The sequence below is a fragment of the Aplidium turbinatum genome, chromosome 10 (assembly GCF_918807975.1).
Source record: "Aplidium turbinatum chromosome 10, kaAplTurb1.1, whole genome shotgun sequence".
In the NCBI taxonomy this organism is placed as follows: Eukaryota; Metazoa; Chordata; class Ascidiacea; order Aplousobranchia; family Polyclinidae; genus Aplidium; species Aplidium turbinatum.
The window spans coordinates 6,815,418-6,876,966 of NC_137481.1; the positions used below are offsets into that span (position 1 = coordinate 6,815,418).

Consider the following 61,549-nt stretch of genomic DNA (forward strand, 5'->3'; position numbering starts at 1 on the left):
AGGCCATCTTTCAGTTATCCGGCCCACACTGACAAAGTTTGTTGACTCTTGCTGTATCTGCTTGGCTTGTGGTAACTTTTCTTACAACAGATCTAGGTTTGTGGTGGTGTTTGTCATTTCATATTCAATCTGTGAAAGTACCTTGATGACAAAGACAGTTTGTTGATATGATTCATTTGGCAGGCGGTTATCCAATATTAAGTCAAATGCTTTACCTGCTTATCATGCAATGTAATTGCTTCTAAATTAACTTTGCAATAGCTTTAGTACAATACATATAATCTTAGTAAATGTAAAATGTAGTACATTTATAGTAAATGTACCACAAGAATGTAAACAAACTCATAATAAAATGTAATGCAAATAGAATTTCTAATCTAAATACCATTTTCCACCTTATTGGGAAGCTCAGAAGGTTCTTGTTCAAATACAATATGTAATTATATATCCACCAAAACAGTATGGTATCGGTAGCTTAGATCTCTCAATAACAACATCAAGTGCTGCACATGATAGCTTTAATCAAGCTATAGCAACAGTTAATCAACATAAAAGCATGTTATCCTACCTTTAAAAACAACAGTTTTCAAACGTTAAAATATCATTGTTTTAAAACTTTAGATAAGAGTTTGAACGTGCATTTCATGCTTAAAACTTCAGGTGCAGTGATGCAACCCAGGAATGAAGAAACAATAGCTTGCATTCTAGTTTCACTGCGTTGCACTGACAGTTATTGTTTTTGAATTTTTAGTCATTGTTTTTGAAAGGGTGCATTTTTTTGTATCCCGGCTTTCGCCCAGTGGTTGAAGATTTAGATTAAGTGGACGGGAAGGCAAGGAAGCCAATCTTCGTGCCCGCCTTCAGGCATGCCTTTAAGTGTCCTGCCAGAGACACAGCCGCATGCTCTTGAGCGGTGTCGAACCGGCACCCTTTCGATTACCGTTGCAATGCTCTCACCACTCGCCTACGCAGCCAGTTGCAAATAGAACTGTTTGCTTTTTAATGTGAATTCATTTTGAAATAGAAATTCAAACTGAATAAATTTTATAATTAGCTTAGTGGTAACTGGTACTCAGTGTTCACGATTCCACAACATAACATAATGCATGCGAGTTAAGTTCCTCCCTGTTCATGTCTGTGAACAGACATGCAATGTGATGAAAATTTATCAAAGCCAGGCCTCTAAACTTCTGTATTTTTCCTACGACCAAGCACAGCCTGCCAGAGCTTCTTCCCGGCGGCAATAGTATTGTGCTCGGAAGCCAAAATAAAAAATCCATTAAAGTCATGTTTTTAAAAATCGATTAATTACTGTAATATCGTGTTTTTACGTTCATTCAGATAAGAACAACGCAAACAAGTTCTTGTACGTTGACGTTCAGCTTTTTTGCCAAACTTTGATCAGCAATATTTCTTGTGGGCGTGTGAGCTTGTTTATGAAAAAAAGGTTAGGTGAAAAGATCAAAGTTTGACACAAACGTGAGTGACGAAAAAAGTTTGAAATACCAACGGAGTGGAGGAGTGTTGGCTTGCGGAAGCCAGCGACCAAACATGGCCTGTCGTCGCGGTAGTTTTGGAGGCTATTTGACGACTTTCCAGCGGCGATGACCGCTGGGAGCTTAGAGGCCTGAAAGCTATTGATTCCACATAGCAGGAAACAGCTGCATTAATATCAGATTTTGAAGTACACTGATAGGCTATAGCACACAACTCAGTTGCTATGTGTATAGTATAGGTGTAGCACAAGTGTCATACTGTTTGTCAGGGAGGTGCTACCTTAAATAGGACTGCAAGGGCACTCATTTTTACCGATCTTTCCTGCATTTTGCTCTTGGTATGCAAGCAATAGTTTATGTCAATTGAAGGCTTGACACGCTGGGCCATGAGCAGCACTGCTGCGTGTCAGTGCAGTGCGACGGAGCAAACAGCCAACCACATCTTTGGGTGTCCCATCTATTCCCCTCCCAACGGAATAACAGGCCTCTGCACACTTGAAGATCTGACGAAAAGTTGGCTCCAAGTCTTTCTTTCGGCTGACCACAAACTTTCTGCTTCATACGAACGACGACGACCTTCCACAAAAATCACCAATATAGTCAGCAACAAAATACAGTTTCAATTTTTGTTATGGATTTTTAGTCATCAACAAAATACATCATAAACTTTTTATGGACATTACTACTACAATTTAACTAAATTTGTGTGACAAATCGCCTTCCAGAAAAAATGTGTCAGAGATATAAACTCCGAAGAAGTTTAAAGCCCACTTGCAATATGGCTTTGTCAGAAGCCGAGCTAGGAAGGAAACTCATCTTAATCTTTAGTGACAAGCGGCTGAAGTATCAATCAGTTAGGAAGCATTGCAGCTGAGCAACTGGATCGTATCAAATTTCAAATGTACTTTATTGCAATATCAACGTAAAACTGTTAGATTCAACCACAGCGCGGTAATTTGAGATGCCCGACCCTTGGCCATCTATTTCTCCAGAGAAGCAACTTCTATTCAGGCATATTTGCGCATGTTTAGTATGAAGTTTTGGAACACTTATTGTCAGATTTTTTCAGCAGGTAAATTAATATACGTGACTTGTGTTTGTATGTGTTAAATTGGTCTTTCTGCAGTTAAATTGTTTACCAAGAAATCTACTTCACAGACTGTTTTTTGTATTCTTGCTAGTGTTGGAAAAATGGTAGCCGGATTTGCTTCTGTATTTGGGTTTGTAACAAGATAACTATCCAGACAATAAAATTGCGATTTTGCATTGTTTCAACGTCTAGTCACTTCTAGCTTTAGCTGCATTAGATTTGTAATTTTTCCAACTTGTAAATTTACATGATTAATTATCCTTCCGTGTTTATTTACTTCAAGCAGCCAGTTTTAAGTGAATTACACTTCACGGTTGTGGGCCATTTGTGGACGAATCGTCTGGAACTTGTCTAACCAAGGCATTTGTTTTGCTTCAAAATTACTGTATTTTCATCTACTCAGTAGGCTAACGGCTGCAGTGATCAGAAAGTTACCTCGCTGTATCTTTTGTTCAACTTTTTAACATTATGTGATGTCACAACAACGTGTGGGTATTCTCGGCGCTGAAAGGCGAAATGCAATACTCGTTTTGAAACAAAGCTTTTGTGGTTTATTGGTCGTTTCAACGAATTTATTCGATCTTAAAGTCTTCTAAATCGGCGGTTACGATTTTGTTAAACTAACAAAAGACCATCAAGACTCTCACAATGCACCTACATTCCTATTCAGCTTTGAACACGCAGTGATTTTTTACAAACCTTCAACGTCTACAGACGCCTAACATACGACTGCTTTGCTGGCTGGGAAAAAAATGATTTTTCAGAGAAGTTAATCTGTTTGATAACACGTAAAAATTCAAACTGTTTAGTTTTCTCATGACAGAAAGCGATTCGATTAGAATATTTTGTCATGCGTCTTTGAGCACTTCCACATATAGCAGATGTAAAATTACATGCAGAAATAGACGGCTCTGGCTTATATTGATCATTATTGAGTAATATTGACTGTTGCTGGCATACTTCGAATTTTAGAACAGTTTTAATCCTTTCTACGCTACATCCAAATGTTTTTCTTGAAGTTTAAAGCGTCTTGATATTTTAATTTGCAAAAATGATCTTTAAAAATGTGTATTCAATAAGCAGAAACATAGTTTATAACGGCTGAGATTATTTTGTTGCGATGTCATAAGATTTTGCAGACTGTCATAAAATGTGTACCCCCTAACTAAACACTACAAAAAATTGGCAGCCATGCAGTTGCTTGACTGTTAGCTGCTGCAAAATCGACAGAACAACGGTCACAACATTACGTGTTGATATTGCATCCAGCTGCCAGCTTTGGACTTGTTTGTGCTGTTTTTGTTTAAATTACTTGATTTGGTGCCATACTGATGGCATGCATCACCTCTGCGTGATTTCAGATATCATACTTTGAACGTCTTTTGCTTTAAAGCAGTTTAAGTTTACAGCAATTGTAGGTGTTTTTCTATTGCTTCAAACGAACTGAGTGTAGAGGAATGTTGTAAGAAGCAAGGTCTTTGGCCTAGATGTACCCTGGATTCTAGGTAGCTCAATCAATAAACACCTTGCTCTGTAATCGAACTGATAAGCAGATTAAAATTGATGATGGTTATTTCACAGCATTTGCAATTAAGCAACGTTAACGATAACTCTCAGTTTAGTAGTGCCGAGTGAATAGAATAAACAATTAAACATCATTCTTTTTGTTAATGCTAATCATGAAAGAACTGCTATACAAAAGTCTAAATCAATCATGTTAACAACTAAGAATTAAATATAACTACCGTTGAGGTCATAAAAGCCAAAGTAATGCATGCTTTTCATCTACTCTATTAGAAAATATGGTTTCGGTAGAGGGTTCGCTTTTTGTACCATTAACAAGCAAGGCACAACACGTCTCAGATTAAGTATGATGACTTACTTGGACTCGCTGGCTTTGGTTGGTCATATTTGCCGAATATTTTGGAACAATCCATCATATAAAAACTTTTCACAGGTGGCTTTGCTTTAGGAAGCGTGAATTGTGCTCCACTTACATTGGGCGAGGTGCCGTGTTCGTCTGACCTGCCGCAAGAAAAAGGCCTTTTTGTTGATTCTCTTTTTTCTGAAACACTTTTTCTGAAGGAAGCGTATACGAGTTCGAGATGCGACAGTTTATACTTGTCCTCCTTACTTAGCAGAGTGGTTCAATGTATTTTTGAAACCTTTTTTAGAACATCGCACTGGTAATAGCCTACTCGCTGAATGCATAAATTGCTTCGTGTTGTCCTACCCCTGGCAGGAATGAAAATACCAGCTATACGCTAGTGCGGCTAGTTAGTGTGATATGGTTCAACAGATTCAATGGTTCACTTTAGAGTGTGTGATAGAGGTTCTCCCAACAAAAATATGGGCAATTATAATGTTGAACTATATAGCAGATGTGGGGTTTTATATTAATTTCTTTCAAGGAGCAGTCTTCAGCTGGAATAGTTTTGGCTGCTGCATAGTTTAAAGTTGTGTTTTTCTCCAAACTGCTTTGCAGAATTGCGAGCAACTCCAAACAGCATTTCATCTGAACTAGAGCAACGACAGCCTAGAAACAGTTGTCCTTCTTGTTACCTTGTGAGATAGCTTCTGGTAAACCCAATAGAATAGAAGAGTGTTATGTTATGGGATAAGACTCACCGCATCCACCAAATACTGACTGCGAATGAGAACGATTCAGAAACAATTCGATGTCAGCTGAGCTGTAGCTGCGGTGAATGTAGAGTCAATTTGCTTTGCACATCGCTGAGTCTGTCTTGACTCGACATAACAGATGTTATGAAGTGGGCTCAGCTATGTGAAGAGGCTTGTTTTGGTCAAAAACTATTCAACTCGCCGAAAGAAAGATTTGTAGATTGTCACGACTCACGATGCATTGTCAGGGTTGTATCACTTATCAAGTTTTCTTCGATTTTGGCATATTTATTTTTGACAGCAAAATCTCTAAAATTTACACGAATGGGTTTAATCTGATCGTTTTAATTGCAAATAGATTTAGGTCGTAACGTTTTACAGGATTTTAAAAGTCGATTGTTGTTTGTAATTGCAGACATCGCGGTTACGCCTTTTTAGAATCTAATTTCTTTTTATTCATTTAGAACGAGGGGCGGTGTAAATTAAAGAGTAAATTCATACTTGTTCTGTGGTCTTGTCCCGTGGCTTGGATAGAAACTCTATATCCGACGTAGATGTGCGAGGAATCGTGATGACGGACTCCGGATTTTCATCGGCTGCATCCAACCGTTCATCTTCAGCAGTGATCCGTCCAAGTTTCCTTAATTCCTTAAATTCTCATACATCCAAGTCGACAACTGCCACAGGATTGCCTAATGATAACTTATGCTCCTCTGCTGGGGTAGGCAACTTGCCGAAGCCAGCAACGCTTTTCCAGTCTTCGGGCTGCAAGTCTGTTATGAAAAATCGGTAATTTTGATGTGCAATTTAATTTTGAAGTAATCCTAAGCTAATTTGTTTTTCAAACAGAAGAAATAGTCTGCTAGAACCTAACTACTACCAAAAACCTGAGACCCGCGTCATTTAAGTAAAGGGATGATTTCTTCTATGTCGGTCTTTATTCAAACGTATTCAACGAAAATGTATTTAGTATTATTAGAACGTCGTTGCTTCCGAATGTCAAGTTCGCTTGCTGTTAACAAAACTGACATTGCTTTGATTTTAGATTAAATTGCATTTTTGTTGGTAGATTTGAAATTCGGTCACTGAAGCGAATGAATGGACAGAAAAGTTATTGTAACAAGTTTAACTATCTCGATCAGAGAAAAAGCTTTCCGTTGTTTTTTTCACAAGTTTTGTACAAGGTAAATTTTTATGCAGGTTTGTATATTCTAAGAACCATGGAGGATATTCACCAAGCTTGTATTCTCCTAAAGATAGTTCTCCCATGCATATGTCACCTATGTCCAGTCTTGCATTTGACTTTAGAGACTTGAATACTAGGTGAGTTTCAAAAATTATCTATGCTTAATGTACCATCTGAAATGTGTTTTCAATATTGCGCTATAGCAGCTTTGTTGCTTATAACAATTGCACAGCATGGCTACAAGCACAATTTGTGTTTGAAAGTTTGGCATGTTCATAAATGCAATAGATTGAGTTTCGCCTTCAGTAGCATGATCGTTGTTTACTTCACATACCGTATGTAGATGCAAATAACATCTTTCAGCCTGATGCTGCGGGATCGTCGTGGTAGTAGCGGTTTGCACTAGCTTTCCGAACAGAGTTTCCTAGTCATGTGTAATGACGAATGGTGTCGAAGTCAGTATGTCTTTGTTGTGTTTTTTGTCTTCATAACTATTTCTACTGGTCAGGATCATCGTGATAATGAAATAATAGCAAACCAGCGTAACATGCCTTTTTTCATTGCAGTCGAGAGGCTTCTGATACCCCAACTAAGAGGTTATCTTTGTCCAGTGTTTCCAGCTTAGATTCTCCCCACATTATACACCCATCTCCTGCTGCATTGTCCTTTGCATCTAGCATCAATTCCCCTCAAGTGATACAAGACGATGGTGAGTACTTTGTATGTTTTCCGACTTTTGAAGACGAAGCATTGTAGGTTTGGTTTTACGATTGAAACCAGCTGAGATTTACCTTTACAACAGACCAATTATGTTATATGCAGTAGTTGTATTTATTTTTTCCACAAGCCGAGTTCGTCAGTTGTTGCAGCAGCCGCTAGAATGTTTAAAAGATAAATCATTTAGATCCTTTTTTGCTTTGTCGCACAAAAATATCTATCAATATAAGCCAAAAGCAGTTAGTTTACATTTAAATATAGAGCAATGCGTGGTGTGAAGCTGATGGACAAAAGGAATATCGAGAAACTTGTGAACTTGCTGGATTAGAAGTTGAAGGGTGTGAAGGCGATTGTGGCAATTAGAGGTGAATCCGGCCACCCTCAGTAATGGGGACATCACCGGATTAAAACTGGATTCCTACTACTACTACCTCGTCACTTAACAAAATGAAGTTAGGTTGATGTCCCTAATTAGGCATTTTGCAATATTTGGGTTTTAAGGGTGTTAATTTATCTGGTGACATGCGCCAATTGTTTTAGATATTAAGCCCGCGAAAAGGGAACAATGTTTCCATTTTCAATTTTTCCAATGGATAAATGGATCTTGCATTGAAAGAAGTGATGTGCTTGACCGCCGTATATCACGTCAAGTGCAGCAACTGGTCCTGAGCACGAGTTGTCATGTTTTGAATTTACTCCCCAAAGCTGTGCAATGCATGCATTGTCTTTTGTTTGTTTTTTACTTCTATTTTGGCTCAAGAAGATTTTTTCGGTCACAGGTTCTCAACCGTGTACGTGTTGCTACAGCAGAAAAGATAAATGAGATCATAAATAGTCAAAATTTTGTCTAGAAAAAGCTGTTAGGGTGAAAGAATCAATCTTCAAAATCTTTTCAAGGGAAAACGGGGTAGAAACATGAGCCAGAGCTGATATAGTTTAGTTAGTGCTTTTCTTCCATGATAGACTTGATCAGATCTTGATGATTTGCAATAATGATGTTCGCAAAGACCATCGAATACGTATGATTTTTTAATTTTATCTACTTTACGATTTTTAACTGCGTTCGCCTTATATAAGTGTCATCTTGCTGCCATGCCCGACATATGGCTCCTTCACTCTGTAGATGACATCATATCCTTCATCTGAGGGGAATTTTTTTTAGATAGTTTCCTATGATATTTTTACCGCAGCACATCCATTGACAAAGAGTCACTGTCTTAAATCGATACATCCTTTTCATCTCGTATTTTGAGATGTTGCTTTTTCAGTTCTTCACCATATTACCTCGCCTATTGCTTTTAGAAAACGTACTATATCGAACAAAATTCCAGGCAGCAAATCAGGCATTTTTTACATTGATTCAACGTCTGCAGAAGTTGAATCTGCAAAAATTGACTGATTTGCTGTCTGAGACTGTTTTGACATGGATGATCTAGGCTTGTTCGTTGGTTTCATCTTGTAACTATTAATCAAGAACGATTAGAAGATAAATGTCGTTGTGCTAGTTTGATAACTGCTTTGATTTGCGTATTTAATTCCAGAATTAAAACGAACGAATTGGTCTTGCAATAAAGTTGTTGACTTTGACCACCCCTTAGTTAAATTGATTTAACACCGTGAGTAAAAAATTTACAATCTGCGTAGCAGATTTTCGTCACCCTTCCATCAAAGTTCTAAACAAACGTTTGAACGTGGCTTGAAATTGGCGCGTTTTTTGCTCGCTTGACACCTGTCGTTTTTAGCTTGAACGAATGTGCTTTCTTCGATCAATTTACATTTCAACAACGTTTAATGACGTCAAATAGAAACAGGATGACAATGCGCTTGGTTATCTGTTTCTATCTGTCTTCAATGCGCAGAGCATTTTGTAGAGTTGGTAAAACTTTTCTGCCTGTGTTGAGGCGGCTAACTTGCCCTCTATTGTGTACATGTCAATTGTATGACAGCAGCTTTTTATAAGTTAAGTTGTTTGAGGCTGATAATGTCTTAATCGGCTGTGTTTGCATTTCACCTTTTGGCAAGCAACTTAGCTGCATAGATCTGTGGGTTGGAGTCGTTTCTCTATGCTAAATGTGCATGGTTTTAGTTAGTTTAGTGAAGTTGGTCGTTTTCACCCTCACAGCTTAGTCTGTTTGGTTATTTACTCTTGTCGTAAGTTACATTCATGTCGTGCTGTACAAAAATGTTGCCGATCTAAAAATGTAGATCGCTGCAAGGCATTTTCAAATCATTGTTCATCCTAATTTGCTGAATGCTAATAGCATCCCCTCGAGATTATCTTAACTTGCAGGCCGCTACTGTTTCCCTTTTTAATAACTATTTTGGTTTCAAGTGCATTTTTAAATGATTTTCACTGTTGCAAAACAACACTTTGATGCCTTTCCTTTTTAAGTTTGAGGTAAAAAAATACTGAACTTCTAATTGCATTGAAAATATCATGAGGTAACTTTGAGTTATTTCTATTTCATGTATGCACATTGCACAATATAACCTTTAGCAATGCTTTCCTAATCTTAACTACCCATTACCCAATCGTGAAAAGATGATTGCATTAGGGGTACGCCGAGATTGTTCGGCTTTCTTTCTTGTCTAATTAACGAACCAGGTTGCAAAATAATTTTTGTACTTTTTCACTCGCATTATTGGCTTCTTGTATCCAAAGTTATGACTGTTTTTGAGGTAATGTGAAACACAACTACTGTAACACACACACTGTTGATTTGAAATGAGACTCCATTCCTCACTGGAGTTAGTGTGCTGGATATAGTAGAGGCCATCAGAAGATTTTTTTACTCGGTAGCACACAGCAGATCATGTTACAGTCGAAATGTTTTGGTTTTCTTACCTTTTCTGGAAGCCTTAATGTTTTTTCTGTAAATAGTAAACGTTTTTCTTTGTCGAAAACCATGACAAAAAGCAGGCGAACAGGTGAAGTGTTGCTGCGTAACTACGGACGCTAAGTTGCCCGGGCATGTTTAGTGTTGGACGTGTCCATGCCAAAATCTTAGTCCGGTTTACAGGTTATGTCATGTAACACGGCTTGGTTATGTTTTCATAGTAACTTAACTGGCTTTATTGCTTAATCACAAAGAGGGAAATGTACATAAACCGCGACATTTCTGCAATGATGATGAAGCCAAATACGCGATGTGGCTCTTTTGACCTTTGTGTTCAGCGAATTTTGTCTTTCGCGCCGTAACCGTCAAATGGCGTGATCACTCAAGCGTTACAACGCATCAGCAATTTCCTTCCCGCTTCATTCGAATCCAGCCGCCATCCATTCAAAAAAAGCTTGTGAATACTGAGCACAACATCAACCGCATTTGACATACCAAGAGTTAATTTGTTGGTAGGCAGATAAACGCCGAACCATAATCAACTTTGTTGTCTCATTCCATCTGTGCAGTCGACATCATTTTTTTTGTCTTGATTAGAACGTTTAAAGTAGAAAAACTCGTGTCCAAAAACAATATTAATTCTACCCGTGCTTTTCAGGTATTTATAGAAGCATTTTGCTTGCATTTATTCAAGCTTATCTCCATTGAATGTTTGCGTGGGCAGGTAAATGTTTCCTCGTGTAGAATGGGGATAGTTGCAATTTTACATACGGTACTCAATACTTTTAGCTCAAAATATTGTTTCCTAGAGAAAAACTTTCTTTTCTAATTTACTTGCGATTGTTCAAACAAAATTTCTAACGTTACCGCGTATTTTATTCCATATCAATATTCTTTTCAAGCGTTGTTTGCAACCAACTTTTGGCAACCGTGTGTGTTCTGCAATTTTTAAGAAACTTAAATTTTCCTAATTGCTGCTGATCTGACAGCAGGGAGGCTATGTGTCATTCAGAACAATATTTCGCTTCCGCCTTTATTGGCGGTATCAGATAGTATCGTTTTAGTAACATCATCAATGTAGTCTCAGCACGCGGTGTAGCTATGAAACTTCTTTAGGGTGGTTTACGATGCTGTCATTTTGCGGGGTTTGGAAGGCTGGATTAGTTGTCCAATGGTGTTTATATTATTTTCATTTATTGATATGCTTACCTGAAAAATACCCTGTCGTGGGGGAGCCTCAACTTTTATAATTGAGCTTAATGTTCTAAAGTAGTTTTCGTTTGTCTCATCTTTTTGTCTCATCTCATCGATTTTGAGTGCAGTCCACATCACATGCTAACAAACAAAACATGTTGGCTTCTTGGTATATAAACCTGTTTATACATTTGCCGTTGCTTTACATGAGTTATACCGAGGATGACTTGGGGTACTACAACCTCCAGTCAAATTTTGTTCCCAGTCAGAAAATCAGTCCTTTTTGGTGTTGACTGTTAATTGTTGATCTGTTAATTTTGGTGTTGACTGTTAATTGTTGTTGAAATGTTAAAAAAAACTGATTTTTCTGGCAAGGAGCGAAACTCGGTAGGCAAGAGATCGTAGGCGGTGACACAAAGCGAAATTCTTTACGAGAAATTCTCAAGGTGTGACGTCATAGCGCCCATGCCGAGGCACGTTGGGATTTTCCAACGGTCGGCTCATTCAAAATTTCTGAACGCGTTTACGTCGGCGTCCACCACTTCGCTTTGTATCAACAATTCTGACTACTAACTTGTCAATTTTGCATTTCAAGATTCAATGTCCATGAATACAATTTAGTTTGATATGTTGAATTTGATAATTCTTAGAAGCTTGTAACGTATTTTCCAGGTAGCTTACTTCGTCAAAATCACGCATAGCTTGCTAAATAACAATTATTCTTGATAGGGTTTATGTTGATTCTTGTCGTACGTTAATTTTATCTTGTACATTAATCTTGTCTTTGCCACAACAGAAGAGGATCTGCGCTGCAATGCCGTCCCAACGAAAAAGTTTTCTTCTAACCAGATACTATGCCTACTAACCAAGATAAAAGAGTATAATTAAATGTGTGGTACTATGTGGTAAGCTCCTTACAAGAGATAAGCCAAAAATAATAACCTGCGGCAACCCCAGATGTCCAACCCGGAAGGTCATCTGTATAATTTACCAATTATTGTCAAACAAACAAGTGTTAGGTGGTAACTCGGAAGCGAGAAATTCCAATTTGCCTGAAAAGCGAGTTTAAAGTGGCAGTAAACTATTTGTTAGTCTGTGGGTGTGTCGTGCAAAACTATATCACCTTTTACACGGTGTACTAGCGTAAAAAGAGTTGACACATTAAACCAGCCAGCAGACTAGTTCGTTTTTATAGTGATTTAACATCCGCAGACGTTAAATTAATGCACGAAGATGCTTATTTATTGTCAGAAAACGCTTACAAAATTGCCTGGGCGTAATTTGAGTGCTAAAGCTGTTTTACAAAATCTCTTCGTCCATTCAGAAATGTGTATTTTTCAACCTATTTCTTATTCTTCATCATGGAAACCGGACTATTGTTACGTCATCAAAGACGCCGATAGTCGACGGACGCCACTTCAGCCGAAAGTTCGACAAACCACGCCGGTGTTATTCTAAGCAGCCAATGAACGCTGTCAATTTTTTTTTCATCGTCAAGTGGTTCTAGGTAGTGATTAGACTTTCACGCACGTAGTTTCAACTAATTACAACTTTCAAGCTGGTTGTAACTTGGCAGGTGGTGATTTTTGTTCCATATTATTGTTCTTTTCGAGAATTAATGGTGAATGGTGATATGTTTAATAACATGCTTCTGATGATTGTAGAGAGACAAAAACAGATCAAAGCTGTTTAGTTTGTTGAATTCAAGTCTGCTTGTAACAAAGGTGTGTAACACATGGTCCCTCTTTAATAGTTTATGCGGCTTTTCAGGAGAATTACACTATTAATTGAAATTAATAGTTTTGAGTTGACGTTAAACAGTGAAAACTTTTATGAAAACATTCAAAGTCATGGAAGTGCCGAACAACAAGCTTTCTGACGTCACTCACAACAGAAGAGCATAACCAGAACTTCCGAACTAGTTCCATTTGGGAAAGTTTAACTTCTGTGAAAATCCTTTTGTGAAACGTACAGCATGTCAAATTCATTCAAACCACTTTTAAATGTCACACTGTAATTAACCAGCAAATTAATGAATCGTTCTATTGGCAAAACATTATCGGCTGTTTAAGCTGAACTTTACTTGGTATTCCAATACCCCTAACCATCATTATTATCGTGCAATCAGGCTTTTGAACACCGACACACGAGCACTGCACAAAGTGCACAGTGCACACCCCAAGTGTACATTCATGAGAGGAATAAACTTTTGAAGCATATAAATATTTGTCATCTTCTTACACACAACATTCAGTCTATCCCTGTTTCTCGGCAGTGTAGTGTAGCAAGTATTGACTGCACCGTTATGGTTGGCGAATAGCAATTGCTCTCTATTTTAGTGAGTTCTCAGCCTTGTGCTGACTGTCAGAAAGGCCCTCATTTCTACATAATTCAGATTCCCTGTTTGATACTGTTATACGAATGAATTTACTTTACACCATCTTTTTGTTGTAGCAGTTCTGAAATAGTTGTACCGCAACTAACCGTTAGTTTCAAAAACTTTGAGTAGATCCGAGGAGAGCCTTTCGTGTTCAACGTATCAGAGCCAGCAATGTGATTGCAGACGCAAGGTCAGTAGCTCACAGAGTTTGTGTTTCAAAATAAAATGTTGTGAGGCTAACTTCAGTGTCTGTTGAAGCCTGTGTACCAATTAAGGTGCTATTGCTTGTGGCAGAACATCCAGGAAGCAGATTTTTCGACCTCTAAGACTGTCAGCTAGTGATAGAAAGGCGGACAGTGAGACACTAAATGTTCACGATCTCGAAGTTGAGAGCAATAACACCACGTTAGTCGGGAGTCAGTCGACTGAAGATAGTTTTAACTCTGAATCGTCAATGGAATGCAGTGTGGAGCCCAGCAACCGGTTTCAGACGATCTGTAATCAAGGTGACTTGTTCTGTTAGAACACACTTTATCCCGGATAGCAATTTAGTTCATTTTTACATCGAGTCAACGTCTACAGACGTTGAATCGATTCAAAGAAGAACGATTTTGCAACTGGGATTAAGAGGTTCTTGAACTGTTTTTACTCCACAAATTGTGCTAGCAGTTCGTTGAACAAAATTCCATTAATTTCATCAAGTCACAATTTTATCAAACAACTAATGTTGGTTTATCCTCATTTTTACAGAAGGATGTTTCGTCGACACTCCAAGTCCGTTGGACTTGAGCGAGATGGAAGCAAAGTTTGATCAGAGAGCTTTTCAAGACAAAAACACGAACATCCAGCAACCGAGTGTTGTCGGTGATGGAAAGCTTAACTTCTATCGCCGCTTCAAGTCAATGCCAGCTTCTTCGCAGGTAGCAGGGATTGTTAAGGGTGCTGTATACACTTATTGAAACGTATCATCACCAGGCTTGGCACTTTTCGAGTCGAAAATTAAATGTATGGAAAGCAATTATTAGTTCCATCTTTTAGAAGTCATTAACTGCCTTGACAAGATGCGGCCGTCTGTGATTTTCAAGATACCATTTGACCTGAATATGGAGGTAGGTGTGTGGTACAAGTAGCACCTTTGAACCCTGGGCAGTCGCCATGGATTGTTACACCATGGGTCTCTGGGAACACTGGTCTTGATCACACACCAAACTAACAAGTGGGTCCACGTCCCACCTCATGGGCAACAACCTCGACTGGTTGGCTAAAACTTGTTAGAAATCCTGCTGCCTTGCAGGAAATACATTTTTAAGTAAAGGCTAGGCCCACCGCCAATAACTGTGGTTGGCGTCAGGAAGGGCATCCGGCTGGAAAATCTATGCTCCAAAATATTATTTAAATGCAGCAAAAGCTTATGAGGATGGAAATTCTACTGATACATTAGCTGTGCGTATTCAGTAATCGGGTGCCAAGAAAACTGTGCTTTGGTGACGTAAAGAAACTGCTCATGCGTAAGATTCGACTTCTTATAAAGACTCAACGACTGGAACTATGCTTACTTTCTATAATCTTGCGTGGCCGCCTGGTGAAGATATTGTGCAACGCTCAAATTTTCGGTTCCGTCCATAGCAATAGCAAGCGACCGTGTCTTAGCAGGACAGTGAAAACAAGCTTGAAGACAAAAATGAGTTGCTTTCCTGTCAAGCTTGGAAACAATTAAAATATTAGCACGTAAAATACAGGTGTATGAGAATCTGCTTTGTCGTTAGCTTTTAGATTTTGAATGTGGTTTGTTTTGCAGATGAACAAGCGCCAGCATGCTGGAAAGGAGAATAGCCCGGTCTTCCAACCATCAAAGCTTTCCAAACATCGTACCAGCGTTGAGTCTCCGAGTCCTATGCATTCTATCTCCTCACTGGCAAATCCATCTCCATTCAATTTACTGCACCGTCGTCGTCACTCTGCTTTTCCAATGTCTCCATCGACAGTGTCATCTCCTCTTGCTCCTAATTTTGCGTCCAGCTCTTCATCGGCGTTTAGTTCTGTGTCTCAAGGAGGTGCTATGACCTTGAATTTGCATCGTCCATCAATCAGCAAGAGACAAAGTAAAAAGAATGAAGAACAGATACGAGAAGACGCTGAAAAAAAACTTCGAGATGCCAAGAGTCCCACCAATGGCTCCAGGACACCAGAAAAAAGTGTTGTACCTGGCAGCATCTCGTCTCTTTCTGTTCGCACCTCTCGGTTATCCAGACCAGCTTCTGCAGCTCCCTTTTATGAAGGAAGGCCTTACGCGTCCAGATGTATTTCTCCAATACGTCGCACAAAGCGATCACTGGATTCCTCAAGCACATCTCTCATCTGCTCTCCAAAGAGACACAAACGTAGCTCAACGTTGGTGAACGATTTTAACTCAACCCGCCGAAAAATGGCCTTTTCGAAAGATCGCAAATCAAAATCAACCGAAGCGACTGTCTTGCATTCCTCTCCCATGGAGACCTTGAAATCCAGTTTCCGACCAATTTCTGCTCCTGCGCAAATTGTGAGTAACTTCAGTGCAGCTGGTAACATACCGTACCATTCGCATTTCTATCTTATCTCTGTCCGTAGTAGGGTCACCTGGTATTGTTTGTGTTCAGTATTTACTGTAGAAATTTTAAGAAAAGTTGGAAGCATGAAGGATCTGCAGTTCTACACCTTATAGATTTGTTACTAATTTTAATGATCTTGTCTTTATTTCCAGCTTTCTTTTGATGACGACGAACCTCTCTCCCATTCTCGACTCTGCAGCTCGAACGACGCGGACTCCGACAGTGATGACGCGATGATGACGTCAGACCTGAGTCAGCGTGACGTCGACGAGAAGCTTCTCGAAGAAATGTTGAAGGAGAACAAGCAAGCAAGGCAGGAAGCGGGAAACGACGACGCCCTTGGGAAGGACAGGAGCACTACCGCCACCCCTGATGGAATAGACGGGCTCATTACCGCCCCTTTGTTGCTGTCTGCTTCTGTGAATGAAGACGAGGAAAGCTGCTATGCGGAGCAAGTGGTAAGTTCTTTGCCATCTCCAATTGTCCATCATTTTTTTATCAAATATGAAATTCGGTTTTGTTTTATGTTTAACTACAAAGCTTCTTAGGCGTTCAAGTTTGAGAAAACTTGTAAAATTACAATCTGTGTGTAGTTAGTTACTTAAACTTCTACTTTTGGAAATTGGATACCCTGCGTTGCGATTTTTTCACTCCCGTTAAGTCGTTTACTAGAAAATGATGATTTCATATTTTCAGCCGAAACCTCGCGAGCTGTTTCGTTCTCCATCTGCCCCGCCTGTTGTTCCATCCAGAAGATCACGCCTCATCCTCAAGCGCTCAGGGAAGGAGCGACAAGATGGTACACCTGTGGGATTGCGACGCCGGCAGACGACGGACTTCGTTGACACCCCGACTCTTCCGGAAGCAACCACCTACGAGATGGAAGAGGAACACAACACAAGTTTGAACAGGTTGCTCTTTGCAGATAACTTTCTTTACACTTTATCCAAACAAAATATTTTATTTTTTAATATTAAAATAAAAAGTTACGTAACTCAATGTGTCTTAAAGAAGCCCTCTTTTGGACTTCTGTCATTCTCTTTTAAAACGATCAGTATATAGTATCTGGTGTAGACTTACTGAAAGGTAAAAGTTAAAAATATTTTTCTATCACATACCAACTAGTTTTTTGCTCTGATTTCGTCAATTCATCATCAGTTAAAATCCACACTTACGTGACGTCACAAATCATCATCATGACAGGTCTCGATCCTTCAATGAGCTTGACGTCATGAAGGCAGTGGATCTGGGATGCAGCAACGATAACCTCATCGGGGACTTTAGTCGGGTCTGCTCCTTGAAAACGGTGGTGGGGAAGTGCCAGGATCTCAAGTACATCACTCCTCACACGGTAGGAAGAGGCGCTGATGTAGATTTGGAAAGTTTTTTGTATTGTACTCACGCCCAAGAGAGTTTTTTGGTCACGATATCTTTAAGATTTAAACTAAGCTCATGATTTGGGTTTGAAGCAACAGTTTAGCTTGGAAGATTGATGGAACAGAAGACATTTTGAGGATGACGAAACAAGAGCAGTATTTTGAATTAAATCATCTTTTAATTGGTTACCCACGTGAAACAAGAAATAAATTGTCAAAACTCCATCCGACACTTTTGGTGTGCAAGCTCACAGATCTGAAGTTGTTGGTTTTTATGCTTCCATGTTTGAGTCATAATTCGTTAGCGACAATGTTTCGTTTTCAGCTGATTGAACTGATAAACAATCGCCACGACATCGGATGCTTCGAGATAATCGATTGTCGATACCCGTACGAGCACGATGGTGGTCACGTGACCGGAGCAACGTGCGTTTGGGAGGAAGAAACGCTCTTCGAGCGGTATGCCTCTCGTCATTGTTTGGTGGACTGTCCCAGACAGCAAAATCCGTCATTTTTACATTGATTCAATGTAATAATGACATATTTTGCTGTTTGGGGTCGTAACTCTGAAGTCTAAAGCTTCACGCGATGTTCTGGCATAAGTAATTAAACTATCCCATGATGTTGTAATTGAAATTATCACTAAACATTTTGTGATAGTCCACACTTTGAATTAGATTTCTGGTGAACGAGACCATCTGTTTCTCGTCAGCAAAAGTTGAATCAAAGTAAAAAACGACTGATTTGCTGTCTGGGCAGTTGCTGTTTCAAAACTTCCGACCATGTTGAAGTGTTTTAAAAGTAACAACTTTCAAAGGATAAAACGCAAACCATCGAGTTGAGCTTTTGTTCTCATGCACGGCGAGTGCAATGACGCGGAACGAAGTATCAGTCAAATGCGTTCAAGCGTATATACTTGCGTCACAAAAAGCATTCTGGTTTTCGACGAAAACTTGAAAGAGACAAACTATTAAAATTCAACTAAAAACCAAATCGCATCCTTAGGATCACAAAGTCGAAAACTGATGTCATGCCTTTTTCAGAAAAATCTTATTTCCTTCCTCTCATTGGCATGGCGGTATTAAAGGATATACACTCTACAGTTTGCATGTGATCAACCCCTATAATAACCTGAGTTATTAAATAAATTTTCTTAATTCAATTCTTTTCTGACATTATTTGGTTTTCTTTGGTAGATATTTGCACAACCCAAAGCCCATGTGGGCGCAAAGCAACGGAACATACAAACCTCCGGTGCTTGTCTTCTACTGCGAATTCAGCTCGGAGCGAGGACCCAGGATGGCTCGTGCTCTTAGGAGCAAGGATCGTTGTCTGAATCGTTATCCTCATCTCCACTATCCGGAAATCTACATTTTACGAAACGGATTCAAGAACTTCTATTACACCGAAGGCACCATGGTAGGTACTTTAAGGTCATGTTTGTTAAAACACTTCCTCAGTTGAGAGGTTGGTCTAAAAGCTCCCCATTTCTTATAGAGAAAGATCTGTTTTTTTCTTTTGGAAATATGCTTCTCAGATGTACATTTGTACAAAGGCGGTTGTTGACTATCCGTGGGGCTGTAAGCAAGGTTAGCATGGCAACCACAGGTAAAAGTAATTACAGCGCGATAAATTTGTGGCTGCTAAGCAACTCAATTAGTAACAATAATTGTGTCATAGTTATTTGTTGGTTAATAAAAAAAAATTCATGCTGTTGCTCATTTTAATAACTAAGTTATTTATCTTTCACAACTTAACCAATCTTGCAAAAACACTGGAATCAATATAAATAGGCCAATTTTACTAAGTGCCAACTTTTTATTTCAGGACTACTGCGTCCCGGCCAGTTACCGTCCAATGGCTCACCCTGATTTCACTCGTGAGTTCCGCTTGTGTCGGATGAAGAGCAAAAGCTGGGCGGAAGAAAAAAGCAAGAGCGAAATGTTTAGTCGACGCAAGCGACGTTGATCCCGCCAAAGCGTTCTTTGTTGTTCGCGACCCCGCTCGGTAATTCAAGCGCTGCTCCGATGACCGCTAGAGTGCGCGTAAGGGGTTCGATCTTGAGATATGAACAAGGGAAGTGTGGACTGCGCCGTCTCGTGGTGGACAAAATCGCGACGAACAACCAGCTCTCAAATTGTTCCATTTCTCTTCTCGTTCAACGTACAACTGCTTTGAATGAAGTCAAAATGTGACAATCTTTCTCCGTGCCAAAGCCGTGTATTTTATTTTTTTATTTTCCGAATCTTTTTATTTATTCTTCTATCCTTACGCACCCTAGCTAGCCGTGAGTTTTCCGTCCAAGGCTTTTATCAAAAATATGTTTTACCATGGCCTGCTGGTTACCTCCAGAATGACTTTACTGGCTTGTCAAAGCCTGTCGAGTGTCAAGGCAACTGCTTACAAAAAAACAGATATTTGAGAACTATAATGAACGTGACACTAAGTGATCGTGGGTTAAAATTGGTCTCTGCCCAAGATATTAGTGATGTACTTACTTTAAAAAAAAATATTCCAGAAGATAAATTTGTTTTCCAATCTAAAGAAGTTTGACTTGTTTTGTTCTCTAGTGGATTTTTTTTTATAAAAATTCTACTATGTAAAACAGACCACTTGGTATCTCGGACACCATTGAATGAAACATTATCACTGAAACATAGGGATTTCTTTTTGTGGTTCAGTTTAAGAGCAGTTGCCTTGTCTGTCATAAACCACCGAAAGTTCAAGTGGCGTCTCCTGTAGAATTGGTAACTGCTTGTGCCCAGACAGCGATGCTGCAGTCAACATCCCAGACAGCAAAATCCGTCATGTTTACATTGATTCAACATCTGTAGACCAATGTAGAAACAATGTAAAATTGGCAGATTTTGCTCTGGGATCTTATCCAACATCTCAGTCCCTTTTTACATTGTTTCAACGTCTGCAGATGATAGATTTTGAATCAATAGAAAAGACTAATGTTCTGGCTAAAATGTGATGAAAGCATGGATTTTATAAGTAACCAGCTTCTTGTATAATGTATATACCTTATGTTTATCAGTGTGTACCCAACTAACAAAACATCTGTTCTTTTGCATTGATTCAACGTTGACAAACGTCGAATTTCTGTAAAAGTTGATTTCTGTCGGCTGGACACCGTCTTTTCAATGTCGTTTGTGTTAGATTGTTGCTTGGTTTTACAAGCCGCGCTGTGAAAAGTTCCTTAAGGAAGTGACGTAGCGTTTGTCGTCACGAGCTTGGGTAACCAAAAACTTCAACGGAAGGTAACTACCCAGACAGCAAAATCCGTCATTACATTGATTCAACGTCTGCAGACGTTGAAAATTAAATCCCATTTTGTAAACTGATTTATCGCGATCATAATTTTAGTGAAGCATCTTAACCGTGGAACTACCCCGGGCCCCCATCGTTACAGATGACCGGTTTTCAGAGCGTTTTTTTTATTACCAAGGAGATGTAAGAAAAACGACGCCATGTCATAGCCCCACACAGCAAAATCTGTCATTTTTACATTGACTCAACGTCTGGAGGCGTTGAATCAATGTAAAAATGACAGATTTTATTTTCTGGAGAATTGGTTGTTGAAACGGATTCTACTCCGTGTGAGCGCACCTTCTCAGCTGGTAAAAGTAGCTCTTGTTGCATCTTTTGAACGTCTGGCGATGTTGAAACGACGTAACAAAGGAAGCCTTTCTCACGTATGTGTCGTCTGCGTCCCACCCCATGAAGTTCCCTTTGAATCAAAAATGTCAATATTCTGTGGCTTTTTATTCATCTAATAATTTCTTGTCTGTTCAAACAGACGTTTTTTAACAAAGCTTTATATTTACCGAAAAACTCACGCATCGCAGAATATTATATGTAGAAAAAGTTGTGGACTAACTCATATTGTATGTATCCGTGTACCAGTATGTTTGTTAAAAACCTCATTCAAAAATTAAAATTTAGATGAATAGAGAATAATATAATTCAAAGTGACTCAAAGCAATAGAAGTGTATTTATTTAAAAACAGTATCGTATCTTTTTTTTGCATGTTGCAAAAGTTAAAACATTTATGGAAACACTGCTTTTTTATTTGCTTTCGGAAACTCACTAAGAGCTTCCTACAAAATTTGCTTAAGCACTCGCAGTGACCAACTGATATGGAACTTCTGTATGTACTTCCTATATTGTGGGGTGATTATGGCCCCCGTTTGTTTTTATGTTCATGTCATATCGCTTGTGTTTCACCACATTATAACGTCAAACCTTGTGATATCACGCGAGATGTAGTTAACTGCAACTAATTGGTGGTGTTTGTTATAATAAATTTTTACCGTTTTAGTGCACAGAGTCTTTGTGGAAGAAGGTATTAATTAAAGGGGCCATGCTTTTTTCAAAATGAAGCCCTACCCAGCTAAGAAAATCGAACGCTTTTACGCTGAGCACTAATGTCTAAACCCAGATAGCAAGAGTTTTTTTACGTCCAACGACGTAAAATGGAAACTTTTACTGCCTGAAAGTTGAAGTGTAACAGCAGACAGTTTCCTGATAACCACCCCGTTTTCAGCACATGACTCACGGAGAAAACGAGTCCATTTCGGAAATTAAAATGACTTTAAATTGACAGCGCGCTTTTTCGCGCATTAACCAGAACACGACGTCAAACTTTACTCAATCACAAAAGCGAAGACAACTTGATTTATAAATTTCGGTCCAATGCTTTCTGAAGTCCGTTTAAGGTTTTATTTACAAATAGACGTTACAATAACGAACGACAATGTTTAAAACGCGACTTCTTCGCTGGAGTTGACAAAAAAGTTCTGTCATGCTATTAGGCCTACTGTTCATGAGACATCATTGGAGAATTTTAGACTTTGCCGTTTGCAATTTTATCATCAGCACAATTGACTTCAAGGAACTAAAACAAACGATCTTGACTCGTCCGGTGAAATGGCCCAGACAGTAAAAAGGACAGATTTTGCAGCCTGAGGGGTGACCAAGAATAACATCTCCACTAAAATATACCCAAAGGTACTACGATGTTAAATTTATAAATTGTTTTTACACTACAAATTTCCCTGGCATATTTCAGATAAAAAGCTAAGCCGGCACCAAGTGAAGGTGGAAGCAATTAGCGATTACAATGGGTAAAATTTGCAACATCAGCGCTTTTTATGGCAACACCGGTGAGGACAATGAGTAATTCATCGCTCCATGTGAGCAACTAGCTTTGTATTTCTTTGCTGCGCATCACAGTTTACAATGAGGTTTAAAGTTTCAAACCAAAGTCTTTAAAAGCTTCGATTGTTGGGAGCCGTAGGCTACTAGGTTTTCAATGGGCTGAATTTTTCAAAGATTGAAATTGACAAAAGAAAAGCTTTCAACATAATTTTCGAGCCACAAAAGGTGCTGAAAGCACTGAGATATGGAGGATTGAAGGTATCAACAGTGGATCGTTTACTGATTAGAAAGCTCATTGTGTTAATTTTTTGTACTCCCACCATAATCTGTTGATCAGAATCACCAATTACTGATTCACAGATAAGCTTTAAAGGTCTGCTATTGGTGCATTCTACCTTAAGGATTGGATGCACCAATAGCAGATTAATCACTGATTAAAGCTATTTGATTGTTTTGAATGCACCAACTGCAGTAACTTCTGGAAAGAAGAAGCTTCAAGATCAAGCGCCGCTGGTTCGACTCTCGGGGTGTGCACTTGAGCAAAGTACGTTAATGACTTTTAATTCAGCGGCATCTAATGGATGGAATAGTTCTACGGCAACAACACTTCAACAATCGGAATCTCCACTCTGTCAATCTCGGTGACCCGGCCTGCGTCAGATTCAAAGCCTCTACAAGTATGCGAAACTGCCAGGATTAAGCTCTGCAAGAAGCTTTTCCAATCCGAGGATAAAGATTCAATCAATCAATTACTGATCCACCAATAAACTTTGCAAGAACTGATTCTCGATTAACCAACCAGAACATCAGCTTAATCGACCGCTGACAAATTCCCCTGTTGGTGCATTTAATCCCAAATTTTTATAATTTGTGGGTCTTTTAGGGTAATCCCCAGCAAGCAAACGTCACAAGTTTGACAAGAATCAAATAAAAAATGTCTACTCTTGGTTGTTGATCAGTAGAGCTTCATCGTGAACTTCAATGACTCTGTCCTCATTATATTCTTGTTCGGCTGCCTCTTTAGCCGCTTTTTGAGCTCTTTGGTGAGCCCACAAGTTCTGTAAGGGTCCTTGAAATCTTTCTGGGACATTATGCTCTGGATTCGATGCTAAATCTTCTTCGTAATAATCTGGCTCTTCCTCTCTGCCTTCTATGACGTTTCCTTTTGGATCAAACTTGCACGGAAGAAACTCTCGTTCATCATCGTAAAGCTTGTTTACGTCATAAAACAAAGCTTCTCCACCGTATCCAAGTTGGAAGCATACTTTTCGTGCTGCCATTGTCACTTTGTCAAGGTCAGTGTCATGTAAAGCATTGGAGTCAAACGAATCCTATCATTACGTAAAAGTAATATGTTAGTCGATTTTAAAACATCCTTGAAGTTGCAAGAGTTTTTTTTTTATCAAAATCTTACAGAGCCTAAATTTTTCAGCATTTAAAGAGTTACGATTGATTATGTATTTAGTAAGATGTTGCAATCAAAACTTCAACAATGACTAGCTCAAGTTTGTATTCAAATTTAAAACCCCGATAATAATAAAGACAGGCTAACGATAGTCTATTCAATTTTGATTGAGCAAACCTGAACGGTGAATGGCGGCTCGGTGTGTTTGGGCATTATCATAATATTGCCATCTGGAGTGATGTACTTCCTTGGAATTTCAAGATCAGGAGGAAAGTATGGTGTCCTCCATGCTTTACCTACTCTTGGGTCATTTGGTGGAAGCTTTCGTCTATATTTGATCACCTGAAATGAGAAATAATCTTATATCCATCAGACTATCAGAATTTCAGAGTCATATTTCACAAAGCAATCTTTTCATCACTCACTTTTTTAGTTTTTCTCCTCCCTTCTTTACCTTCTTCTTCCTCTTCTGAAGTAGATGTTCCTTCCTCCTCGACATCAGACTCATTCTCCATCTTATCCGGATTAGGATTGGGAACAAACCGAACCACCTTTATTGTGTCCGCCTAAATACAATCACACTGCACTCAATAAACAAACCAATAAAGAATTGTTATATTTGAGTTTGCAGACATTAAGTCAATCAAAAATATTTATTTGCTAGCTAGATATAACTATAACAGTCAACAGATCACAGCAGGCATTTTGTATGTTAAAAAATGCTGCTATGCAATAATAATTCACCCTTAAAGCATCTGGATCCTGGAGTCGTTTCCACTCATAGCGAGCATACAATCCAATTCCAAGAATCAGGTTTCCCAGCAAAGCGTAGAGTTTGGCCTAAACACAATCGATGCCGCATTACTTTTCGTGTCAGCATCAATAAGAATATGTGGGGATTCTGGAACTTGGCCAACTTTTATGAACTATCGACAGAGAATATTCTTTAAATCTACAAAGTTTTAGATTTTTCATAAAGCGGAAAAAAATTCCATGTATTTTGAAATATCAGAAAATATGTTGTACACAAGTCAATGGCAAAACTGGCGAATTACAGTACAACACACAAGCACATAAATATTAAAATGTGACACTAAAATATTTGTAAGCTTGTTTTGTTTATTTTTTCGTATCACAACAAAGAAGAAAAAAACTTTATAACTTTTCAAGGCAATTTAACAGGCGGCCAAAAGACCTTTGCCGCGTATAGACTAGACATGTAAAGATGTACCAAATCTCTTCAACATAGAACACAAAATCACGGCCAGGAAACTTCTTAGAAATTAAAATAATATTTGTCAAAAAGGAGATAAATTCACATCTGTGCATGTTGATGTGCTTCTGGTAGTGTACCCTATCACAACTCCAATGGCCTGCCAATGTCTGTACACCGCGAACATTGATATCATGTCATCTGGATCAGGGTATTCAAACTCGATTTTAACTGTAAATAGTAGATATAATTATTTGTAAATTGAAAAGCTTTTGATGGGCAAAATTGTTTAGGCTACCCCTTGCCGATTTTCGAGATAAATTTACCCCCAATAGTTATTTTTGAATCAAAATTTTGGTATTTTCCATTCACTTTATCTTTGTTACTTTAGTAATTGTTGCTGGCAAATTTACTGCTTTGATAAATGAAATTTACCCTCAGACGATAAATTTACCCCGACTGAGAACATCTGGGGTAAAAAGATATTTAAATAAAACCAAGCAACAACACAGCAAATTCGGATGTCGAAATGTTGTTGTCTGTAAGTTATTCCATTCACTAGGTGCCACTGAATGGAGAGCAGTCGCTAAAAAGCGTTGATCACGCGCAGACTCCGAGGTTCGAACCAGCGTTTTTTGATCTTGAGGGTTTTTCCTTGAGGGTTTTTCCTTAGTCCTGAACCAACTAAGCTGTTGGGGCTTTTGAGATTTTGTCCAAGAAAAACAAATAAGTAAACTTTTCTTACCGTTAATGGCAGCATAAAAAGCTCCTGTTCCCACCCCCCATAAAGCCGGAATGAAGTAAAATAAAATCATCTCCCAAAGTTCTGGTTGCTTGCGGCTGTGTATGTTGTCAAGTCCACTAATGCTCGCCACCGGTTGCCAAAATATAAGACAGATGATAGAGGCAAAGAAACAAACAGCTGAAAAAACATAAATAACTAATAATCTAAGCTATTTCAAAAAACGACATGAAGTGATCTAATTTGTAATTTGAAAAGAGAACTTTATGTACAGCATTTACAAGTAGTAAGCTTAAAGTATTATTTTTTCGATGAGTAACTTTAGTTTTGTTTGCCAATGACTCAAGGTGGTTACCTACCAGCCCACAAGCATCTAGCTAAATCTGCGGTGTGCACTGTGCATAATATGCACATTATAAAAGCGTCATTCTCAATTGGCAATTGTATTCGCTACTTTGTATATGCATAGTTGACTCACAGCCGGTTATCAAGATTGCATTCCATCCGGTTTTCCGTCGAGCCAGGAACGGGCTAATTCCTGCCACAATAGAAGCGCATAGACCAAAAACAGTTAGGCAAACAAACAAAGACCAGCTATTCAATGAACAGATTGGGTATGCCTGCAACAACAATCACAAGTTGCGTGATTGAAACTCGCTGAGCGCCTTGCTAAGCCACAGCAGGTAATTTTGGTATAACTGTTCAGTAATTAATGTAAAAATCTCTTGTGTTTCACCACAGCAGAGAAGTAGCAAATAAATCGCTCCTAGAAAATGCTTTACACCTTTTAAAAGACTTATTACTTTTAAATGACTTAATACATAAAAGAAACGGTGCAAATTATACACCCATTGGCCATTAGGCTACTGGGTCTCCACTTTTCTTACAGTTAGAGTCACAACTGCAAAGTCTTATCGAAATTAACCCAGCACCGCTATTTCAGTGAAACTATGTTTGCTGCCTTTAATACCAATTTCTAGATGCATCAATACAAAAATTTCCATAACTGTAATAAGTTAGAGAAAAATGATGTTTTATAAAAGATCATTGTTTCTAACTTTGTACCAAACCGAAGCCAAAACTCACCCTTGTGTACGAATATGCTATGAAATCTGTAGACCAACCGGTGAAGATGAAAATTGGAACCAGCATCGCTCTTTTCCAACTGAAAATCGCTTTCCAACCAAGCTTAAAATTTAACTCGAAGCCTTTTTCATCCTTTAAATGAGACCAACTTTTGGCCGTTTGTCCTTCCATGCAACCAAATAAGAACAAACCCATGACAATTATTGTAAACGATGCATTGACTCTAAAAAGTAAAAACAATTTAATTAATAAAAATGGTTGAAGTATTAGCCTACACAAAACATTTAAAATCACAGTTAGCCTTAACTTCGTGTCAAGAAAAAGAGCATTATCATGGAGTGCAAAATAAAAAGTGCCCAATATACGAGCAACGAAAGCAGAATTGCGTACAGTGACGTAGCCTAGTTAGACAAGTATTTTTTTAGGAAAAGTATTGAAATACCAATAAATCGTATTAAAAGTGTAGTCCAATTAGTATTGAAATATTATTGAAAATATTATGTATTGAAATATCATTTATTGCGGCTGGCTGGAAAAATAGAACTTTTTAAGAGGCAAAATGCTCCCTAGGCTAGGTCTTTAGGCCCAGCTTGATAACGTCGAAACAATCTGCAAAAATACTATACAAATAATAATGTAATCTTAAACCATTTTACATGTTTGCGTAAGCGTATTTGTCTATTGCTGGAATGCCATCTTCTTTCATTATCACATCCCACCAGTTTGGCCACGCTGAGTCACAATATGATCTGCCACACTTCCAGTGTTCTGTTGATATGACTAAAAAGTAAAACAATGCAGACGACTAAATTCTTTACTTCTTTCTTAACTTACTGTGCCTTGCTTTCTTAAAGGAAAGTCCACAAAAATGTCAAGTCGTTGTGAGGAAAACAAACTTTTGAAACTGAATAAAAATCTCAAAATTTAACTGATTTCAAACTCTGATATGTTTTTTCTGCTGAATGAAACGACAAGCTCAACTCTTAAAAATTTAAATTTAAAAAATGTCTTAGGTTACGGTACATTTAAACAGGTTCTAAAAGATAAAATTGCTCTGAATAAGCTATTTGTCGAAGTTTAAGCGGCTTCCGAATGAAGTAATTGAGCGCTAAGAGCAGTCTGCAAATATTTTGGCAGTTGGCAAGGTTACATTCAAACTAGTGGCGAATCAAAAAAAGGCGATCGCCCCACCTAAAACATAGAAGAGTAACTTATTGTATTCACGGTGTTTTTCTAAAGTTAAGATTAATGCAGACCTACATGTTATTGTGTTTTTTTGAACTCGCCCTCTCACCCTCTAAAACTACAAGCTAGATCTGCCCCTGGTTCAGATTCAAGATTAATAAGCATACTCACAGGTGTCATTTCTTTGTAGACCTCCCACAAAAAGAACGGCACAAGTTGCACTAGAAAGAGCATAGCCAAGATACCAGGCAATAAACGTGAGGCAATTAAACTTGTATAGCAACCAATTTCCCTGAATTCCTGCAACAAAATATCAAAGGTGGAGAGAAACAGTGACAGCTGACAACGAGACAATTGCAAACACAACGACAATTACAAATGTTTTGTTAAGTAGCTTAATCCAGAGCTTCTCAAACTGTAGCCTAGGTCGAGACCCGACAAGGTGGTCTAACAATTTGATAGTGGGCCTACAGTGGGTAGTTCACATTGTAAACTGCCCACCAAGGATCGCACAGAAAATCGTTTTCTGAAATGGAGCCCTAGCCTAATATACCCTTTTAGATGGGCACCAATATAATTAATCGTATGTTTTGTATTGATGATGGTGAAGACAGGCCAGCGAAACACTATAGTAACAAAATCTAAAAAATAGCTAAGAAAATTGCCTTCTAAAAGAATAAGTTTGAAAATACAAAATTTCGGATAAAAATTGTCAAATTGTCGCAATTGTTCTTAAGTTGTCTCAAACATATTGGTTTCTATAAAATCGACCATACAGTGGCAAGCATAGAAGCATACCAACCGTTGTAAGGTCTTTTCTCATTCAGATCACCAAGTCTCTGAGATACGTGGACCATGTACATGCTGAAAGTGACGAAGAAGGGCACATATGCAAGTCCAGCAATAAAACCACCTATGCCAGAAACATTCATTAAAGGAAATACAATCGCTTTTATTCAAATACACCTTGAAACAACTCAGCACTACTTTTCAGTTAAGCTATATGTGATGTTAAAATTTCTGCGAAATGTGTATCCTCAGACTTAGAAAGCCACTGAAAGATTATTCTTTGCAGTTTTGTATACTTGCAAAGGGCTTTGAACCGCTGACGCAGGCCCGGTTACCGAGATTGACTGACAGAATGACGCTTCCAAATGCCTAAGTGTTGTTGTTTGTGAATTACCTCATCCCCCAGGTGCTGCTGAATAGAAAACAATCCTTGATACTGCTGAATAGAAAATAATCCTTATTCCTTCTGAATAGAAAATAGTCCTTAAAATGCGTTAAACAAGTGCACAATCCGAGAGAGAAGCCCGCGTCGCTTGACCTTGTATTTTTTCGTGCGTAGATTCCAGCGCTCAACCACTTAAGGTGTCAGGCCGGACGTTAAAAAACGTTGTTAGTGATTATGGTTTGTTATTGTATACTACAACATATAACCTGCCCGTAGCTAGCCTACTTGGAATAATTGTGTAGGTAGCATCCAGAAAGCCTAGAGAAATAAAAATCCCATGCGCTCCAGCAGTAACGAAGAGAATCCATTTGTCCTGGAAGATGCGGATGAGATAGGGAACAAACATGGCTGTGACCGCTGCAAGGCTGCAAAGTTTCACAAGTTTTTACCATCCATTTTTTAGTATTTTATTATTCAAAAATAGTAGCTGACCTTTGAAAAACATAAGTAGGCTAGTCTATGTAGCTTACTGCACGTGGGAACTTTGTAGCCTAATGGTTTCAACAAAAATAAGTCTTCTGCAAACACAAAAATTATTAGAAACTTTGTAAATCATATATACACACTCTAACAGATTTACATCAATATAATTTTGTATTAACTTTTCTAGACCTACCCATACTTGGCCAGCAATTGAACATGCCCGTACGTGTTGTGATAGTCAGGCATGTATTTAATTTGCATGAAGAACTGACTTTCATGTAAATAGTTTTGCATCAGCGAAATTTGATTGTATCCATAAGAGAACATGAAGAAAGCTATGGACGCTATTGTAATTGTCCGAAATAGTTGGCTTCTGCAATACAAATAGAAACAGGGAAATAGAAGTAGAAACAGGAAAATATAATTATTCAAGAATTCACTTCAATCTGAATATTCAATCATTATTTGCGTAGCCTAAAATAAAAATATGCAAAATGTACACAAAAATAACTAGAGACCAAAAATTACCTGCTTTTGTATAAATCGATATAGATTAATGCAAAAACGCTGGATATGATTTTTATAGCCAGCTAGTGATTTGAAGTAATTTTGTAAAAATAAATTTACAAAAACACCGCAAAAGACACATGATTTCATTTTTACTATCAGTTAGACAAGGAAAATGTTTTATTTAACAGTAGATGGTCTCAAACCAAGTTTCAGCTCATAAAATTAGTTTATTTAGTTTGAAAATAATATTTTTCAGTTTTTTTAACTTAGGATTTTGAAGATTTGGTAAACCGTTTGTGCCTACGTTTAACTTCTCATTTCTATGATATTTAGGGAACAATATCAACCTTGTTCTCTTGTTTACTCTTCTCTCCTCTTTATTTTCATCCCAACCAGGTGGTCTGGCCTCCAGAAGATCTGGCGTTTCACCCATTTCTTGGACATATTCTTCGAACGAAACAATCTTACCAGTAGGAAGAGGGAAATATCCAACCCGCGGTTTCTTCCTCTTTAAAATTGCTGTCATTAAAACAGTGCGTCTCATCAAACTGCTAGGCTACTGTCAAGAAAGTCTATCAACATGGGATGAAATGGTAGGAGAGCTTTAATAGAAAGCGATATAATTTTGTGGGATAGGGCCTCTTGGGGGCAGTGGAAAGTTTCAAAAGATGTCATTGTGGATGCATTGATTTTAGGCAAAAGCACGAAAACATATAGGCTGTTTATAAAAGCTTGAGAAGTTGTGGAACATTTTGGAAAGTTTCCACAAAGAGTCACTTTTGAAAGTTTAAGTCCACATCATCATCATTATGTTCCTTCCTCGTATTGAGGGTTGGATACAATGCGCCATTGTTCTCGGTCATGAGCTGTTCGTACTGCACTTTCATAACTTAATTTTGTCAATTAAGTAAAAGTCCAAGGCTTCATAATAATCTTGAAAAGGGGACTGTGATTACAAAATTTTTAAGAGCCACTTATGCAGAACATCGATCTGTTAGCAAGTAATGTTGAACTTTACGAATGGAACTAAAATATCTTTTATAACTAGAGACTAGCTAACTTATCTAATGGTCTACTATTTCACGTGCATTTACATTTCCACAATAGGCTTATAGGCTAATCTTGAAAAATGTTGAGCCCAGCACACTAATGCTTGCAATTAAAAATTTACCGACCACATTGAAGGACCTAAGAAACTTACGTTTTCTGCAGGTAAGCCGCCGAATTATATTCTTGGTTGACCATTTTTCTCCGTATAGCTGCTGAAGAATATTCATTGTGATTTCACTTGCTTTCTAAAAGGAAACTCAAAAGCAATGAGGTGTTGAATTGTTATGCAGTGGTAACAAAATGATTTGTTTGTGATAAATAGGCTAACTAGCGAATAGGCTTACACCTCTCGCTCTCACAACACTGAAAAGTTTACATAATTCAATGAGAATAGTTTAAGCAATAGCTGTAGTGTTCATTTAATGACTCAGTCTCAGAAAGCAACGTTTCATAACGTCAACGAAGCAATAACCATAGCCAGCCTAATTGCTCTTCCTTCCTAATTCATCGAATGAACTGTTGGAAAACCTATTACAATGCAAAAAAAAAACAATAATAACTTAAACACAGCACTTGACACAAGAATTTTAGTAAGGGTTTACGACCAAAGATCAAACGGCGCAATAGTTCCACTTTTGGGGTGTCCGCTTGAGCAACACATTTTAATGACAGCTCTACATTCAGCTGCATCCAGTAGATGGAACAATTCAAAGACAACACTACTTTAATGATCAGAAACATCACTCTGTCAGACTCGGTGATCGAGCCTGCGTCATTGGTTCAAGAAGATTTTTTTAGTCCTAAAGTAGCTTTTTAGTTCGAACATTCCATCAATCAATCAACTTCTGAGCCATTGTAGTGTTAGTAATGATAAGATTACAGTATATGAACCAATAGTTCTAATAAGTGAAAAGCTATCATGCCTTTGTTTACATTTGCTTCTGTCCATTGCGTATTCTCATTTTTCCTAACGTCATACAGTATCAGAAACAGTTTTTTCGCTGAAAATAGTGGACTGGGAATAATTTTGTTGTTTTACTTCTGTAGCTTACTTTCACTGCGCTTCATTTTTTGTCTTCCTAACTTGTGTCATTTGAATGTAGCCTACCCCTGCGCAGTGGCGTAGCTAGAGAATGTGCCGCCCGGGGCGGATTCAGATTTTTCCGCCCCTTCAAGAAAAAGCATGTGAAAATGAAATTTTTTTAATTGACTTAAAGTGGAATTATTGTATGTTTTGAACCAGTAGCGTAGCCAGTAATTTTGAAAGGGGGGGTTTAAGGGCCGGCGGGCGAAGCCCGACGACGTCCTCGGCAAAGACGACACCCAGCGGCGGGGGGTCTGGGGGGCCTCCCCCAGAAAATTTTGAAAAATTACTTTGGATTTGGTGCATTCTGAGAGCATTTTCAACAAAAATGTAGGTATAAATCCCCTAGTATAAATATTCCTGTAAAATGGTGCTGTCCGGTGGCATAGCAAAAGGATAAGATCATGTTTTCTTGGGAATTTTTCGGTAACTTAATAAAGCTAAGTCTCTATGTTTTCTTGTTGCTAATTCCTGGCTGAGATATTTGAATGTTTGGTATTGGCAAAACTCTCTCTTTCAATGGAGTTTCGTTTAAAATTAGGCAAACTTTGTTTTAGAGACATAGAAACTGAAAGCATCATTCTCAATATCGTGACGTCACATGCGTGCCAAAGGGGGGGTTGTAACCCCCAAACTCCTCCTCCCCCTTGACTACGCCACTGGTTTGAACGTTGCCATTCTGTTTGCTTTTATTTTCCGTGTACTTTTGCATTATCAACAAAAAAAAAACGTCCTGTCTGAAAGTGCCGCCCCCCAGACGTTTCGCCCCCCAGACGTGCCGCCCGGGGCGGTCCGCCCCCCCCCCCCCCCCGCGCAGCTACGCCACTGCCCCTGCGTTGTTTCAATTTCTCATAATTAGGAATGCTGACATAAATACTGCAATCTGTTGATTTGAAAGAATTTGTCTACCGAGTTATTTCTTTACTTCGCGTAAAGCAACGTCTGGATCTTTCGTTTGAAAAACTAGTTCCTCAAAGACTAACTTGTGTTTACTTTTGTGCACAGCACAGTAGGCCTAATGTGTGGTAGAAAAGAAAGAACAAAATTTATGGCCCACGCGAGTCAGACCGCTGCTTATTTCCAAGATGACTTGAATACAAATTCCTTTGAAAAGTCAGTTATTTGGCGTCGACTGCATAGTGCACACAGCCCAGCGTTGCTGCCTGTTACAAACCCGAGTTCAAATACATCAGTTGTAGTGAAGTAGTTTCAAGAAAAATTTTGTCCTTTAACTTATTGCAGGGTTGAGCTCGCTGAATCTAACTCAGGCTGTTTTTTTTTTCATGTGCACAGCACTTTTTATATTTAAATCTGTTTCCGCAAGTGACGTTCTTGCAGTGGATTTCCTTTGTTTTAAAAACAGCTTTGAATGCATTTTGGAATTTTCAATAAACAACTTCTAAGCCTATGCTAGAAGTGCTGTAGCAAATTATATTGATCAAATGCTGCGCTTGTATAAAAAGCTGTCTTTGCAGGCTACATACTTTGAAATATCATACAATAGCAAAAACAACTTTAAATCAAGATTTGTTTTTAAATTCTCATCTACTTTCAAGTAAGAAAAAATTATTAGCTTGTCTTGTTGCGGAACAGATGCAAGCCATTCTGAAGGCAAGATCAAATCGTGATTAACGTTGTATTGCGTGTTGTACTATCAATCTTTGTCACAACATTTCAGCAAAAACTGGGCAGACATATCACGAATTTGATGACACAGCCTCAGTTTTGCTTAAACTGTAGGCTAATTATTGAAAACAACTTGAAATCAGTAAAAGCTATTCTGTTCGAGTTGTGATTGGAAATACATTACCTGCATATGAAATTGAAACCATTACAACATTTAAAAGGGCATGAAAGCGATTCATTGGCCAGAGAGCCCAGTTTGGAATGCTTGAGCTTGAAAAATAATTGAAGCATTTCCTAACTAGTGATGCAAAGGGAGTAACATTCAAAGGGGAGAAGGCTGCCTTCTTCAAAAGCAGTAAAATGTTAAAACTGCGACGCCCACAGGCCCACTAAAAATTATAAGCAAAAGTGTAGTATAGGAATGTTTTCATTTTGCTAACCCTTCTGATACAAACCTAGTTATGAAAGTCAGAAATAAAAAACTCACTGATGGACGGCTGAACAACCGCACCTCGTCATAGATATGACGTCAAATCGCTATTTCTGCAAAGCGAAAACTAATTTAATATTTCTTGCGTTAGTTGTTCTTACAGATAATTTAACTGGACCAAAACTAAAAAAAATTTGATTTTTAACAAACTATAACTTAGACAAGTAGAACCTAGGCAAACTGATCCAAGAGACAGATGAGATATACTGTAGTACCACTCAAAGTCTGATATGTAAATAAAGCATCAGACCTGATGTCATCCGATTGTTTTTATCGTTCTGAAAATTTTCAATTCTTCCAAAGCTCATTGTATTTGAGTTTGGAACAGTACATGTTCAGTGAGCTTTTAAACTGACATCAAAAGTGGTTCTTTGTGATTTTTATGCATTTTTAGTTTGTATTATTTCGTTGTTTTGGATATGAACAGCTTTGTCTGATGCAAATAAATAATAAAATCAATGTAATTTGACTGCTCAGTCATAATTCTCTCACATTGATTTGGGAAATATTGTTTCAAATAAGAAAAAAAAAGGAATTGCTAGTTCTTGTCCCAATCTACATTGGCATGGTTCTTGAGCAACACAATAGAGCTTTCTGTGCACATCACACAACATAGATCAAATATAGTTATTACTATCTAAACTCTTGACAGCCTGTTTGACCTAAAGAAGGATCATCAGGATTCAAATAGACATAGATATGTTTTTGAGGTTTATTGATTAAATATCCTCAGCGAAAGAGCATTGAAAGCGACTAAAAACAAAGTATAGTAGTGCATACGATATACAGACAAGCAATGGTTACAAAATGCTCCTCCGTTAGCAAAGGATCTCTGCCTAAATACTTCACTGCGATTACGAAAGATTTTAGCTGTCAATGTTGAAATGCGATGACGTCAACTCATAGAACTGTTGAATGGTGCCCAACTGCCCAAGGACCTGGATGAAGCGAAAAATCACAAAGTCTAAACCGAGCTAAAACTTTCCATTTTTGCATCCTTTTAACATCGAAATAATGTAAATAATTTTTTTCAGATAAAAAACGTTGGAAGACTACAGTTGATTGAACGATTTCATATTTCTTCTCAGCAGATGCTGGGTGTTTAAGGTTGGCAGAAGGAGCGCACACAGCATGATCAACACTTTAGCACCCGCATGCGGTAAACTTAGCGAGAAATCGATGACCAAAAGATGGATGCAGTGAGTAACAAGCAAACAATTTTTCGTAGAATTTGTAATCCAGGCTTACACCAAAATAAGGCTGGTGGTCATGAAAGTTGGAAAAAAGAGCAATTCCAAATCTAAATTGAGTTTAAAATGCGTTTGGATATGACAAAATATATGAAGTGGTTAATGTTCTGCAAATTTATTCAAAAAAACTCATTAATTTGTTTGTCATGGGATCAAGACAATAAATAAATTATCCGACTTGCTTTGATAACTTGACTTTGAAGGAGGTCATGCATGACCGCTATCGCGCTTAAACTTACTAGAAGTGAAGCCATTTAACTGGAACGAAATATAAATTGATATGACGACACAATTCTGTGTTTTTCGGGATTTCTTCGGGAAAAAATTGAAACAGAAAAAAGGGGGCAAAAAGCGTTGTGATATTATCATCGTTTGCAAGATGGAGAAAATAAAACGCAATCGTGATTGAGATGCAAAAACGCACGCATTACAACAAGTCGATGGGGTGCACAGCAAAGTAACAGGCAACAACCCAGACAGCAAAATCCGTCATTTTGACGGATTCTGCCGTCTGGGAATGCGATGAGACATGATTTTCAGAACATTCATCATAACAATGTTTAAAACAAGATTTTTGTCAATCTCAGTTATGCCTAATTGTTAGGCCTAGTAGAGATAAACCCAAATGATTTATGGTTTAACTGTTTAAATTTGAACTAAGTCGTGGTACATATCGGAAAAGCAAACCTTTTCGGTTGAAGACAATAACGCAAAAAGTGTCTTAATCAATAATTAATAAAAGGTTTAATAGAAAACTCTCTGACCATGTGCGCAAGGAAAAGGTCATCGATGCATATACTGCAGAGGGTTTCCAATATTGATTTTATTCAATCAATATCAGCATGTTCTGACTAAACGAGATAATGGAAAACAAAGTTGGTGGATACCTTATCTACACGGGCTGGCTTATTGAGCCTCCACAGTGGTAGAAAACAACAGAACCATAAAGCAAGCAAGTTGCTGTTTTTTCGGTTTTTATACATTGATAAACAAAGAATTGACGAAAATGCTACTTCCATTATAGGAATCGCTTTAATAAGAATTAAGATGGCGAATCGATTGATAAGCATACAGCAGGGTTGCCATGTTCAATCCAGATACAAAAGTTTAGTATAAAGTTTTTAACTTTATTTATTCAGGGTTTATGAAAGAATGACATATGCGAAACTTTCTAGCGCAAGTAAGGTTGAAATATGATATTCTGCTTTTGGATTGTTTATACGCTGCAAGTTAACAACTTGAACATACAACCGCTGCGTGTAGTTTGGTTACGACGGGAAACGCCACCCAGATATGGAAATCCAACAAAGGCTTTTCCAAATAGTGGCATCAGTATTGTTTTGTGACTTTCCTTCACTTCAAAAACTGATACGATCGCAAAAAGACGTTTATGAAATCCCATAACACGGCTACAGTTAAAACAACATACTTGCACATAAAAGTGTATGGCAGCGCTGCTGCGCATGCATGAAAAAAACCGCAGGCTTAACAGAAAGGATGGATAAACAAGCTAATGGAACTTGACCTTAGCCAAGCAAAGGCACCAGGCAGGAGTAATGCAACTTGACGGATGGAACATTGTTTGAAACAAAAAGGCATGAAGATGATGATGGTGACTTTAAATTAACTTAGTTTTACATGCTGCGTAGCAATCTTCAGCATTAATGTCATCATCTTGCAAACAGTAACATAGTGGAACCCAGCCGCGACGCTTGAACAAAGCATGCACGCAATGTTTTATCTACGCAGCAGGAATCAAGCTATTGGACACAAAATACGGGATTACAAGTCGAATTAAAGAAAGGTTATCAAGTCTCCAAGTTGTACGTTCAACGAACACACGCTTTAACAAGCTCCAAAATTGTAAAACTTAAAAGGTATCTGAAATGCATTGCGGCTTACAACAGAATGAAACGGGGTGCAAATACTTAAGCAACGCAGACAACACGAACACAGAAAATAACAAACACTGCTACAGCAAATTGCTCATCAATAAGTAGTAGGCGGAGTAAGGAACTTTCACACCAAGTCACAAGGTTTGAATTGGTGTAAAACTGTGTCTGGCATAACAATTGCTGATGAATTCATTATTATGGTTCTGTCAATTACAGCAACAGAGCGAAAATGAAAGTCATGCCTCATACACTCTACCAAAAGCGTACAAAGCAAATTGTCGCACGCAGTTTGACGAATTTGAAAAGAACTTTTATGAAATAAAACCGGTTATTATAAATACTCGCATGCAACGATAAGAAAAATGCCATTTAAATCAGGCAATAGATCAATGAGAAAAAAATTCATGACGTCGCAATGAAATATCATTGTAATGATCAAAGTGAAAATGTTGGTTTATTTTATGCTTTGTATCTTCACGAGTCACTGCAGACAACTGGTCGACCCTGATGAAGACCAAGCTTCTTTAAAGCAAAATGAAGAGAGTCGAGCTACATTTAAATTACTACCCTGCATTTAAATTCCTTTGGGTGGTTGTGGTTACTAAACAAACCAACACAAGCAAGAACGGTGGGCGGTGGCTATTTTTGACCAGGCGTAAAGAGGGGAGGGGTCTGGAGAGGTCGGGGTCAAATAAAAACCCAGTCAGCAAATCAATCCTTTTTCACATTGATTCAACGTCTGCAGATGTTAAATCGATGTAAAAAAAGAATTGATTTGCTGACTGTGAAGCTGATGAAGACTTCAGAGAAACGGTATTAAACATCCCAGACAGCAAAATCTGTCATTTTTACGTTGATTCAATGTCTAATCAATGTAAAAATTAAGAATTTGCTGTCTGGGATGAGACAACATTTGAGAGATGATTCAGCAATTGCTGCATCTGTCTTGCATTCTCCGCGTCCAGAAAACAACGTTACTCTAGCATCGCTAACCATAAAACGAACAAAACACATTTGCACTTTAACTGTGCAACGTTGAAAGTATGTCACCAAACGTAATGTTAACTAATTGAATGGGTTCCTAGGGGAAGATAAACAGAAGTTTTTAAAAATATTTTTCGCTCTGGCGACTTTACTCGTGAAAGTCCCAAATTTCATGGTCACTTTTTTCTTTCTATGTGATTGGTGGGAAGATTAAATGAACAAAAGTGGCCTCTGCTAGGCATTAATTAACAAGATCGCCATGACTGAAATGCAAGTTGCATCAGTATAATAAGCGGTTTGGATTTGGAAAACAGTGAAAGCTGGAAAGAAATAAAGCATAGCGCAATGTCCAGCAATTATGCAAACTATTTCAGTTGTCAAGCAACTACGACTCGAGCAAAACAGTCCTGTCTAAAAACTTGGTCGAAACGAACATGCTCAACTACGTCATCGGTCGGTATTGTGACGTAGTTGACGAAAGCATTGTTCAAGTCGTGTAAGTCTGAGACGCAAAAGTCTTGTTTAGGTTTTTCTTTCTGGAACAACAGCGGTTCTGTTTGCAAAAAGCTTTTGAAGGCTTCACAAATCAACGGGAAATTCCACAAACAAAAAAAGAAACCAACTATAAAAATAACACTATATGCTTACAGAACTCGTATAAAAGGTAAAAGCCTTGGCAGACCCCCTGGTCGCAATTACATTGTTTCAGAGAGAAAACAATGTAATTTCCACGGAAATCAAAACTTGGAACAACCTTAACAAAAGACAGTTGTCCTATTTTCGTCACTTCAACATCGCCGGACGTTACAGTGATGTAAATAGGAATACTTGTGTAAGCTGAAAAAACCCTGTATCACACCATTGTCCTGTAGGGACCCTGTACCCTAAGATATTGCATTATAGTGCTAGGACCCCCTTCCACGGCTAATTGAGGGATCTGGGACAGAGGACAGTCCTCTACCGACATTAGAGCCAGTTTCGTGCACAAAGCCAACTCAAAAGGAAGGACTTGAAGAGGGTTATCGTTCAAATATAATTCCTCCAAACTTTGAAGATTTCCTGCAAATAAATCAACAGTTTTTGATTAAACTAGCAACCGTAAATATTTCGTCAAATACACAAAAGTAATGAAACCAATAACAATGACAGAAAATTCATTTTAAATTCAAACAATTGTGATGTCCTGGGAGATATTTCTACGAAGGAACTTGACAAAAAAGTTGCAGTTACAACTTCAGCTGTTTCAAGAAAAATGTTGATTGGATTAAAGAAAATCGGAATACGATCAAAACGAGTCAATTCTATAAATAATTTATCCCCAATCACTGAGAAGTTAGACTTATACGTTGTTTCAACATTTCACGACGTCAAATGCAAGTAAAACGTGATTATTTTTTACGTCCAAAATTGATCAAAAACGAAAAATAAAAATCGATTGTTTAAAAACAATGACAATTTAAACTTATTATAGACAAAAAGTTCCATGTAATTGGACAGACGACGCAAAATTTACAACATTGGCATGTTGGGCATCTCTGAAGAAACTGCAACAGTTGCAAAATCACTGGAAGCACAAGCAGAAGTTTTTATTTTCGCGCGCATGTGCGTCGGGCTTTTCTTCACCCAGAGAGCAAAATGACGGATTTGCTGTTTGAGCATGCACTAATGGGGTGTGGCATGTTTCTCTTGTTGCAATTGCGGTGCTGAGGAACAGACAGCAGACCACACTATTTCCGATTGTGCCATTTTTCGTACATCAAATGTAGCAGAAAGTCTTGCGTGCCTAGGACGAGAAGGCCACAACAGCTTCTCTTTGGCCGACCCTCGACGTAGTGCGGGAAATCCCCATCAATAATGGGTGATACAAAAAGAAACTTACGGTCCGGAAAGGCTCGACAGACATTGATGATTAGAAGACTATAGCAGTAAGACATTTCAAACAATTGAACCGAATATCAAACCCACACACCTATTTCATTGGGTAAATCTCTCATCTGATTTTCACCGACGGCCAGAACTGTTAAGTTGGCGAGGTGGCCGAGTCCTCGTGGGAGCACAGTGAGTCTGTTTCCTTGAAGCTTTAACTTTCGAAGCTAAAAAAACATTTAGATCAACAGAGACCTTCCCGTTTTTTTTTTCATACTTCCAATTGCTTTTGATGCAGACATTGAACCAATGTAAAAAAGGCTGATGTGCTGGCTTGGAAAGGCGACTGAATGAAACACGATGCATGAAAATGAATTACATAGAAAATAAGATACATAACCAACACACTCTGGATACTGGATAGTGCAGTCCAAAGGTCGTTGTTACCACCTACCTACAGGAACGAATCGATCAGGTTTATGACAAAAAGCAGCTCATAACCAGCGTCAAAGCTCCCAGTTTATGCCAGAGGAAAGCATTTCTAAAAACGGCTACATTAGCTGCTCGTTTGACGTGAATATCGTACTTTCGCCCCAAAATACAAAAAAAAGTGATGCCCAGGCTCCACCTTCTTCTACTTGCCAGGTAGGGGAAAGGATCGCCCCTCTGCCCCTATAGATACACCCCTGATTAAGATAAGGTTTGCATGGGGACGTCATACTTTGACTACGGAATTTCAAAACATTGCAATTGTGGAGAGGTTCCAGTTAGGTGAGCAGTACCCTTAGTCGCCTTTGTGATTGTGTTACCAGCTAACAAAACCCACTCTTTGTATATAGATTTAACGTCTACAAATGTTAAATCAATGACAAAAGACGGATTTCGTTAGTTTTGTAATCAGTTCAGTGAAGCGCATTGTGAAATGGATACTCTGCAACAAAGATGAACCTCTTGCGCTCGTACAACGCCTCAAATGGTTCAGCGATTAAAAAAAAATGACTTAAAAAAATCAGACTCGTATTTCAAAAGCTCTCCTCTTTACACTGATTGTCTGCAGACGTCGCAGCACTGTAATGTGATGACGTCATAACAATATGATTCAATTGCGTTACGCGAAAACGTGGATTTCGTTTGCTGAGTTTAAAACGAACACAAAAATATGAGCTGTAAACGAAACTTCTTGTGACATTGAAACAACTTTAGTCAATGGAATATGGTGAAATTATTTGCAAACGTTTTTTTTCCAGCAAAAATAATAATGTGTGTTTTTAAATAGCGTTGTAGCCTATATATCGCAGATATGCGTTGCTCTTCGATGCTTTTACTAAGCAGACAGTGTCAGTATAACAGTCATAGAGGCGCAGCCGAGCACATTATAATCTAGCATCTATTCCTTTTGCTGAGTGCCAAGCACAAACAAGATTCACTTTTAAAAAGTCTTTAGTATGACCCGACAGGGCATCGAACCTATGCCGATCGATTCAGAGAATCATGGTGTGCTGCTACCTTCAGCGATCCATGACCGTGCGTGTAAATGGCAGATCACCGACCAGTTTAATGAACGCCGCAACTGCAAACGATTTACAAAAGGATTAGAATTGAGCAGCATTTGATATCAGACTGGCTTAGCTTCAAGGCAAACTTCCTGCACGGTACGAAAAACATAATGCTAAATATCAACGCGTATGGATTGCAAAACAAAATTAAGTTCACAAACTTGAGTTAGATGCTCTATCTCTGGAGGGAGGCTTTCCAGGTTGTTTTCTTCCAAGTCCAAGCACTGTAGATTGACCAGTTTTCCAATTGTCGGTGGAACTTTCCGTAACAGATTGTTGCTGACCATCAGCACCTGAAGATCGGTTTAAAAGTTTGAAAAAAGTTTCTTTTTTGGAAAAAAAGAGGCAATTTCAAACAGCGGCGACATGCGTATTTCTTATATACATTTTCTTTTGGGAATTACATGGAAAAAGAGAATATACTTCATAGGGATGTAGAGAACCACAACTTCCCAGCTAACAAGTCGTCTCATTTTTACAATGATTGTCAGATTTAAAACAACACACACAAGGGATGATTAGTTGACATAAATCTCGAGAAAGACAGCAGGTAAAGCAGGAAAATTTGCAAATTTACGAAAAAGCTGCAACACATCAGATAAGAGAAAACATTTGCTTTCTTATCAGTGCTTATAACTTACATTTTGCTAAGCATGGCTAATACACCGACCGCTAATTACTTCACAATATAAAAGAAAAATGCTGCAGCGGGAATCGAATCCACAATGTTCGATTGTAAAAAATTCTTACAAGAATGCTTGGTTTCTTGTAAGTCATTGCCACAAAGAACATAAGCAAGGCCATGATGGATAATCTCAGCCGTACAAATTCTCTCTCCCCAGACAGCAAAATCCGTCATCTTACATTGATCTTCTGTGTTCGTCTGGAGACGTTGTAAAATGAAGAATTTTGCTGTCTGATTAACATAGCGCATTGTCTTCATGCGTACATTTTGTTAGATACTCGTACAATTCGAAAATGCAGACTTTAGAAGAAACGGGTCTAAAAGTTAAGACATTTCAATTGACGACAATATGCATAGAATATATCATTGTGCAACAAACGAGGCTTTTGTTTCTAACCATTCTACAGTAGCAAATTTGGTAGCAAAGCATTTGCGAACGAGGAAGTGGTAGAGAATTTGCTGCATCGATTGCAGATTGCACAGCGCGTTGATCACTCAACAATGCCAACAAAACTCAGCCTGCAAAAGTTGCCAGTCTGAGTGAAAAGCTGTTTTTATTCCAGCGACACAGATTTTCAGTGGTTAAAATGAAAAACGTTTAAAATCTATTCAAAAGATACGTGTTCCGAAAAAGCTCTATAAGACTAACCCGCCGCGTGCATTGCAGCAATTCAGCCGACCCAAATACTGTTCGGGTATGATATAAATAATGTATTACGTCGTGCCGAGCTGGCAACTAACACGAAGTGAACTGCCGAGCTATGAGCACGCGCCAGAAACGTATTGTTTTCAAATTACTGGCTCATAAGATTTCAACATGGCAGATATTGCCTTGTAGCGCTGTTGTCTGCACACAATGTCTTATACGGGAAAATCACGCCAGTGCTAACAGCGCTAATTACAACCTCACAATTCCAGCCTGATTAAGGAAATCACAATGCTCAGTTTAACATTCTGCAACGTTGGCTTCAAGCGTCAAAATGATACTTTTACTACAGAATAGAATCTAGTTAGTTTGGTACGGTTGTATATTACAACACTTTCTCAGGCTTTGTATTTAGCTTTTCGAATAATTCAGCAGTTGCAAACATCAACTGTCTCATTTAGCGGATACACCGTAAAAGTGCCAATCAATCCATATCCAGTTGGGAAAGCAACCTTTTCTTTACAAGTACTGTATGTCTGTTACTTTTTTATTTTGTATTTTTTAAGTTGATGCCGAAATTGCGTCCTTGCAAGGAGAAATTGATTTACTGGCTGAGTCGTGTCGCCCGAACTAAAATTGAAATTATGCATTTATGTGAGTTAATCAATTACTATTATTTACCGCAACAAAAGCGCATGCAATTGACAATGATCATTCATGTGGCCAAGGTAGGCGGCTGGCGTACCGTTGAACACTTTGAGCAGCTGCATATAGCCAAAAAGCATGAAATGTAAAACCATGTATCTAAAGTTTCCAAACAATTAAAGAAATGAAGCCCAGACAGTTTTGAGAAGTCATCCAGTTTGCTAGCCGCCATTTTTAACCATACTCCTGGTCTGTTGTCGATACACAGTGAAAATGAGGAAAAAAATTAATGGTAAGCAATCACTACTCAGCACTTTTAGTAAACCCAGACCGACTTTTGTTCGATGCTGCTTTTTATTCAAACTGGCTGGGCGTCAATGAAAGAACAAAGCAGAACAAACAAGACTCCTTGCGCTAGTGATATGATTCATATCATTATTCCAGACTACAAAATTCATTATTTTTACATTGATTCAACGTCTACAAACGCTGAATCAATGCAAACATGACGGATTTTTGCTGTCTAGAATATTCACAGCAGAGTGATTTATACTGCACACCACGCAATGATTGATGTAGGGTTGCTGGCTTTCAATTAACCCAGTAGCTTAAAATAACAAACGGATGAGAGCTGATTGTCTTGCGCTGAATGGCAATATGCATACGCAGAACGCCATGTAACCTTTACAAGCAAGGGTCATTACACAAATAAGCAACAGTAGCAAGCCGGGCAATGCAGAGTTGCTGCACAAACATACCAACACAATAAAAGCTTCTGGGTTTACTGTGTTAATAACTTTATGGGCCATTGAAAAGCGAGGTAAACATTTCACGACGAATAGCTTTATTATTATTATGGCTGAAAGCCGACATTGCTCTGTACAAGCCAGCGTGTCTATTTTTAAGATGATCGTTTTTTTGCTAATTTAAACAATAAAACAATGTGATCTCTTGATTAGCTTAATATTTTTACAACCTTTTTAAGAGACAAATAATGATGCAAAAATACATTTTGTAACGTAGCCGTAGAGCAGAGGCGTGCAACATACGGCCCGCGGGCCAGAGCACGGCCCGCGGTACCCATTTACGTGGCCCGCACATTCTTCATCAAGTAGCCCATTATTTTTAAATACTTTTCACTGTTAGATCGGAGGATGTTGTTATTTGTAACGTCATCATTAGCATTAATGACTTTTAGCATTATTACATCATTAGCATTATTGTTGCGTCATTAGTAAGCGTCGTAGAAAACCGCCTTGTTCTTCTGGCAATGATGCAGTAACATAAATCTTACTTTATGGGTGCAGTGTGGTGAATATATTAATATTTATTCTACAAAAAGCTTAGCATAGTAAAAATGTCTACAAGTAAGAAAAGGAAGGTTGATTATGAAAGGCGGAAGTTCAACAATGAGTGGTGTATAAATTACTTCGTTGTTTAACACAATCAAGATGTTGTTTGCCTGATTTGTCAAAAACACTATAGCAGTAATGAAAGAGCACAATATCAAGCGACACTACTGTGCAAAACACTCTGCTAATTATGATAGCATTGTGGGTCAATTACGGTTGACAAAATGCAGCAGTTGAAAAAAATCTTTGAGCAAACAGCAAGAGGTATTTCACGGTAACAAGAAAGACATTGAGCTTGTTACAAAACTGAGCTTCAAGATATCTGAAACTTAATGTGTAACTTGATTGTGTGTACTTTTCCATTAAATAAATTGTTCATATATATTCATGTGTTATTCGATAGACTGGCCCTCAGCATCATTATAATTGTACGTTGTGGCCCATTGCGATAAACAGTTGCACGCCCCTGCCGTAGAGAATACCCTTCTTTCACCACAATGCAAAGATGTGAAGACTGAAACCCAGTGCAGTGACACAAAGACAAACAAGAAAGCAATTACAGGCAAAATTTAAAATTTTCTGTCGGCCTGTCACCGCAAATGTTGGCACAACAAGCACTTGGCACTCCCTCTTGGAGCTAAAAGTATTAAATTGTACTTCTGTAAAGTCAAACCAATAGAAAGGTTATCGGCCTTTGTATATCATTCAACGTTGAGCGTGTTGCACGCCGGCAAGCCGAACATACAGACGGTAGTCACAGAAGACAAACTTTCAGATCACAATCAGACATCCTGAGTGAGACAAACAAGCTAAAATAAAATGATAGAGGTTCTTCGTTATGTTTAACTTAAGTGCATCAATGTCGCGTTTGAGACTCGCCAAAGGGGACTATACAAATGAAAAGTAACAATGATTTTTCGATTGATTTTACGACCCACATCACAAAAGTTGCCATTTTTTAACATCGTTTCAACATCTTGCGACGCCTGAATGCTTGCCCCAAGTATTCATAGTCAAGCTCATACAACAAACAAGTTTTGTTATTGCGGCATAAACAACCGTGGCCATCTTTACAAAATAGGCTTTCCAAAATAGCTCGGACATACATCGGTCGGCCATTGGAAGTGGAAATTTAACTACACTGCAAACACGTAAGATAGACTTTAAGTTTAAATGAACCAAACAGTACAATATCATTCTTTTTGAGAGATTATGAATTTCTAAAAATATCCATAAAGGTAAAAATTCAATTGACTGGCAAAAGCAGTGATCTAGAGCTGCTTTCCGACATGAATTATTGGTGCGATACCGATGAGCCTAGTCTCTGGGCGAACTACGTGTATGTCCCTGTTAATTCTTGCTACACTCGACTGCCGAGAAACACAGCAGTAATGTTCCACCATTCATTACACGAAGACAATGATGCAGAAGGCGGTCTATAAAACCAACAAATCAAGATATTTTGAAAGTTTTCGGGCCACGCCCCTTTTGACATCATTTATGAAAACGATACGCAGAATTACTGGTAATGTTAAGTTTCGCATACAGCTAAACATAGTCTGTAGCAAAGTAGCTGAAAACCTTGGCCAGTTTTAACAAAATATAAGAACAGAACGGGGCACAAAACTCAAGAGTTAAACTCATGGTTGTCATCTTAATTTTTGAAACTGAATAGCCAAAAAGTTCAGGCAAACTAACGTCGTTTTAAAACCTTTACTTTTTAATGCGGGAAATGATGTTTTTATATCTAGGAAGTTTACAGAAGTTATGATGAGGAGAAAATGGAGGGTAATCTGGTTTCAAAGTCAAGTTTCTCCCAAGGTTTATCTCTACACTCACACCACAAAGAGAGAAATGGAACAGAGCAAATCAAATCACTTTTTATATTGATTCAACGTCTACAGACATTGATTTGCTGGGTGGGCAGATATTTATAGAAATATTACTTTTGATGGGCAAACTAATGTTTCAACTTTTTCAAGTTCGTCCACCCTGCGTCATTGTCGGCAGACAAGGTTAATTGTGACGCTGCAAGCACGTATTTGAAGAAGGAATTTATTGGGCCAATCACCCCAAACCATGTCTCAAACGTAAGATTTGACCTTGGGTATAAAATCTTTTAAATATCACCTTGTGGAATACGTGGAAGTAATAACACGGTGTTACTACTTGCACAAGCGCATTTTTTCATTGTTTACTAATAAAAAAAAAACTTGAAACTTTCACGGTTTCAAGCGCAGCAAATCTTCTTCTACTGCAAAAACACCATTGCTTGTTGAAAAGCTTGAGATCATGGTAATGCATATTGATCTATTATGAAAGGCCAAGCACTTTTCAAAACACTTAAAAATGGTAGTTTTTAGCAGTCTAAACAACGTAAAAACTAATCACTATCTTTCATGTGTTTACATCAAGCAGTGTAAGCAACAAGCAACAAAAATAGAAACTCTTGTGATGCAACGGTTCTGTCCAAAATTCGTGCAAAAGCAAGATTAGTCAGTGCTAAAAATAGAAAAAAATGATCCGCTATGCGGTATCGCGGTAAATTATATAAAACATGTTGTAGTATTTTATTTTTATGTACAACCACAATCTTCTATAAAATAGGAAAATATATTAATAGCTTAGAAAACGCACCTGCAGAGATTTCAAATCTCCGATATCATCAGGCAGTCTGGTTAATTGATTGGAGTTGAGGCATAGCTCCACCATGCTGCTCCAAGAGCCAACATCCAGGGGTAAAGCCGTCAGTTGATTGCTTCTCATGTTCAGTTTTGAGAGGTTCTTTGCACGAGAGAAAATTTCAAACGGGATCTTGCTAACCTAAATGAAATTGTTATTGAAAGTAAGATATTGTAAACTTGGCAACAAAGATAAGACAAATTTTGGGGACTTACGAAGGTAGGAAGTCCGAAAATGAAGTTCGTTTTCGCCTATTACTATTCCTACACTTTAAAGTGTGATGGCTGCAGTGAAAAAAACAGATTTGTTACGTGAAAACGGACTTCATTTTCGAACTCAGCGACCCAAATTTACCCTAAAAACAAACTTTTTGCTCATGCACCAGAACGCTGGTTTCAAATTGTTGACCAGTGTTATGGAAACAGTCTGTTGCTGAAAGAAATTGAATTACTAAAATTAGTTTGATTTAACCCAGAGTAGTTTGCCGTGCACCAGTGAACTTAATACTTGTGGTGCTGATGAATACGAAACGTTTGACAAAAGAAAAGTTTAGTGCAGTCGCGGGCAGAACCACCCCAAACAGCAAAATCTGTTAGTTTTACATTGATTCATCTACAGACGTTGAATCTACAGACTACAGACGTTGAATCAATGTAAAAATGACGGATTTTGCTGCCTGGGACCCGAGCCTTTAAAACGTCATTTTGACATCATGTCAACGTTAAACGAAGTGAAACAACTAGCTTTGTAGGCTGGGATACTTAAGGAAGATAGAAAAAGATTTACAAGTCGACACCATTCCAGGCATCAATCCCGTAGTAGGGTGGAGTGAAAAAATTTTTTTTTTTCAAATCAAAAAATCAGATTAACCAAAAGTGGCGTATGGACCTAAAACCAACTTCTGAGAAGGTTTTGGGTTTGTGCCACCTACACCCAGGTGGCCCATAATTTTTAAAGGTCATCTGAGGGTCAAATTTTATGAAAATCCCATAACTTGGAAACTGGTTAAGCTAGAATGTTGGTTTTTGGCTTAAAATTTCCAGAAGGTCCATGTTTATATATGTTCTAATGCAACTTTTGTCTCTATTTTAACCACATAAGCTGATAATAATAAAAAATGACGTTTTAGTTTGAAAGCTATATAACGTTAAGAAGTGAAAATGCTATATTTGAACTATTTGCACCCATAGTTATGTGTTAAGACATAATAGGTACAAACTGACTAAGTAGCCTACTGCTTAAAATACTTTCTAACTAGTTAGTACAAAGGATGTGCAAGCAACAATCATGGATATGTGACAAAAAAACTCAATCCCAAAAATAAGTAGCAAAGACTCATATGCAATAATGTTACAATGTTATATGACATTAAGTTTCAAAATTTACATCTTTGGTTTCCATGCAATTGATAAGAAACTACTTACAATCAGGGTCGCATTATAAAAACTATCATGTGGTGAAAAAATATTGAAAACCTTCAACGTAAAAACATCAGGACTATCAAAATCAGAAAAATATATTTCAACTCTGATCTATTGCAAATTTGGGCAAGGCTGACTGGGCTTTGGTAAAGACCCTTGCCAACCTTAATCCACCACTGTTTGCAATGAGTGTTACAGAAACCATGACATCAACTCATTTATAATTACACATATCCAATAGCAACACACACCCAGGGGCTCCGAAAGGGGGGAAGTCGGGCAACTTTTCCCCCTAGCATAACATTGTAAAGGAAAAATGAGTAGTTTTTTGTTTTTTCCACGTTTGAAGGGGGCCCATTTTTGCCACTAAAATGATAGTGTACCAACTTAAAAAAAATAAATTTTTGAATGAAATAGGCAGTTCCAAGCATTTTTCGATCATAGTATATGTAACTTCAAATGTATCTCATCAAGAACGAATCATTCTCGTATTAAGGTAAGCGATGTTAAACTGCTTCAAGACGTAAAATTTGATGCTGTTAAGCCTACTGATTTCTGCATCATCAATTTTCTATTGTTTTAACTTGAAAACTGGTGCTGCTGCGTTTGGCTAAGCGTGTGGCCTACTATTTTTGCTTGACCAACATAACCTTGACTTCAAAAACTGCGTTGGCCAGGCGTAAGTCCGCCCTGTTAGCTCAGTGGTTAAGCGCCCGGCTCAAGATCACGCAGCACTGCTTTGACTCTCGGGGTCATATCATTTTTGGAGTAATTGATCTACTGTAGCTTGTGTCATTTTCAAGTGTAACCAGGCCACATAGGAAATTCAAAATAAAGCTGCCTCATTCAAAAAGCCTACTTGAGCAGTTTCAAATCCATGCTTTTCTGCATTTTGTGGATTACAATTCTACATTACAAGCTTCAGTAGATCAATTACTCCAAAAATGATATGACCCCGAGAGTCAAACCAGCGCTGCGTGATCTTGAGCCGGGCGCGTAACCACTGAGCTAACAGGGCAGACTTACGCCTGGCCAACGCAGTTTTTGAAGTCAAGGTTATGTTGGTCAAGCAAAAATAGTAGGCCACACGCTTAGCCAAACGCAGCAGCACCAGTTTTAAAGTTAAAACAATAGAAAATTGATGATGCAGAAATCAGTAGGCTTAACAGCATCAAATTTTACGTCTTGAAGCAGTTTAACATTGCCTACCTTAATACGAGAATGATTCGTTCTTGATGAGATACATTTGAAGTTACATATACTATGATCGAAAAATGCTTGGAACTGCCTATTTCATTCAAAAATTTGTTTTTTTAAGTTCGTACACTATCATTTTAGTGGCAAAAATGGGTCCCCTTCAAACGTGGAAAAAAACGAAAAACTACTCATTTTTCCTTTACAATGTTATGCTAGGAGGGAAAGTTACCCGACTTCCCCCCCTCTCGTAGCCCCTGGGTATGTATTGGCATTGCTATTGGATACGTGTAATTATAAATGAGTTGATGTCATGGTTTCTGTAACACTCATTGCAAACAGTGGTGGATTAAGGTTGGCAAGGGTCTTTACCAAAGCCCAGTCAGCCTTGCCCAAATTTGCAATGGATCAGTGTCGAAATATATATTTTCTGACTTTGATAGTCCTGATGTTTTCAGGTTGAAGGTTTTCAATAATTTTTCACCACATGATAATTTTTATAATGCGACCCTGATTGTAAGTAGTTTCTTATCAATTTCATGGAAAGTAAAGATGTAAATTTTGAAACTTAATGTCAAATAGCATAGCAACATTATTGCATAATAAGGCTTTGCTACTTATTTTTGGGATTGAGTTTTTTTGTCACATATCCATGATTGTTGCTTGCATAATATCCTTTGTACTAGCTGCTTAGAAAGTATTTTAAGCAGTAGGCTACTTAGTCAGTTTATACCTATTATGCCTTAACACATAACTATTGGTGCAAATAGTTCAAATATAGCATTTTCACTTCTTAACGTTATATAGCTTTCAAACTAAAACGTCATTTTTTATTATTATCAGCTTATGTGGTTAAAATAGAGACAAAAGTTGCATTAGAGCATATATAAACATGGACCTTCTGGAAATTTTAAGCCAAAAACCAACATTCTAGCTTGACCGGTTTCCAAGTTATGGGATTTTCATGAAATTTGACCCTCGGATGACCTTTAAAAATTATGGGCCACCTGGGTGTAGGTGGCACAAACCCAAAACCTTCTCAGAAGTTGGTTTTAGGTCCATACGCCACTTTTGGTTAATCTGATTTTTTGATTTGAAAAAAAAAATTTTTTTTCACTCCACCCTATCCCGTAGTCTATGACAATCCACTATCGCATAGTGAGCACAGAATGACAATACCGAGCAATTGGTTAATTGTCTGAATGCAATGAACGTTTCCGCGATTTCAGAAGAGCAAAAATCGCACTTTCTCCTTACGGAATCCAATCAGAGAAATTTGACAACGTGCGAGAAACTTTTTTGATGTAATTGGCAATCGTAATTAATTGATTTGGTAGTTAAAGTTGGTAAGCAACTAAACATTCAGGCCTAGTAATGAAACCACGTACTAATTATCTCTACTATGTTTGTGACTAAGAATTATAACAGTTGTTCAAAATTCATTTTGAAATGCAAGTAAACGTGCAAAAGATGATCAAAACACACTGCATTGATTATAATAAATGCACAAATTTCTTATACACTGCAGGAAGATACAGTTTAAAATCCTAGGATTCAAGCATTCTCATTTCACACCACAAGCTCACAAACTGTTATAATGCACACGGTTTGAAAAGAGCTATTGTTACATAACAGTCTTTTTAAAGTGCTTTCTACAAATGGAGACAAACGATTTGGAAAAAAACAATTGTCATGATGACAATAGCCTTGCTGGGGCCCTGTTTCGAAGTGAACTTTGCCTTATTAATGAACAGCAAATACGAATTGGCACGTTGTGAAAAGGGAAAGCCCTGTTCGAAAACAACAACTTCTGCAGACTGGGAAATATGAAGAATGAACGCGGTACAACTCCATATAAAGGCCAGTCAGGCCACTTCAAATGGCTTCATATTTTATTCTATCAAAAGGGAAAAAACTTATTGAAAGCTAAACGTTGAATAACAGCAATCAGTACTTGAGCTGATAGCACTTGCATTCTTACCATAATAACATTATTGTGTGATTAATGATTTTATTAGCAAAAAGTGTGAAACTCTTGTAGAAACTAATCGCAATCCTGACCCAGTCTCCAGTCACGGAGAAAACTTTCGAAATCATAATATTAAAGTTGATTTGGCACAGAATTGGATGTTTGAACCCAGAGAGCAAAATCTGTCATTTTTTACATTGATTCAACGTCTGCATTCAATTTCTAGGCTAGGGACAGTCTAAAGACGTTGAACCAATGTGAAAAGATAATTTTTTCTAGCTTGCAAGAACGGAAGTCTTAATCAAAGAAGAGTTTGAACGAAATGACCCTGGACACTACAGCTCAACAATCAAAAATCAACCTTTTTCCATTGATTCGACGCCTCAGACGTCTGAGATTTATGTCCCAGACGGCGGATACGTATTTGCTGGCTGGAACTTCTACCATCATACAATTCAACACAGGACAAACGTTTAAAAAAAAAGATTTTGTCAAAAAAGACGTTGAATCAATGTACCAAAGCTTTTCTTTTTCAGGGCAGGAAGGTGGCATTGTCAAGTAATATTCTTATCGTTTACTTTGCAGTCAGTTTATGATTGACAGCAATAATACCAGGGGAAAACCAAGCAGGCCACTGCAGGCGAACACAATGTGACCGAAAGAAGCTTAGAAAAACTTAATTAACGAGAAAATCCAGCAAAAACTTTATGACGTCGCAGGTTATGGCTAAGCGATCTTGAACAGTCAATGTACAATCTACAGAAAAATACAATTGCTAAACGGAGAATCTCTTTGAAATCCACGAGTTTTGTGTTCTCGTATTTTGTATTGTGACCATAAGAAAGATCAAATCTCAGCTAACAAAACACTTTCGAAACCGGGCGGGACTGTTGTTTTGATCCTTTCGAAACCTGTGACAAGTAGAATGAAGTCTAACAAATGATTTGCTGATTTTGCAAATTCGCTTCTCAAATACGGATTTCCTCGTACCAGCCAGCCAGTAAATATCCTTTTTTGACAATAATTTAACGTCTGTAGATGTTAAATCAATATCTGTCGACTAAATTTTCAGCAACTTTTCAAAAGTTGTGATTTACCAACAAATGTCAAACTGCTAGACGAGAAGTGCTGTCGCACGGATATCAATGTTATCAAAAATCAAATGAAACTTTTCAATTCGTATGACCAGAAAAAAAACTTTTAAAAAGTAACAACAAACATTTGACAAGAAATCAGGCCACAAACAATCCAATTACAGTCAAATAGGAGGTGCAACTGAAAGGCGTAAAGCTAAATTTACTGTATTTTTAAGTCTTTTAAGTTTCTAAACAGGGACAATGTCTACAGTGGGGCACTCGAAAACTCTTCTAATGCAAAGATTTGCTAAAACTGTTAAGTGTTACGACTCAGTAAATAAACTGGAAGAGCGGTCAGTAGCAATGCAGCTTCTAACGAGAATCACTTCAAAACCATTCCTTGTATCTGTCCTGTAGTGGTAAAAGACCTTCATGTAAAATTGTATAAAGGTGATACACATATACACCGTGTTAGTCCACACATGGCCACCTAAAGATACGGCCTGATTTGTCACATTTTGCAGAAATTTCCAGAGTTTGCTAGCTTTGGGCGAATGGTTAAATCAATTTTTCTAAAAATTATATTTTTACGGTTTCTTTACTGTTTTCACCAGATGACACAATAGGTTTTAACATCCTCACATGTTGAAAAACAAAGAAAATTTGATTTCAAAGATTTCAGTCAGACTGTTAATTTTTCAATAACAGTCTGATTCAGCGTTTTTCAGCTTACTTTTTTTCATTTGCTATTGCTTCTCCAAGGCCACAAAAAGCTTTTATATCATTAGGAGACAGAAAAAAGCAAAAAATCTTAGAAAATGTTAGTCAAACACTAGCAGTAGCTGTAATCAAAATCTGCAAAATGTGACAAATCAGGCCACATCTCCAGGTGGCCATGGTCCACACAAAGAAAATCATGCAATGGATAGACGTAGCGAGGTCATTTGAAGCAAAACTGCTATCTGAATAACTATGCTCTTAAAAATTGATGTTAATATCAAAAGAAACAGCCCAAATAGAAACAAACCACAAATGAATAACATAGTTACCAATAAGTGAACAGATTACCTGGTTATGCTCCATATTAAGAGTCACTAACGATGTGAACTGGGACGGTCCTCCAACAGGATAGGACAAAAACTTATTTCTGGCCAACGTCAAACTGGTGAGGTTGGTTAAACTGCTGAGGAATCCCTGCAAGCATAAAAATATTTAGCCTGTTGTTTTGAAGGTGAAACTCGTGAGTTTAAAATTCACCAGGTTTCAAACTCACATCTGGCAAAGTTTCAATGTTGTTGTTTTCCAGATTCAGTTCATCGAGCAACACGCAATTTTGTAAGGACTTCGGTAAGCCAAGAAGATGATTATATTTCACTCCAAGGCGATTAAGCTTGACCAGATTTCCTAAACATAAGACATCCTTAACCCAAGCCAACGATCCACGGATACAGCAATGCCATGCAAAACCTATGACTGAAATCAAAACTGGCTGGAATAAACTATTTTTAATATAACTCTGCATGAAAAATTTTGGGCATGATAAAAACATTTAAAACTTCTGTACATATCAACCGAATTGAAATCTGCATAACAAGGTTACAAGCAGTCAACAAAATCCACAGTCAAGGAGTTTATCAGTACCGGTATCATACAAGATAATAAGATACCTAAAGATTCTGGTAGAGATGTAAGCTTGTTATATTGAAGATCGAGCAGAGTGACCAGCTTGCATTCTCCAATTTCTTCCGGAATATCCTCCAACTCATTATAAGATACATCTATCTTGACTAATTGCGTCAATTTTCCTGTACAAATATAAATACATTATGAAAAAGATCAAAAAGTTGTGCTTTACAACTGCTTCACTTTGAACTACTTCGACAAAACATTTTTTTTAAGCACAATGAATGGATTGTGGATTGTAAAATTGTGTAAACGGGAGGAGGAGTTTTTGTGGCAGACTGGCAAGGACACAAAGCTAAAAGCTATAAAAAATAGTTTAACAAAGTAGGTTAAATAGAAAATCAGTCACTCGCTTGTGGTCACTTCTAACATTGCGAATGATCTGCAAGGATTTAGTAGGTAATCCGTCAGAACCTGGCAGCAAAGATTTATACAAACTTGATAAAAAGGTGTAAAAAATGCATACGCAATGTTACTTATATGCTGTTAGGTTAACTGAAACATAAAAATCTGAATATCAGATAACAAACAATGTGCTGGTTGAATGGTTAACTGCCACCCAGAGAGTTCAACCTTAAAAATTACTCAGTAAACCGAAACACAAATTTCAAACCTATTTCAGATGGGATTTTCTTAACTTTGTTTTCACGAATAATAAGCTGTGTCAGATTTCTTAAATTCTCAATTGCAGGATCGATAGTTGTGATTTTGTTGTATCTCAGATAGAGCATTTGTAATGCTTTCATTTGATACACAACACTCGGAATCTCTCGTAACTTGTTGTGTCTGTAAACATAACTATTAATAAACAGTTTTTATGCATCAAGTGCTTTTATCACACACTTGCTACCTGGGAACACCAGTTACTTACTTCCTGTGTTGTGATATATATACATTAAAAGCAAAGGTATAAAAAAATTCACTTAACGTACTACATGAAAGTACAAAATGCTTCTTGACTTTGATAGCCAACCCTTTAACTACAAAGTGGTTTTTTCAATTTTAGAATAAAATTATATGAAACATATACATGTTTAAATGTTGTACCATACTACTGTACTCTATAAAATATAAATCCAGCTGCATATTGCAATCTTTCGATCAAGTTTATTCAAATTAAATGAATGCCTTTAACGTCATTAGCCTGAAATCACCTAAATGCATGTGCACTTTTTGAGATTACATGCACTATCACAGAATATTAAATGAAGCCCATTTTCAAAATAATCATGTTTTAGAATTCAAACGATCTATGAAATAACCATCCTCAACCATTTTAAAATAATACAACTGTAAAATATCAATTCACCACTTTGCAAAAAAAAAGCTGTAATATACAATATATACTACATTGATGAAAGTGCTAATCCAAACTTTTCATTATTCCATAGATGGCATTAAACTTAAACAGTGAATTATTATCAAACCAGCATTAATACATCACCTTAAATCAAGCATCTTTAATTGCGTGAGGTTTTGAAGCGAACAAGGAAGACTCATCAGATGGTTCTCATTCAAAGCTAATGTCAAAAGGTTCACCAACAAGCCCAGCTCATCAGGTACTTTTGTAAGTTTATTTTTGTACAAAAAAAGTTCCGTCAAGCCTGTCATATCTTTTATATTGGCTGACAGTGACACTAAATCCAACTTGCTTAAATCCAAACGCTTTTCTTGCATTTCTTTACACTTGTGTATTTTTTTTTGAACTTCATGAGCAATGGCTTTGTCATGTTTTTTATTTTTTCCTGACTTTTTGGAAATTTTCATGTCTTCATACTTTACGGACTTTTTTCTACCAGCTTCTTTTCCATGGTCATTGGATGAAAGGATTTTAGACAATGAAAGCTTCCCAGAATTGGCTGATGCTGTTGGTATCTAATAAAACAAATACAATCAAGAAAAATGATTCCACTAAGAGCCCTTAAGGGTAACTCGATGAATGATGAATTGATGATAAATACTGCTAAATTTTGTTGTTATACATTTTATCATCCGTCATGGTAGATTGTTATCCCGCATTAATTGTCTGTGTTCACCTTTATTTTAGGTTGTTATTTCTACCAAAGACACAGTTGCATGCTTTCAATAAGTATCTAAACAACATGAAATCTATCATTGTGCATTACATAACAGTACATAACATTACATAAAAATTACATAACAATGATTTCATTTTAGCTTATAAAGTAGAATGGTTAAAAAAGAGACAAACAACCCACAAAAAGAAATATTTACCTGTTCACCACCCCCTTCATTCATATTGGTTTGTGCTTATACTCTTGCTTGAGTGTACAGCAGTCCTACAGTATGATAAATATGGAAAATCACTGTAAAACTGTCAATACATGATTTAGGTCACTCGCAACGGTAATTTAAAATGGTTAAAATGAATAACCTTAACCATGGTAACTGGCATGAATAAACAAGGAAATGTTTCCATGACATAATTAAATATTCAGTATCATACCGTATATTTACACCATGCCAGACATGCTAGGTTATTTTTTATGGTCATTGACCGAATTTTTAGCAAAATTTTCTAAAAGATTAAAGTGAACTTGGTTCAAGTCGATAAAAACATAACTCACATAAATCAATTTTACTCATTGCAAAGAAAACATTTTATTGTCAGTAGAAGATACAATATATAGATTTAGTGGTCAAAAGTTGATTAATGTCTTACCGTATATATTATATATATATACATGTGATAAATGGAAATACAAAAGTACCTAGCACGTAAAAGAAATATTTTCATCACAAAAAATGACCAAATTTTCCAAAGTCATGTTAGACAAATGATCGAAAAGTTTCAGCGAAAAAAAGCACACCAGGGTTCGATCTTAGCACTGGTCCTCTGGCCAATGTCTAGTGCAAGTTCCCCGCGGACCAGTACGAATCGTTTCGCACTGGTCCGACTGTCCAGTGCGAAAATATCATCGTATTATGTCGTTTGATCGTTTAGAGTGAGTGGTTCTCGTTTGCGCTTCTCTTCAAACAACAAAACACATGATCCGTGCGTGTTAAACCGTAAGAAAAAGGCAATCGCAACATCACGTGTTAAATCGTAGAAAAAGCAATCGAAACATCACGTGACGGTGTTAAAGGGCGGGGAAACCCAAATTAACTTTTTTCGAGTTTTTTGTTTCAGCGTGATGTTATTGTGTACAACGTCATGCGTTCCAGCAAAAAAAAATCCAAATTTTGTTGCCCTCGTCTCGCTAAGGCCGCTTTTGTTTGATACCCGTTTGCGAGGTCTCGCGCGCATCAAGCTGTGATGCTGTTCGCTGTGACGTCACAAGGTACATATAGTTGTGGCCAAAAGTTTAAGACCAGACTTGATTTATGACCATTTTTGCATTACTTCAAAATAGTGCATCATATATTGTTTCAGTTGCATCATCTTTATGCATCATCTTATATCTGATGCAGTATTTTGAAGTAATGCAAAAATTGTCATAAATCAAGTCTGGTCTTAAACTTTTGGCCACAACTATATGTACCTTGTGACGTCACAGCGAACAGCATCACAGCTTGATGCGCAACGAGACCTCGCAAACGGGTATCAAACAAAAGCGGCCTTAGCAAGACGAGGGCAACAAAATTTGGATTTTTTTATTGCTAAAACGCATGTTGTACACAATGACATCACGCTGAAACAAAAAACTCGCAAATTTAATTTGGGTTTCCCCGCCCTTTAAATCGTAAGAAAACGAAGCTGAGGTCAAGGCTCCGGGCTGACCACGTAACAGATCTTCTGACCATCCAGCTAGGCTACAGCCAGCAGAAATAAAAGATTTCGACCCCAAACCTGCCATGGCAAACGATTCATCTGTGAGGTCGACACTGGCTATGTGTTTACAAGGCCAGACAAACACACATCGGATTCCGATTATGACCCCATGATTGTCCCGTCATCAGATTCCGATTATGACCCATCAATCATCATCGGATTCAAAAATTGAAGAAGAGCCCCAAGTAGATTGAAGACTGAACGTAGATTGAATGTCTTATTGTCTTGCCTAGATAAACTGTTGTTACTGTTATTGCCATTGTATATTTCCATGTTATTGCCACCATTCATTATTGTCGTTTTAAGGTGGTTTTTCCTGGGTTGGCCTCGTGCTTCCCACGATGAAAAGATAAAGTTCTCATTATACTAAGCCTTCAGCACATTTTTTAAAGACATTGCCTACCTTATGATATATTCAATTCAATTTTATTTTTTGCTGCTGGCGCAAACATGTACAGAACGGCAAAGTAAACATACGAATTTGACACCAATAAAAGGGAAAGATGGCAAAACCCAAAGGTTTAAAATATACATCGATAAAACAGTGTTACATTTTTTTTTTGTGAAATAGTCCTACAATTACAATTAGGCAGTGGCTATTTGACCGGCGCCGGTCTTTGAATCTAAAACACTATTTGACCGGTCATGACGTCATTATACAGTCATTTTTTTCTTTTTCTCTTTCAAAGCAAAAGACGAGAAGCGCGTATATAAGTTCTAAAATCGACAATTTTATTCCACTCGATCCGTGGTGCGAGCGATACTTCGCCGGCTCCTATTCTAGAGGGAATGAGTTCGCTACTACCCGGAAGCGTTCTTTTCTTTCTTTTTTTAACGGCAGTGGCTATTTGACCGGCTCCGGTCTTAGAATCTGAAACACTATTTGACCGGTCATGACGTCACTACATAAGCACTTTTTTCTTTTTCTCTTTCAAAGCAACAGACGAGAAGCGCCGATATAAGTTCTAACTTCAACACGTATTCTTCAACTTAGTCCGTGGCGCGTGCGGTACGTCTCCGGCTGCCAATCTAGAGGGGATGAGTTCGATACTATCCGGAAGCATTCTTTTTTTTCATTTCTTTTTTATCTGTATTTTGACCCGAAGCGCATTTTTGTGGTCAATTTTTAATTTGAGTAGCCTACAGCCCATTTTTTATGTCTTTTCAAATGTGAGTAATAATGTTAGAGTTTTTTTTATTTGCTGGAATTTGAGAATTTCTCTTGGTAATTTTCCGATCGTCATAAGTGAACGTGTGTTGCCGAACGACCCTACATTTTTCTCTCAAGTTAGTTATATACAATACTTCTTTAAAAAATGGTTTTACCATTATCATTTCTTTTAAAAGAAGTATTGTATATAACTAACTTGAGAACTATACTTGAGAACTATTAACTAACTTGGACTGTAGGCTACTCAAATTAAAAATTGACCACATAAATGCGCTTCGGGTCAAAATTTAGATAAAAAAAAAATAAAAAAAAAGAATGCTTTCAGATAGTATCGAACTCATCCCATCTAGATTCGCAGCCGGAGACAAACCCTGCGCGCCACGGACTGAGTTGAAGAATACGTGTTGAATTTAGAACTTATTTCGGTGCTTCTCGTCTTTTGCTTTGAAAGAGAAAAAGAAAAAAGTGCTTATGCAGTGACGTCATGACCGGTCAAATAGTGTTTCAGATTCAAAGACCGGAGCCGGTCAAATAGCCACTGCCTTTTTTAACTAAATTTTGACACGAAGTGCATTTTTGTAGTCAATTTTTAATTTGAGTTGCCTACAGCCCAATTTTTTATGTCTTTTCAGATGTGAGTAATAAAGTTAGAGTTTTTTTAATTTGCTGGAATTTGAGAATTTCTCTGGGTAATTTTCCGTTTGTGGCCGTGCTAACTACTGTTATATAGCCTACCGTACTACATAATTTTTCATTCAGGCCGGTTTTAAACCTTTCAAGGTTTTGCCACCTTTTACCGTTCATTAACGTGCTGATAAGTCTATAGCCTATCGATTTTTGTAGTTAGTATCTTTTTCGTCCCGGACGCATTAATGACGAAAAATAAAATGATTGATTGATGTGACCGTGTTTGCCCAACGAAGCAATGGAAGCATTACATTTTTGCTCTAGTTATATACAATACTTCTTTTAAAAAAATGGTA

The 61,549-nt window shown here is 37.8% G+C and overlaps 3 protein-coding genes across 3 annotated transcripts; 1 reads left to right on the top strand and 2 right to left on the bottom strand.

Annotated features, from left to right (window-relative positions):
- The first annotated feature begins 5,696 nt into the window (after positions 1-5,696).
- Positions 5,697-21,810, top strand: LOC145778145 (uncharacterized). The gene is made up of 11 exons (XM_082589570.1): positions 5,697-5,997; positions 6,409-6,531; positions 6,961-7,103; positions 14,273-14,442; positions 15,321-16,061; positions 16,263-16,568; positions 16,807-17,021; positions 17,314-17,461; positions 17,812-17,945; positions 18,683-18,905; positions 19,314-21,810. The coding sequence occupies exons 1-11, from the start codon at positions 5,780-5,782 to the stop codon at positions 19,452-19,454; spliced, it is 2,562 nt and encodes an 853-aa protein (XP_082445696.1). The 5' UTR covers positions 5,697-5,779; the 3' UTR covers positions 19,455-21,810.
- Positions 21,811-22,177: 367 nt separating this feature from the next.
- On the bottom strand, positions 22,178-31,851 carry LOC145778172 (protein unc-93 homolog B1-like). Its single transcript, XM_082589604.1, has 15 exons — positions 31,650-31,851; positions 30,796-30,967; positions 30,132-30,311; positions 29,741-29,880; positions 29,084-29,194; positions 28,453-28,581; positions 27,753-27,876; positions 27,097-27,319; positions 26,489-26,630; positions 26,014-26,190; positions 25,375-25,499; positions 24,800-24,895; positions 24,481-24,621; positions 24,233-24,397; positions 22,178-23,981 (listed from the first exon to the last, which is right to left on the bottom strand). Exons 1-15 carry the CDS (start codon positions 31,723-31,725, stop codon positions 23,589-23,591), a joined length of 2,394 nt encoding a protein of 797 aa, XP_082445730.1. The 5' UTR covers positions 31,726-31,851; the 3' UTR covers positions 22,178-23,588.
- Positions 31,852-35,418: 3,567 nt separating this feature from the next.
- On the bottom strand, positions 35,419-57,936 carry LOC145778156 (uncharacterized). Its single transcript, XM_082589583.1, has 10 exons — positions 57,838-57,936; positions 57,047-57,477; positions 56,216-56,388; positions 55,587-55,724; positions 55,193-55,323; positions 54,988-55,113; positions 48,215-48,400; positions 42,411-42,542; positions 40,797-40,920; positions 35,419-39,886 (listed from the first exon to the last, which is right to left on the bottom strand). The coding sequence occupies exons 1-10, from the start codon at positions 57,859-57,861 to the stop codon at positions 39,681-39,683; spliced, it is 1,671 nt and encodes a 556-aa protein (XP_082445709.1). The 5' UTR covers positions 57,862-57,936; the 3' UTR covers positions 35,419-39,680.
- Between the last annotated feature and the right edge of the window lie 3,613 nt (positions 57,937-61,549).

Coding starts and splice junctions, on each gene's coding strand:
- LOC145778145 (XM_082589570.1), top strand. CDS start 5,780: ATGACGGACTCCGGATTTTCATCGGCTGCATCCAACCGTTCATCTTCA. Junction 6,532..6,960: donor TTTAGAGACTTGAATACTAG/GTGAGTTTCAAA, acceptor TTTTCATTGCAG/TCGAGAGGCTTCTGATACCC. Junction 18,906..19,313: donor ATTACACCGAAGGCACCATG/GTAGGTACTTTA, acceptor TTTTTATTTCAG/GACTACTGCGTCCCGGCCAG.
- LOC145778172 (XM_082589604.1), bottom strand. CDS start 31,725: ATGAATATTCTTCAGCAGCTATACGGAGAAAAATGGTCAACCAAGAAT. Junction 30,312..30,795: donor AGAGTAAACAAGAGAACAAG/GTTGATATTGTT, acceptor TTTGTATTGCAG/AAGCCAACTATTTCGGACAA. Junction 27,320..27,752: donor AAATACGCTTACGCAAACAT/GTAAAATGGTTT, acceptor TTTACTTTTTAG/AGTCAATGCATCGTTTACAA.
- LOC145778156 (XM_082589583.1), bottom strand. CDS start 57,861: ATGAATGAAGGGGGTGGTGAACAG. Junction 42,543..48,214: donor GAGATTTGAAATCTCTGCAG/GTGCGTTTTCTA, acceptor ACCGATCTTCAG/GTGCTGATGGTCAGCAACAA. Junction 39,887..40,796: donor AGATTTACCCAATGAAATAG/GTGTGTGGGTTT, acceptor ATTTATTTGCAG/GAAATCTTCAAAGTTTGGAG.